The 72,089-nt window shown below is 42.7% G+C and overlaps 1 protein-coding gene and 1 pseudogene across 1 annotated transcript; one reads left to right on the top strand and one right to left on the bottom strand.

Moving 5' to 3' along the window:
• Positions 1-19,100: 19,100 nt before the first annotated feature.
• On the bottom strand, positions 19,101-20,062 carry LOC147885920 (uncharacterized). Its single transcript, XM_087396963.1, has one exon. It carries the CDS (start codon positions 19,950-19,952, stop codon positions 19,116-19,118), a length of 837 nt encoding a protein of 278 aa, XP_087253089.1. The 5' UTR covers positions 19,953-20,062; the 3' UTR covers positions 19,101-19,115.
• A 16,846-nt stretch (positions 20,063-36,908) lies between these two features.
• On the top strand, positions 36,909-52,872 carry LOC147885919 (uncharacterized; annotated as a pseudogene).
• The last annotated feature ends 19,217 nt before the right edge of the window (positions 52,873-72,089 follow it).

The raw sequence follows: 72,089 nt of genomic DNA, 5'->3' as shown, positions 1-72,089 counted from the left end.
AAGTAATACAATAGCCGCAGAGAAGGAAAGGTAGCTTCTATGGTGCTTTTTGGACTTTTGCACTATATTCCAGATGATTGTGTTCCTCCCCAACACAACCATGTTGTTTTTCAAGATTCTAGTTTTGCAAGTGCAGAGAACTAGGATTCTAGAATCCAACTTTAAACCAAAACAATAGGCTTAAAGATGGCGAACGTGCTTTTATGACCCTTTTTGAGATTCTACGCTGTGTTCAAACTGATTGTGTTTCGTTTTGGGATTCCAATATCCCAAGTTTACAAAATGTGGATTTTGGAATTCAAATTACTAAAAATAGAAGAGGAACTCCGCAAATGAAGGAGTGAAAATTCATAAATTGAGCATACCATCACTGGGGCCGTTGCCCTTTCACAAAGAAATAAGTCTACAATATTTATGTAGATACATTCAAGGAGAATATGCAGGAGGTTCTCTCCCTTCCCTCATTCGTGAGAGTCTGGAGGCAATATTTCTCTCATGTGAAAATTCCTAAGAAGAACAAGATGGGCGTTTGTCAAATTTGTGTAGAGCTAAAAGCAAAAAGAGATTCCGCAAAGACCAAAGAAGACAAGGGTGATTACATTAGTTTCTCTTAAGAGTTTTTTATTTTTTTAAAAGGGTACATAATTGAAATTAAAAAATTGTTCTCATCTTTTTTGCATCTTTCTCATACAAAATTCAAAAAGCTTTACACATTCATAGAGAACAACAAAGCACAGAAAGGCAAAAGTTGGCAAAGCATAGGAAAAAATGTTTGGAGAAGAGAGAAAAGTACTTGGGCTTGGTCATTGATGGTATGGATTAAAAAAAAACCATGCTACCTCACTTCATACGCACTCCAAAAAATGTGAAGGAGGAAAACTTCATCCAATTGCATGTTGTTAAAGCATTGGTGTTCAACGGTGTCTTGTTATCAAGAGTGTTCATCAAATTTCCTAACATTCTACGGCAACTTTTTACCGACTAGCCGAGCAGTGGTCGCACAGAAAAAATAGGGCCTTTTTCTGAGTGCCTGCGAAGAACTTCCGCCTTCAAAACAAGCCCCAAAATGGCCTCGAATCAGAAAAATGAAGTCACCAAGGGCTTTGCCCTATCCCACAGCATATACTGCGCTCTCGCCACACCGCGAAGGGCATCTCAATTTGAGAAAGTGCACTCTTGCACTTCTGGCTGTGCTACCTGCAGAGATTTGCTCCCAAACTCAAAATAGGAAAGCAACACTGGTCCTCTTACCAGGACACCACGAACTTGGTTTGCTTTCTTGAGCTCCTTACCACGAACAAGGCTCTGATACCATGTGAAGATAGTGGGAGATACGGAAGGAGTCTCACTTGCAGCTTTTCTCACATACACAATGGGAGAATACACACAAAGGTGGAGGCTGAAAACAGTTTTCCTCTTCTTAGTTATGAAAGCCAAAAGAACTCAAGTACAAAGAAATTGAAGAAACCTATATGTGGGTCTCAAACCAAACTCAACTAACTAAGGTGGCTTACTAACTGAGCCACAAACTAGAGTAGATAAGGATAGCTGTCATCTAGCTATTATTCGTGGGTGGTGTACCAACCGCATCTGCAGCTAACAAGTCGGTGACATAAATGCACAACGGTCACCTTGGCATATCGCGAGTGGAGCTCGATATCTCAACAAGAACATCACGTCAAGCAACTTGAGGTGCAAGGAGATTCCCAACTAGTGTGTGAACAAGTTAGTGGAAGGTGGAAGGTGCGGAGCAAAGGCTTGGTTCCATGACATCAACAAGCATTGGAACTTTGCAATCAATTTGAAGAGGTAAAAATTTAGCATATCCCTCGAGCTCAAAATCTAGTTGCTGATTTCTTGGCACGTGAAGCTTGTGCTTCAATCATGCATGAAGTGAGTGGAAGCACCGCCCTAACAAAGCCGCAAGCCACGAATGAGGGTGATCATTTGTAAGGAATGCAAAGGTTGTGGTCATCATGAAACTAAGTGTTGGGCATATTTGATACGAGTTTATCGACTTCGAAAGATCATCAAAAAGATCCTCAAGGACATTGCTCAAAAGAAGGATGCCAGACCACACACCCCTTGAAGAAATAGCATGGCGATTACAAGAACTAGAAGAAGCTGAAGGTGATGTGCAAGCTCTCCAACTATTGACATTCGTCATGGCATTCTTGTTTGCCTTGATGAACAACCTCATGTAGCGCCATGTCTCTAACCCTCACTTATAAAGATGGATGTGATATCATGAGGGTTGGTCCTTTTAAGATTGTCTATGACCTATTCTCTACTGAATATTCTTCACGTGTAGTATTTCACAATATACCAGTCACACCCTACCCTACCTATGTGTGCTTTGTGGATGTATCTTCACCTAATTTTCAGTTCAAGCTACCTCTTTCCATTGTTTGCCAATAGATAAGCCTCATTTCGACTCTCTCTTTTCCATTTTTCAAGCATGGCTGACATTCCCGTGTTTTGTGGATGAGTTGAAGAAAATCCAAATGAGTATCTTGTGGCCTTCAAGTGCTGTTGTGTTTCTCTCAACTTTCTTACTGAAGACAAATGGCTGTTGGTTCTTCCCACATTTCTAGAGGATTTGGTTCAAGTGTGGTATGAGAAGCAAGCTGAAGACGTTTGCCAAAGCTAGCCAAGGTTGACAGCAGCGATGATTGAGTATTTTGGCAAAGAAGAGGAGCTAAAGAATGTGTACCTGAAAGTGGCAAACTTGAAGCAGTCAGAAGGTGAGATGGCACGTCGATATGTGGATCGAGCGGCCATGCTCCTGGATCGTTTAATTGCCATGTAGGAGGACAATGCCGGATTTTGAGCTGGAATGACTCAGCATGTGTTGGGCTACCTTGTAGCAAGAGCAAATGACGAATTCCGCCTCAAGCTTAAATGGGAGAATCCAAAAACTATGGTACTAGCACATGAGATTGCTCAAAAGTTTGATAAAGTTCAGTCTGGCCCCGCTTCAAAGAAGACGATTGTCCCTCCGCAACCCCCTCAATTCTTGCAACAACAATCTGGGGGGTCTAACTCAGGGGCATACCCCCACCCCTCATCAGGGATGTATCCACAGCGTCCACCTCAAATGTATGGTCCTCCCTTAGATGCTTACCCTCAACAAGGAGTATATCCTCAACATCCACCTAGAAGATTTTCCTAGCCTTGCCCACGAGCCCCCCTTGTTCCTACTCCCCCGACCCCTCCTACTAAGGAACCCGGAGTCAATGACCTAGCCAAGGCCCTAAATGATCTGTGGCTTGAGATGGTGGGCATCAGAAATCAAGCCAACTGCCCTCCAAGAGACCGTGCTAATGTTGTATGCTATGAGTGCCACCAGAAGGGTCATTATCACATGGAATGTCCCAATATTCCAAGGGTGAATCTTCTAAGTGAATCTGGCACTGAGGATTTTGATGTAGAGATTCTTGACCTCGGGAAAAGAAGTCATACCACCTCGGACCCCTCTCCAAACTGTGGACCAGGTTGCCCCAGGAAGAAGGTGTCCTTCTTAGAGCCCTTAGATGCTGAGATGGTAGACCCACCAACAGAGAAGACTAAAAGATCTCATAGGAGTAAGTGGTCACCCTCGGATTTTCCCATCGGCTTGGGGCAAGAGGACTATTCGGTCGTTGAGGACCTTGCTCATCGTTCTTTGAGCATCAAACTCCCTCAACTAGTAGCATTAAGCCCTAAGGTGAGACGTGAGCTGTAGCAAGGGCTCTCAACAAAGAGGAGCAAGAAAAAGGGAAAGGTACAAGAGGTCTCTTCTATCTCTAAAGAAATTGATCGGCACCCACATACAGTAGATGTCATCATAGATAATTGTCGTGTCAAAAATGTGTGTGTTGATGGGGGAGCTGCATGTAATATCATGGTGCCCCGAATCATGAAGAAATTGAAATTGAAATGCACAAGGCGTTCCTCCACTCGAATGAAGGTAGCAGATGGTCGACGACTCCCACCCTGGGAGTCATTGAGGATTTGCCCATCACTATCAATGGGTTGACCACCACTGTCAATTGCTATGTAGTGGACATCCAAGATATAGGCAGGAGTTACCTAGCCATACTCGAGAGATCATGGTTGAGAAAGAGTGATGCAGTCAGCTATTGGAAGACATGACACATGTCTTTTGGTGCTTCTAAGGAGAAGATCCTAGTGCAACCAGGTGCCACGGAATCGAAAGAAGAAGAGGAGCAAGACAGTGATACTCTCTCATCCTCGATGTCTGAATCAATGGAAGGATGAGATAGGGGGGAGGAGCTCTCAGATGAGGAAGTTTACATGATGGGGGTGTCTCCAACCCTGCTACCTGCAGAAAAGGTAACAGCTAATCTTCAACAGCTTGAATCTATGCTTTCCCTAGACCTCACTCCAAGTGAGAATGATGAGTTTCTAGAAATGTTCAAAGGTTTCCCTGACCTTTTTGCAACTAGCTACGGCCACCTTCGCCATGTGACTACCATAGAACACCAGATAGAGCTAAAGCCTGATGCTAAGCCAGTGGCTCAGAAGTTTTGGAGATTAGGGCCCCTATAGATCGATGCTTTGCACTCAGAGTTGCAAAAGCTTGTAGAAGCTGGGTTTATTGTTCCGGTTCACAATACCGAATGGGTTTCACCAGTGGTAGTCATCCCAAAGAAAAACAACAAGTGGCTTGTTTGCATCAACTATAAGAAACTCAATGCAGCCACCAAGAGGGACCATCATCCTCTTCCCTTTCAAGACCTCATTCTTGAGAAGGTAAGTGGTCATGAGATTCCTAAGCAATAAATTTTGAGGAAAATCATGCCAATTGTTTTTTTCATGAGCCAATCTATGGCTATTAACTCTGTGTAAGCATGGACTCAAGTAGCATAGAATGTATGTGTGGTGTCACATGTAAAGCTCTGCTTGTACTTGGATCCTTGAATTTTAATCCATTTTCAAAAATTAAAAGGGAGATATGTAAGTCAAAAATAAATAAAAATCATGTGTTTATTTGTCAAATGAATAATTTCAAGCCTTACTCAAAGCACAATTGCATATGACTATATTAGATTCTAAATGTATTTCCATGTTTTTGTGATCAGTTGATTACTAGTTGATAGAACAAAGAGTGGTTTACATGAAGATAGAGGAATAGACAGTCAATATGGTACAAAAATTTGAAGATTTGCATGTCTATCAATCTCAAGTTTAAAATGTAGGTTAGAGACTTTTGACAATGTGTATTGAGCTCAAAGATTAGTGTACCATAGGCATTCATCTTCATGGAGGATTAAGGTAATATCTTACTTGAATCTTTGAATAAATATATATATATATTTGGTTTGGAACTTGAATCCATTTCAAGTGAAAATGGTAGATAAAAGAAGTTTTCAGCCCTTGGGAATTGTCTGAGGTTTCTAGACTACTATTTTTTGTCTTACTTTTTTGGACAATTTTGTTATTCTTTCTCTTAAAGAAGGGAAATTTTATTATTCCATGATGCTAGCTCCATTCTATTAGGAAAATTGTGGTTCCAAATAGAAAAAATCAACTAAGATTGGGGTCTTGATGAAAAAGTGACCATCAAACAAAGGTAAAAGGAATTTGAAGTTAGATATGGTTTCTAAAGGATCTCCCAATTTTGTCAAATATGGATGATGAAGTCAAAGAAGATGAAGATATAGGTTCATCAATAGTAACCCATATTTGGGAAATAAATGCATAATAAATTGTGCAACACTATTAAAGATTGATGGATATAAAACAAATAAAGATACCAAAACAATAGGAAAAAGCTGAAGTGAAATATAGAACAAATGATGGAAGATATACAAGATGTGGACAAAGATACTCTATTTTTTTGAAATGTTGCTAATGCATTGCCATATTGAGTGATACTAAGAGATGAATGCATATAAATTTATTTCTCCATTAGCTATGGAGATCAAATCTATTATTTAATCAATTATAAATGAGAGTTTCACATTTGGCATTCTAGAAATCAATCTGAGTACTACATGAAACTAGTTCCATTATTATCCAATTTTTGAGCCATTACAAACCCTTAACAATAAAAATTCTATGGTTTTGAGGGCTGTAATCAAGTTCGAAGACCAAGATAGCCATAGAAGAATGGGCTGGATGCATCAAAAATTGCAATTTCAAGACCGATGATAGTGTTTTTAGATAGAGAAACAAGGGGTCGAAAAGATGGGTCCATGTGAAATGATGGGGGCAATAAGAATGAGATGGAAGCTCTATCATTCTTCTAGAGTATCATTATGGTGATCAAGATGTGTTTAAGATTGATTTTGGTTTGAAGTTTAGATGGACCTAATCCGATGATTGTAGACTGAGGCAGGTTACAATCTTACGAACAATTGTGGAATCAGTACCATTTTGGATCTCTTTGATCTACATTAAGATTGAGGCTATGGAAATTCAAATTCAAAAGCCTACATGTCAAAGAAAGATGCCTAGGGTGTATGAATCAATACAAGACTTCAAGCATGACTCATACTAGAGCATCTTTGGTAGCAAAGCAATTTTTCTTAGTCACAAGATGATGAACTCGAGTTTGAATATCGACCATTGTTGGAAGAAGTAATTCAAAAGGCTACCTCAAATTCCAGACATGGAAGGTCTACAGCGAGTTTGGGAGACAAATTGGTATCAAATCTAGGTTTTAGGGTGTTTGTTGGAATTGTTGCCTTGGTATAGTGGTGGCAAGTCAAGTGCAAGTTATAGTGTGTTCCTCTTCAAACCAGATGGGTAGAGCAAAAAGGACATCCACTAGATGAAAGAGAGAAGGGGAATGGTGAAGACATGAAGCATGAAACCTATGAATCAAAACCAAAAGATCAAAAAATTCCATTAAAGAAAGTGCAAGTGTACATACTTTTCCTAATAGCATAAGAGAGGTGATTGTCTAGAAGCAAGAGGGACTCAACACACTACCTGAGTCATCACCAACACAAACATCAAATCCTACACCACCAAAAACACCAAATAAAAGGACTTGGCAACAAAATGCTCTCTTCCTCTCCATCCTACTATCCCTAATGACAGACAACTCCTAGACATCCCTGCACTTAAGGAGACCTTTGCTCCAACTAATTCTATACCATCTATGGTAGCAAATGTGAAAGATAATGGGACGTTGAGTAAATTCATTTAGAAGACATCCGAAGAATGGGAAAAAATCTTGAGGTTTCTGTCTACCCGTTTTGAGTGGGAGAATAACTATACCTCTGCCACTCATTTCCCTACACTCCTGTTGAGATTGCTTAACCTTGTGAATGAACCAAGCATGAAAATGCATTTTTTTACATGAGAGGGAGATGACTATGGCTACTCTAGAGCCCTAGATAGAGGAGATGGTGTTGGAGGAGCACTAGGGGAGAATTCATCCAGAGGCAACATCTCAAGAGGTGGCTTGACAACAAGAGGTTTATTAGCTACGTCTGGCTCTTTTAGAGACTCGCCTTCCATCTCAAGGCCTAGCTACTCGAACATTCTCAAAGAATAAAAAGGAGGGTTTTCCAAAAATCCCTTTGCCAAGTCTGATAGTATTAGTTCTATAGGTGCCCGAGGGGCAAGAGCATATCCATCTCCCTCACCACCATAGCTAGCATCTTTTCTCTATCTTGCAACAGTACAACTACAAATTTGAAATTCTCAAAAAGGCAGCGGAGTCTCTTGAGAAGGCAAAATGCCAGCTGCATGAAACTTGAGGCATTAGCTCAGCAGCCCAAAAGGTGAAGAATGATATGGCCAATGCCATGGAGGCATATGAGACTGCATCAAAAATAGGAAAACAGAATCTGCATGTCAAAATAGAAACTTTGAAATCCATGCTTGCCTACATGGAGGTTGATAGCTCCACCAATGTTTAGGCTGCCATGCGATTCTGCAGAGCTATGTTGGTCTCGCCTGGACAAACTTTGGTGTTTGCAAGACTTTGATTTTTCAAACACCTAGGAGATGGTTTTTCAGTTATTCACGTGTTTGCAGGAGGAAGCGCACCGATGGGAAGTGGATCTGAGGAAATGTGAGATGCATGTAGAGTTTACTCGGAAGATGGTCCAACATGTGTGTAGCAAAGCCTCTACAACTCTGTAGCCTCCTGTGCCATGCTGGTAGCAAGCCGCTAGGATTCCAATCCCTTTGATAGTTTATGGTTCTTCTACTCGGTGCGGCCTTGGCCATGATGATGAGGTACAAGGTGTTTGCATGCTACCATGCAAACACCCGTACCATCTATTTTGTTTCACACAAATATGCGCCATCAAGTAAGAGTGCGTGCATCTGGGTTATGGACAATGAATAACTGATGCTGCATGGTCATTGGTGGTAGGTTCACATCGACCACCACATGAGGACACAAAACTACATGCTTCAATCAGCTTTGGAGGTAAGTTTTCACCAAAACTACCTTGGCCATTGTTTAGAGCTTTAGAGCTCTAGCATAGCACTTACAGTATTTCTTACAATAGTGGCACATCTTTGACCTGCACCATTGGAGCACATAACAAGTACCAACACACCATTGACTTGCAATGTCATTGCACTGATAGGCACAATTGTAGCACTAATAGACCATTATTAGAGGAATAACATGTACTGGAACTCTTAAGAAGTTCTAGCTTAGCTTTGACCAGCATAATTGTGCACTAACAAGCACTATTATAATAGTGCCAAGCTCTAGGACTATATCAAGTATTGGGATAGCCCTAGAGAACAATATTACAACACTATTATAGCACTATTAGAGGACTAACATGTACTTGAACTCTTGATAAGTTCTAGTGTGGCTCTAGCATGGCCTTGGAGAACACTATTAGAACATTATTAGAGCACAATTAGAGGACTAACATGTACTTGAACCCTTGAGAAGTTCTAGTGTAGCTCTGACCAGCACTAATAGTGCACTAAAAAGCACTAAGTGATCAGTATTAGAGCACTATTACAGTAGTATTGCACTTGGACTATACCAAATTATAGCATAGCCATGGATAATACTATTACAACACTATTAGAGCACTACTACATTACTAACATATAGTTGAACTCCTGAGAAGTTCCAGTGTAGCTTTGACCAACACTAAGTGCACTAACAAGCACTAATAGAGTAGTACTAGGCACTTGGACTATATCAAGTTATAGCATAGCCTTGTAGGACACTATTAAAACACTATTAGAGCACTATTAGAGGACTAACATGTACTTGAACTCTTAAGAAGTTCTAGCATAGCTCTGACCAACACTAATAGTTTACTAACAAGCACTATTATAGCACTATTAGAGCATTAATAGAGTAGTACTAGGCACTTGGACTATATCAAGTTATAGTATAGCCTTGGAGGACACTATTACAACACTACTATAGCAATATTAGAGGACTAATAGGTACTGGAACTCTAGTAAGTTCTAGCATAGGTCAGACCAATTATCAGTGCACTAAGAAGCACTATTAGAGCACTATTAGATCACTAAAAAGCACTATTTGACCACTATTATAGGACTAACAGGTATTGGGACTCTAGTAAGTACTAATTGAGCGTACTAATTGAGCACTGTTAGAGTACTAAAATGTAGAAAGCTCTATTAGAGCACTAATTGAATACTAAATTGTACTAAAAAGCATAATTGTAGCATGAAGTAGTACTATTAGAGCACTATTAGAGCTCAAACAAGAGTTACAAATAACATAAGCACTATTAGAGACTATTTCATGCATTTAAGTCTTGTTAGCATTCAGTCACTTGACTGTTGTTACTTGCAGGGAACCAAATGTCTCAAGCAGGTTCGTCACAGAAGCGGTCTGAGTGTGACCATTTGTCTCTGCTTGACTTCTTCATAGGGAAGGAAAATGTCAGTGAAATGCATAGTACTAGAAAGGGGAATTCCCCTCCAGCTGAACAGAAATAGAAAGAGAGATCCCCTATAGGGGAGGATGAACCTTTAGGGCAGATGGTTTCTATAGAGGAGAATGACCTTATGGTACAGAGTTTTGTTGGTAAAAGAGCAAAGAAACAAAAGATGAACGAACTGGAGAAAGGTGAGACAGTTTTGGCTTTTCAGTAATTTTAGAGTCGAAAGATGAACATGAGCCTAAAATTTACAATCTGTGCCTTCACATGTCTCAGGGTACAAAAGAAACTTTGAAACCAGGAGCGGAGCCACTAGTAGGGAGCAAAAGGAAAAAAGTCCTACAGTTGTTGCAGGTTCCAGTGCCAAGCTTGCAGATGTCTTGGTAGAAGAGCAGAGCACACCAATGCCTCCATGAGGTAGTGCTGCTGGGCTAAAAGCAAAAACAACTCCCTCACATGGTTCCCACTTAAAGCCCAGAGCCTACAAGAATTTGTAGCCCCAGATGGCCCTATGGTAGTGAAGACTTATAGCTTACATTGTATTTGTTATTGGCATGCTCAGTATCAAGAGCTTTGACAAAAACTCAGTATTTTGAGGCTTGTATGGTTCTATGAAAAGTTTATAAATTTGAAGAATTTTGTGGTTTCATCACTGGGAGTTGTATGATTTTGTGGTTACACAATTGAAATTCCATCTCTACTTTACATGTGCTTTCAATTAAGGGTGTTAGCACACTGCCATGGATTTATTCGTCATTGAGCTTGTCTTGTATGTAGTAAGATTTGAACTAGTACACCATCAATGTCAATGTGGATGATTTGAGTTGCTCAAGTGTCCTTCAATCTAAAATGCTCAGATTTGAATGATTGGTGATGATAGGTGGATGGAGGCTATGCAGTCGGAGTATGGCTCCATAATGAAGAACAACACTTGGGACCTTGTGGATCGACCACCAAAATGCAAGGTAATCGGCAACAACTGGGTGTACAAGACCAAGTACAAGTCCGATGGCATGTTGGATAAGTACAAGGCTCGGCTCGCGGCAAAAGGATTCACACAAGTACATGGTTTTGATTATCTGGATACTTTTGCTCCCACAACTCGACTAACCACAATTCGCAATGTTTTGGCTTTACAAGCACAGGAAAGGTGTCTTGTGTTTCAGATGGATGTAAAATCCGCCTTTCTGAATTGAGATCTCAAGGAGGAGGTATACATGGAACAACCACTAGGTTTTGTGATCCCTGGTTTAGAAGGTAAAATCTGTAAATTGAAGAAGGCACTTTATGGGTTGAAACAGGCCCCACGAGCATGGTACCAGTGGATTGATGCCTACTTTCTACAAAACGGGAGCCCATCTGAGCAAATTTGTATATCTATAGAGAAGGAGGCAGGTGTATGATTGTGGTCCTTTATGTGGACGACCTTGTCATAACAGGGAACCATGAAGAGAAGATCTAGCAAACAAAGCATTTGCTAGGAAGAGAGTTTGAAATGATAGTCCTGATGCATTTCTATTTGGGGATTGAAGTTTAGCAAGAGCCAAAACAGATCTTCATCTCACAGCTGAACTATGTTGGAGAGATACTTAAGGCATTTGGCATGGCTGAGTGCAAGACAGTTGGCACCCCTATGGAGGTTGACGAGAAGCTCTCAAACGAGGATTCATCACCACTGCTAGATGAAGTGAAGTACAGAAGGCTTGTGGGCAGTTTAATTTACTTGTGCAACACACAACTGGATATCAGTTTTGCGACTGGTGTACTAAGCAAGTTTTCCAATAAGCCCCGGGAGAACCATTGGAGGGTAGGGATGCGGGTGCTAAAATACATCAAAGGCACACTTGATTATGGCATCACCTATACCAAGGGCAACATCTTGACTAGATTCTATGACTCAGATTGGGCAAGAGACATGGACAGTAGGAGAGTCAGTTAGTAGTAAATGAGCAGACTACAGAAGATTTGTGGAAGAAACTGTGTGCCACTTATGAGAAGGAAACTGCCTCTAATAAAGTTTACCTCATGAAGAGGTTGTTTGAGCTGCAGATGAAGGAAGGGGACTCCATTGCTTCTCACTTGAATGAATTTAATATTATTTTCAGCCAGCTTCAGGCTCAGAAGATGAATTTTGATGCGGAGACTAAGGCAATATTTCTCTTATGTTCATTGCCATCCTCATGGGATACCTTTCGTACAGCTGTCAGTAACTCTGCACCTAGTGGAGTACTGAAATTTGATGATGTTGTGGGTAGCTTGTTGGCCGAGGAGATTAGACGAAAGTCTATGGATGGCAACAAGCACGATGCAGCCTTAAATGTGCAAAGGGGCAGATCACAGTTCAAGGGAAAGTCCCAAGAAAGAGGGAAGTCACGTAGCAAATCCAGGGCACAGAACATTGAGTGTTACCATTGTGGCAAGAAGGGCCATATGAAAAAGGATTGCTACAAGCTGAAAAGAGAGCAAAAGGATAAGAAAAAGAATGCAAATTGAGGTGCAAATCAAAAGGAAGAGAGTCCAAGGGAGGACAAAGGAAAAGTGAAGATCGAGGAGATCAATGCAGTCACACACGATAGTGACAATGACGTTCTCTTCATGTCTAGTTTATCTACAGAGTTGCTTGCCACTTCAGATGATGCATATTAACAGGATTGGATTTTGGATTTTGGTGCTTCATTCCATGTTACTCCCCATAGGGAATGGTTCTCCACTTATGACAGTGGAAAGACAGGTTGTGTGCATCTTGGAAATGACTATGCATGTGACATAGTGGGAGCAGGTGACATAAAGTTTTCTTTTGCAAATGGGTCTACATTTGTTTTGAAACATGTGAGACATGTGCCTAAGCTGACCAAGAGTCTTATTTCAGTGGGTCAGCTAGATGATGCTGGTTTTCACACCACTTTTGGCTTTCAGAGTTGGAAAATTCAGAAGGGCTCTATGCTTTTGGCCAGGGGTGCCAAGTGTGGGACTTTGTATCCCTTACATGTATCAGGGGTATTTGATCATGTTGTTGCAATAACCGAGCAGCCAAGCACTTCTTTGTGGCATTGCAGGTTGGGGCACATGAGCCAGAATGGAATGAAACTCTTATGCCGTTTGGGTTATGTACCGCATTTGAGTTTCTCTGATTTTGAATTTTGTGAGCATTGTCTCTATGGGAAGCAGACTAAATCAGCCCATGAAAGAAGGGGAAAGAAAGAGTTTGAAATGCTTGATTTGGTGCATTCAGACGTATGTGGTCCCATGCCTACACGGTCATTAGGCGGGGCTGAATACTATGTGACATTCATTGATGATGCAACTAGGAAAGTGTGGGCTTATGCTATAGCTCAGAAGAGTGATGTTATCTAGGTATTTCAGAAATGGCTGGCCTTGGTTGAGAATCAGTTAGGTAGAACGCTTAAATGCCTACGGACTGACAATGGTGGAGAGTATCTCTCTCATGACTTTCAGCATTTCTGTGATACACATGGGATTAAGAGGGAGCTCACATCCCCTCGTACTCCAGAGAAAAATCCAGTTGCAGAAAAGATGAACCGTACCATTCAAGAAAGGTTGCAATGCATGCTTTCCAATGCAAGTCTTTCTGGTGGTTTTTGGGCTGAGGCAATGAAGACTGCAGTGCATGTGATCAATAGATCACCTAGTAAGAGTTTGGATGGTGGTATTCCTGAAGAGGCATGGAGTGGCAAGAAGCCCTCTTACTCTCATTTGCGCATATTTGGGTGTGAGGCATATGCACATGTGCCAAAAGAGCTTCGAAAGAAGCTAGATCCTAAGTCTAGGAAATGCATCTTTCTAGGTTATCGTGAAAGTGGAGAGATGGGCTATTGTCTCTGGGATCCAGAAGCAAAGAAGATCATATGCAGCCATGATGTGGTCTTCAATGAGAAGAAGATGCATAAGGCACCCATGAGGGATGTGGAAATGAGGAGAATCACTTTCCAGGATGTGAATCCACCTGCATATGTTGATAGACAACAAGCTGTCCATGCACCAAATGTGCAAGAAATGGTACCACCAAGTACTCCCACAGGTATACAATCAAGGGTAGATGATGAATCATCTATTGGTGGAAATAATGAGCCAAATGTGGCTGATATGCAAATGGGACAGCAAGCTGAAATGCCATTGAGAAGATCATCTAGAGTGTCTAGACCGCCTGGTAGGTTTGTTCCAAGGGTAGACTATGTGATGCTTACTGATTGCGGGGAGCCTTCTTGCTACAGAGAGGCTATGATGCATGAGGATCAACGCAAGTGGGAGTATGCTATGCAATCAGAGATGAGTTCACTTATGAAGAATAAGACTTGGGACTTGGTTTCTTTGCCACATGGAAAGAAAGAATTGCCATGTAAATGGGTCTACAAAATGAAGGTCACAGGTGATGATGTGCCTAGGTACAAGGCCCATTTGGTTGCTAAAGGGTTCAAGCAAGAGAAAGGTGTGGACTTTGATGAGATATTCTCTCCGGTTGTGAAGATGACCACACTTAGATGCATGCTTGGACTAGTGGCAGTAGAGGATATGGAGCTTATGCAAATGGATGTCAAGACAGCTTTCTTGCATGGGGATTTGCATGAGGAAATTTACATGGTGCAGCCGGAAGGCTTTGAAGAAAAGGGCAAAGAGCATTTAGTTTGCAAGCTGAAGAAGAGTCTCTATGGTCTTAAGCAAGCGCCTAGAGAATGGTATCAGAAGTTTGATGCTTTTATTTGGTCCCAGGGTTTTAGAAGGAGTGAAATTGATCACTGTCTCTACACTAAAAGGGCTAAGGATAGTAGCCTGATAATCCTGGCACTATATGTGGATGATATGCTATTGGCTAGCAAGAATACTTATGAGCTAGATGCATTAAAGGCCAAGTTGCATGAGGCCTTTGATATGAAGGATTTGGGATTTGCAGGTCATATTCTTGGTATGCGCATCACGCGTGATCGGAGTAGGAAACTCCTTTGGCTTTCACAAAAAGAGTATGTTACAAAAGTATTGCAGCGTTTCAATATGGAGGGGGGGAAGGCAGTGAGTACTCCATTGCCTCCATATGTGAAACTGAGTCATACAGATAGTCCCAAATCAGATGAGGAGAGGGCCATGATGGCCAAGGTTTCTTATGCATCAGCGGTTGGGAGTCTTATGTATGCTATGATAGCTACTAGACCAGACATTGCATTTGCAGTGGGAGTTGTTAGCCGGTATATGGCTAATCCAGGAAAGAGGCATTGGGAGGCAGTTAAGTGCATCATGAGGTACATGAAGGGTACCAAGGAGATGTGCATCTGCTTTGGTAAAGGAGACATGCGTGTACTTGGGTACACAGATTCAGACTATGCAGGGCATGTGGATAGTAGGAGATCCACTTCTGGTTATGTGTTCACCTTTGTAGGTGGTACAGTGTCGTGGATGTCTCGCACACAGAAGTGCATTGCTTTGTCTACCACAGAGGCTGAGTATGTTGCAGCCACAGAGGGTTGCAAGGAGGCTATATGGCTTGATCGGCTAGTGGGAGATTTGGGGATTCATACAGGTGTACCGACATTGCATAGTGATTCCATGAGTGCTATTCAGCTAGCATGGAATCGGGTCTTTCATGCAAAGACCAGACACATTGAGGTCAGGTATCATTTCATCAGGGAGGTACTTGAGGACAAGCGCATACAGCTTGTCAAGGTTCATACAGATGATAATCCTGCAAATATGCTGACGAAGATTCTACCTAGTCACAGCGGTTTGAGTATTGTCGTGTATTGATGGGCATTGGATAGTATGCTCACTGGTTGTTCTCCCTTAAAGGCACATTGTCCTTTAAGTGGGAGGTTGTGGGGGTTAAAGGTCATTGTGCCTTTACCCCAGTTATGTACAATACTCAAACACATATATAAATGAATGAAAAAGAAGATTAGGGTGGTTCTGCACCCACCAAACCTTGTGTGGCTCTCTGTCTCTCTCTCTCCTTCTTCCGTTCTTGCTTTCATTCAGATCACTCTCACAAATAATGGGTGTCCCTTTGCATGATGCATACCTACTCTTGGGAGACACCCTATCCAGAGCACCAAGACACTGGCAGGTAGTATGAGTGCAAGTGCTTTGGTTGTAATGGTTTCAGAGATATTCTGTTCTATTTCAAAATGATTTCATTGCTTCCTCTCATGTTACTAATGTGGTGGCTTTTAACATTGTGTCAAATCCTTGTCAACAACTCCTATGATCACCCTAGCCTTGAAGGAAGGAGGTTATGATGGGAGTGGATCCAATGCCCTAGGATATCAAGAATTCTGCCAAAATAGTGGGAGATTATGATGGGTGGGATTGGAGCTAAGGCCCCAAGACATCAAGAATGCCACCAATGGAGAGGCCATTTCCCTGATCATTGGCACGACTACAAAGGGTCCTTCCAAACATTTAGCTTGCGAATACAACATTGTAAACATGGAACATCCTAAAGGATATGTACAAGATCAAGAAGATAGCTAGAATCTTTGATCTTGAGACAGGGCTTCACTTTATGCACATGGATGAGGGGGACTCAGTATGGGATCATATCACCAAGATCAACTCTAGTTGGTCAACAAATGGATTCATCACAAATTGCTAGGCTACCTAGGAGCTACAAGAGTTTTGTAAAATCCATGAAGGCTAGGGTGGCACTAGCCCCTACTCCTACAAGAAGAAGCTTGAGAGAGAAAGTTTAATGAATCTAGTGAGTGACAAAGCCTTTATCATGAAGAGGAAAACCAAGGGTAATCCAACCAAGGATAAGCCACAGTATGATAGAAGATAAGTTATGTGATTCAAAGAACTAGGTGAGAATCTAGGGTGCTTTGTGAGAGACAACCAAAAGAAGAATGTGAATCAGAAAAAGAAAAAAGTGGACAAGTCAAAGGGAGAGACCAAATTAGAAGCCGCGAAGATCATATGAAGAAACTCTTCCTAGTCAAAGGCGTTAAGAAGTGCTTATCACTTACTATGATTGATGCTTGGTACTAAGAAACTCAAAGGCACTAAGAAGTTCTTATCACTTACTATGGTTGATGGAGGAGATTCTTGGTATGTTGATAGTTGATCCTCACAACACATGCTAAAGACAAAGAAATGGGGGAGAAACGGTTTAATAGCAATGGTTCAATAACATCAATGAAGTTACTATTGGATCACCTGGATTACTATGGGGCATAGTCAAATCTATCCAATCAAAGGTATTGGGAGCATACCATTTACAACAATTATGAGTGAAGATAAGGTATTACCAAATGTCTCGTACATCCCCAATCTTTATAAAAATCTACTTTCTACAAAAGATAGTACTTCTCTCCTACTTTGGATAGGGTAAATGACCAATTTGTGTTTGAAATGTGACAGTTAACTCATTGAATGCTTTCTATATTATAGAGAGAATAACCCACAATTTCATGCTCGCTCTTTCCAAGTGGAGGGCACTTTTAATGAGAAGGTCAGAGGACATGGTCTTATGAGAAGAAATGATATTTAATGTGCTCATGGAGGACTTCAAAGCGTGCTAGATCCCACCATCAAAGAAAGGCTCCCCTAGCAAGGTACCATGCTTAGCATGCAGAACTCATCATATGCTAGAGCTATGCAATCTGATAGCCACTCATTGCTCAAAGGTACTATCAACTAAAATGAAGCAATCAGTTCCAAACATAGAGAATGGATCTCTAGGGACCTAACAAGTAGAATGGCTTTTTGGCTTAGTTTCAATGTAATTGTGGGTTCTATTCATGAAGCACAACCCCATCCTCTATCCTTGAAGGGTGTGTGTGTAAAACATAGGGCAAGAAGAATTTCAATGTGAAAACATTTATTTTTTAAGTCACAATTTTTTTGCTTTCTATTGATTGCAGCAAATTATTGAGAATAGACAGCCTCATGTTTGGAAACATTAGCACCGTCGTGAGGCCACTAAAGATGTTGATAGAAACTAGACATGGAAAAGGGAGTAATCAAGAAGAGGACCTAGACCATCTAAAATTAACCTTTGTCAATACAGATGTGGAGGGTAGAATTCACTCTAAACATGTCTCCCCCTTCACATTCCCCAAATTGGGTAGAATTCCCAAATCCCCTATTGTTTGTTTTCCTCCAAGTGGAGGCAGTTTGTGCTCCATTAGGTCTATTCCTAGGCCTAGAGTAGGAAAAGCTCGCCAGTCCTTTGGGGCCAATCCACATGTGTACTCATAGACCTCGCTATTGACCCTTTGAGTGTTGCACTCAAGTTGCTTCAGAATTTTGTACATAGTTCCCTCAAGAGGATGGGGGGACCCTACCCTCTTACAACTTAAGGCTGCACCATCAAGTGATTAGAATTCCAATGCCTTAGACTCCCCTAGCTACACATGCAATCTATATGTGTGTCTAACACAATTGCATATGTGTGATTTTGTTCTATGATTTTGTTATGTGTTTTATCTTTAGAGTCGATTTTGTTGTGTATTGTTTAGTCTAGCTAGAGTTGGTTACGTTTGGTTAAGTTTGATATGGTTAGGTTTGTTCTATGATTTTGTTACATGTTTTATGTTTAGAGTGGATTTTGTTGTAGTCTAGCTAGAGTTTTTAGGTTTGGTTAAGTTTCATATGGTTAAGTCAGGTTAAGTTGGCATATGTCAGGTTAGCGTTATGGGGTGGTGTGTTTTTCATCGTGAATTTTGTTTGGAAACTAGTAACCACTTGTATAACTTGTTTGATTGCAATTGGCATTATGTACATGTAGATAGACCAATTATCATGTAAAATAGATTAGGAGTTACAAGAAAATTACTTTAGATATCCAAGGTGTCAAAACCATTATGGTATAATACATGGATAGAAACAAGACTAAGCTAACTTATTTAAAACGTGAATGACTTCCTTAAGAAGTCAGCTTGACCAAATACAAACCAATAAGAGGGAAGGCCCTTTTGAACAACAAGGGCCAGACCACTATGGCCTTGCTTGGTTTTTCATGAAGGTAAGATGCCACATGGATGCTCAAATGAACTCTTAAAATGGCATTACTTTCTAAAGCGGATCAACTTGACCCTAGGTGCTTGTAATGGAAGTAAGAGTGGGCATAAATGCTTAAGAATGAATATTTTGGCAACTACTTTCTTAAGTGGATGAACTTGACCAAAAGCAAAGCTCAGTAATGAAAACTCACTGCACTTTGGACAGGAGCACGGGAAAAAAACCATCCCGCAATTCCATAGAATCTAGCACCTTGAAAGAAAGCATTCCAAAGGGGTTTGAAACAAGAGGAGGAAGTTAGGCTGAGTTCAAGCGTTTGGACTTCTTCTCAAAAAACATGTGTGTGTTAAGGGTGCTTTGCTCAACAGTGCTTGATCTCGCGTATAATATCTCTTCATTCACCTCCAGAAGGTTGATCAGAAGCGTACAAACCATTATCGCATCACCAATCAACTCCGATTTCACTTCGCCATACTCCACTTGCAAGAGCATGTTTGGAGCATCTTCGTCATTGCTCACATTCTCAGGATCCCTCCATGTCCCCGTTGCACCTATCTCCGTAACAGCCTCGAAGAAATTGAAAATATAAGCCTTCTTCTGTGGCGACACAAGTGACAGAAGCTCGCGTTGGTCCCTGTCCAAGCTGACGTTGGTGTCTGAATCCCCAAACAACACAGCCCATAACACGGCTTTTGAATCGAATAGGAGATCTTCACCTTCGTTTGTTCTGAACGCCGGAGAGATGACGGCGAGGCCCTGTGTCGGGGCATCCTCATGCAGGTAGCCTTTTGCAACTAGCACCTCCCGTTTACAAATTGGCCACTTTTCCTTCACCCACAGCAAGAGCTTGCTATGATCGAGCTGTGACTTTTTTAGATGCGCAATGATTTCCGGCTGGAGACTGGAGGATGCTTGCAACGAAGCAATGGACTTCTTAGAAGCCAAGCACGTTTTCTTGTGTTTGAGGATCAGAATACGATGCTTGGCTATTTTAATACCGATGCTCCTCAACAAGTCGTGGTTGAGCATCGGAATGTCTTCTTCCGTGAGCAGATTGTCGGAGAAGAGCGGGGCGTAAGAGTCTACGAGGGAAGGCTCGAGCTCGGCCTGGGAGATCCATTTGTTCCAGTCCATGGCAAGCAAGAGTTGCAAGGAGCGACCTCGATCAACGAAACGCCGTCGGTGTGCGACCTTGTAGACGGAAGAACACGGATTTGTGGTGGTTGACACCCGACTTCAGTGTTGCTTCTGCCCGACTTCTCTACTCCATCCTGCAGATCAAATCACAAAACAAAAAAGCAACGCTTATCGACTTTACAGAGGAAGAAAACCGCATCACAAATGGTGATCAATAGAATCGCTGCAGTTTGTGAGATATTACCTGATGATCGAGCATACAAAACGCAAGAGCTCGCCGCCAAATAAAACAGGAATCGAAGGAGGCATGCGGCTAGCTATCAGATTCGAGATTGGGAGTTGGCTTGTGAGTGCATTCGATTGCTCCTATTGCCTATATGAATGGGCATGTGTGTAAAAAAAAAAGGTCATGTATATGAGAATGTGCCTACTTTACATCTTCCTAAAGAGAATCTCAAAGACAATCTAAAATAGCACACTTTTTTGGGATTAAAATACATACATACATAAATACACACACACATACACATAGTACATACACCCAACTTGTTACGAGGCGCCGTAAAGCATCACCACAATCGGTATGGTAGGGATGCACGTGCATAGCATGAAAAGAATCATTTAAATTTTAAGGATGCATGTGCATGGTGTGAAAGGGATCATGTAAAGATGCTTAGTACACCTTCATAGTAATTATATAAAGCTATGTGCACTACCCAAGTGAGTTCAAGTCCCAATAGCAACAATAAGCTATGTGGACTACCCATGTGAGTTCAAGTCCCAATGGCAATTCATGTGAGTTCAAGTCCCAATGGCAATAGAATTATGGCATTGCATGGTGCCACAAATGCAAATAAGTGGAGATGCACTAGCACGTGTAGCATTGATGTAGTAAGGCCAAGTATGAACTTTGTTTTTATATTTAGGCCATTATAATGTTGATCGTCGGCAGGTACACTCAGCCCATATGTGGAGTGTCCCTCTCACCTACTCTGCAACTTTTGAATTTGAATTGCAGTTACAGCCCTCTCTATCCTCGGGGGGTCCATCTGGGAAATGTAAGTATACTATGAGAGTTCAAAATGAGGGGTATTTTAATTCTCAAGACTTACATAAATACATTTATAGCAGGGGTAATTTTATACACCATTTTTAAATTAATAGGTAGGGTGTGTTTATTCACAGATCCAAATTAAAATTGATTTTTTAAATATTGTCTCATCTAGGATGATGTATAAGAGCAATCACAATTTGTTGATGGGTAGCTCAAATTTTTAATGTGCTCACTAGCCCTCGTACTCATGATAAGTAGTTGGATTCAGCGAGACACGTGCACACACACACACACACACACACACACACACACACAGGACTCCAATTGTATCTTTTAAGCTATGCTTTGAGATAGTGGCAATTTAGTAACCTAATGTCAAGCTCTACAAAGCGGATAAAGTGTGGGGGTTAAAGGTCACTGTGCCTTAACCCCGGTAATGTACAATACTCAAACACATATATAAATGAATGTAAAAGAAGATTAGGGTGGTTCTGCACCCACCAAAACTTGTGTGGCTCTCTGTCTCTCTCTCTTCTTCTTCCGTTCTTGCTTCCGTTGAGAGCACTCTCAACTGGTATCAGAGCCCGGGTGATCTAGCTGAGCGTGCGTGAATGCTTTGAAGCTCAGTAGCTCTGTGGGAGGAAGGAGAAGCTTTGTGGGAAGCTTTGTGGGTGACTTTACTTGCATCCGAGTGTGCAGAGACCTTGGAGGAACCTTTGGAAAAGTCACTTTGGCTTTGTGAAGTGGTTTTGAGAGCCTGTTAAGAGCTTTCAAAGAAAAAGTCGTTTTTTGAGCTTTTCCCTGTTCCGTTCGATGACAGAGACTCCGTATTGACTTCTAGAGGCAACTATTGCTTGCTTTTGGTGTCCACATTACTTCAGGAGCCTAGAAACACCTTCATTCCTGAATCTGGGATCATTTCATTGGATTTCTGAGTCACTGTGTCAGTTCCTGCGTTTTTTTCCCGGGTGTTGGAACTCAAGTTTGGAGCAACCATTTGCAGATCTGTCAGTTCCGGTGGACTCAGGAGGTCCTAAAACTTCTATGTTGCTCATCATTCGCACTCCGGTGGAGTTTACAGATAGCTCTGTTTCCAAAAACGTTTTTCAGTCCGTGTGTTGGACCTAGTGATTGAGACCACGGTTTCCAAAACCGTCTGTCCCATTACGTTCCGGACGCCCAAAAACCCCTACCTATCAGTTCTTGCGTGATTCGGTGGAGGATTTTCAGAGTTATAAATCTCTGTGTATTCGATTTCGTCTCTCTGTTATGCATTTTTCATTCTAAGGTTTTGAAACCTTAGATTTATGCCACATGGCAGTGGATAAGTGTTGACTCCCATTTCTCACTCATCAGTTGGGATTTTGGAGTTCTGGCAGAAGAGAGATATTTGCAGATTTTCTTGCCGAGTCCGATTATGCAATGGCGCCCATGTTTTGAGGCATCTCAGGTTCTATTTTCAGTAGCGGTCATTACCGTGGGACCATGATTTCCTGAGCATACCTTATGCAGATCACTCTGGTTGCAGTTTGAGCAGTGTGCGCTCATTCGTGGTATGCATTGGGTTGCAGTGGATGATTTATAGGCCATTTGGATGCATTGCAGTCCTTGTTGGCTGATAGGCCCAAATTGCCTTGTGGGATGCTATTTTTTATGGACGCTTTGCACATGGATGCTATTTTATGCTGAGGGACAGCTTTGACACATTGTAGGTGATGCACTAATAGTGCTATGCTCTCTTGGATGAGATATTATTGATGCATATGCCAGTGGACAGTGTTTATGCTTGAGTCATTTGGCACTTATTGGCATTTTCTTTTGGGCCAGATTTGCTCATATGGATGCATAGTATATGCACATGAGTCAGATGCATCTTTTGATGCTTTGAGCTTTGGTGATATTTCACTCTATTGTGTCATACACATTTGGGTGCACCTGGTATTTGGTGTGATTCTCTCTTGAGGCACTAGCATTTGGGATTTTGCTTTATTTGCATCATGGCATCCTCTTCCATGTCTGAAAAGGAGTTTTTCAACATTAAAAAGTTTGATGGGACAAACTTTTCTTTGTGGAAAGAACAAATAAGGGATGTGCTTATTCAAAAGAAGCAGATTAAACCCTTGGCAAGGATTGAAGCTAAGCCTGCAAATATGTCTAAGGATGATTGGAATGAGTTGGATGCATTAGCAAAGTCTACTATTAGACTTCATCTTGCAGAGTCAGTTTATTTCACAGTAGTAAATGAGCAGACTACGGAAGATTTGTGGAAGAAACTATGTGCCACTTATGAGAAGGAAACTGCCTCTAATAAAGTTTACCTCATGAAGAGGTTATTTGAGCTGTAGATGAAGGAAGGGGTCTCCATTGCTTCTCATTTGAATGAATTCAATATTATTTTCAGCCAACTTCAGGCTCAGAAAATGAATTTTGATGCGGAGACGAAGGCAATATTTCTCTTATGTTCATTGCCATCCTCATGGGATACCTTCCGTACAGCTATCAGTAACTCTACACCTGGTGGAGTACTGAAATTTGATGATGTTGTGGGTAGCTTGTTGGCCGAGGAGATTAGACGGAAGTCTATGGATGGCAACAAGCAGGATGCAACCTTAAATGTGCAAAGGGGCAGATCACAGTTTAGGGGGAAGTCCGAAGAAGTCTCGTAGCAAATCCAGGGCACGGAACATTGAGTGTTACCACTGTGGCAAGAAGGGCCATATGAAAAAGGATTGCTACAAGCTGAAAAGAGAGCAAAAGGATAAGAAAAAGAATGCAAATTGGGGTGCAAATCAAAAGGAAGAGAGTCCAAGGGAGGACAAAGGAAAAGTGAAGATCGAGGAGATCAATGCAGTCACACATGATGGTGACAATGATGTTCTCTTCATGTCTACTTTATCTGCAGAGTTGCTTATCACTTCAGATGATGCATATTCCCAGGATTGGATTTTGGATTCTGGTGCTTCATTCCATGTTACTCCCCATAGGGAATGGTTCTCCACTTATGATAGTGGAAAGACAGGTTGTGTGCATCTTGGAAATAACTATGCATGTGACATAGTGGGAGCAGGTGACATAAAGTTTTCTTTTGCAAATGGGTCTGCATTTGTTTTGAAACATGTGAGACATGTGCCTAAGTTGACAAGAGTCTTATTTCAGTGGGTCAGCTAGATGATGCTGGTTTTCACACCACTTTTGGCTTTCAGAGTTGGAAAATTCAGAAGGGCTCTATGCTTTTGGCCAGGGGTGCCAAGTGTGGGACTTTGTATCCCTTACATGTATCAGGGGTATTTGATCATGTTGTTGCAATAACCGAGCAGCCAAGCACTTCTTTGTGGCATTGCAGGTTGGGGCACATGAGCCAGAATGGAATGAAACTCTTATGCCGTTTGGGTTATGTACCGCATTTGAGTTTCTCTGATTTTGAATTTTATGAGCATTGTCTCTATGGGAAGCAAACTAAATCAGCCCATAAAAGAAGGGGAAAGAAAGAGTTTGAAATGCTTGATTTGGTGCATTCAGATGTATGTGGTCCCATGCCTACACGGTCATTAGGCGGGGCTGAATACTATGTGACATTCATTGATGATGCAACTAGGAAAGTGTGGGCTTATGCTATAGCTCAGAAGAGTGATGTGTTCCAGGTATTTCAGAAATGGCTGGCCTTGGTTGAGAATCAGTCAGGTAGAACGCTTAAATGCCTACGGATTGACAATGGTGGAGAGTATCTCTCTCATGACTTTCAGCATTTCTGTGATACTTGTGGGATAAAGAGGGAGCTTACATCCCCTCGTACTCTAGAGCAAAATCCAGTTGCAGAAAAGATGAATCGTACCATTCAAGAAAGGTTGCAATGCATGCTTTCCAATGCAAGTCTTTCTGGTGGTTTTTGGGCTGAGGCAATGAAGACTGCAGTGCATGTGATCAATAGATCACCTAGCAAGAGTTTGGATGGTGGTATTCCTGAAGAGGCATGGAGTGGCAAGAAGCCCTCTTACTCTCATTTGCGTATATTTGGGTGTGAGGCATATGCACATGTGCCAAAAGAGCTTCGAAAGAAGCTAGATCCTAAGTCTAGGAAATGCATCTTTCTGGGTTATGGTGAAAGTGGAGAGATGGGCTATCGTCTCTGGGATCCAGAAGCAAAGAAGATCATACGCATCCATGATGTGGTCTTCAATGAGAAGAAGATGCATAAGGCACCCATGAGGGATGTGGAAATGAGGAGAATCACTTTCCAGGATGTGAATCCACTTGCATATGTTGATAGGCAGCAAGCTGTCCATGCACCAAATGTGCAAGAAATGGTACCACCAAGTACTCCCACAGGTATACAATCAAGGGTAGATGATGGATCATCTATTGGTGGAAATGATGAGCCAAATGTGGCTGATATGCAGGTGGGACAGCAAGCTGAAATGCCCTTGAGAAGATCATCTAGAGTGTCTAGACCACCTGATAGGTTTGTTCCAGGGGTAGACTATGTGATGCTTACTGATTGCGGGGAGCCTTCTTGCTACAGAGAGGCTATGATGCGTGAGGATCAACGCAAGTGGGAGTATGCTATGCAATCAGAGATGAGTTCACTTATGAAGAATAAGACTTGGGACTTGGTTTCTTTGCCACATGGAAAGAAAGCATTGCCATGTAAATGGGTCTACAAAATGAAGGTCACAGGTGATGATGTGCCTAGGTACAAGGCCCGTTTGGTTGCTAAAGGGTTCAAGCAAGAGAAGGGTGTGGACTTTGATGAGATATTCTCTCCGGTTGTGAAGATGACCACACTTAGATGCATGCTTGGACTAGTGGCAGTAGACGATATGGAGCTTATGCAAATGGATGTCAAGACAGCTTTCTTGCATGGGGATTTGCATGAGGAAATTTACATGGTCCAGCCGGAAGGATTTGAAGAAAAGGGCAAAGAGCATTTAGTTTGCAAGATAAAGAAGAGTCTCTATGGTCTTAAGCAAGCACCTAGAGAATGGTATCAGAAGTTTGATGCTTTCATTCGGTCCCAGGATTTTAGAAGGAGTGAAATCGATCACTGCCTCTACACTAAAAGGGCTAAGGATAGTAGCCTGATAATCCTGGCACTATATGTGGATGATATGCTATTGGCTAGCAAGAATACTTATGAGCTAGATGCATTAAAGGCCAAGTTGCATGAGGCCTTTGATATGAAGGATTTGGGATTTGCAGGTCATATTCTTGGTATGCGCATCACGCGTGATCGGAGTAGGAAACTCCTTTGGCTTTCACAAAAAGAGTATGTTAAAAAAGTATTGCAACGTTTCAATATGGAGGGGGGGAAGGCAGTGAGTACTCCATTGCCTCCATATGTGAAACTGAGTCATACAGATAGTCCCAAATCAGATGAGGAAAAGGCCATGATGGCCAAGGTTCCTTATGCATCAGCAGTTGGGAGTCTTATGTATGCTATGATAGCTACTAGACCAGACATTGCATTTGCAGTGGGAGTTGTTAGCCGCTATATGGCTAATCCAGGAAAGAGGCATTGGGAGGCAGTTAAGTGCATCATGAGGTACATGAAGGGTACCAAGGAGATGTGCATTTGCTTTGGTAAAGGAGACATGCATGTACTTGGGTACACAGATTCAGACTATGCAGGGCATGTGGATAGTAGGAGATCCACTTCTGGTTATGTGTTCACCTTTGCAGGTGGTGCAGTGTCGTGGATGTCTCGCACACAGAAGTGCGTTGCTTTGTCTACCACAGAGGCTGAGTATGTTGCAGCCACAGAGGGCTGCAAGGAGGCTATATGGCTTGATCGGCTAGTGGGAGATTTGGGGATTCATACAGGTGTACCGACATTGCATAGTGATTCCATGAGTGCTATTCAGCTAGCACGGAATCCGATCTTTCATGCAAAGACCAAACACATTGAGGTCAGGTACCATTTCATCAGGGAGGTACTTGAGGACAAGCGCATAGAGCTTGTCAAGGTTCATACAAATGATAACCCTGCAGATATGCTGACGAAGAGTCTACCTAGTCAGCGGTTTGAGTATTGTCGTGTATTGATGGGCATTGGATAGTATGCTCACTAGTTATTCTCCCTTAAAGGCACATTGTCCTTTAAGTGGGAGGTTGTGGGGGTTAAAGGTCACTGTGCCTTAACCCCGGTTATGTACAATACTCAAACACATATATAAATGAATGTAAAAGAAGATTAGGGTGGTTCTGCACCCACCAAAACTTGTGTGGCTCTCTGTCTCTCTCTCTTCTTCTTCCGTTCTTGCTTCCGTTGAGAGCACTCTCATAAAGTGTGTTTGAAAGAACATTTGAAAGCCTCAAGGACAATTCTACTACATGATGTTATTGCAAGCTTCTACTACATTGATCCTAAGCATGTACAGTTTGAATCTCCAAAGGTTCTCCCACTTGTGTACCTTTTGGACACAACAAAACGTGACCACTTTAAAGTGAAAAAAGAGCACCACCTTACCCTATATATAACCTTCTACATAACCTTTCCCTATATTTATAACCTTCTACATTTCAAATGATAAGAAGCACAAAAATTTGTTCATATAACATTGCTTTATGTTACACCATGAATGATTGTAATTACTTGTAAAGGAACATTGAGTTACACCATGAATGATGGCATAGCCTTCTCACTAGTAGCTTGTGTATGATTTGGAACTTTCTTAGACCTAGACATGGCAAGGGAGAGCACAATAGTGCAAGGGCCATTGTAAATAGAATGTTGACTCATAAAAATATAAAGCAAGGTGGTGCAAAGCTATAATGTGCTAGTGATGTTGTGACATTCCTACATGCTAGCATAAAATGGAGGCTAACACTTTATATCTCCTAAAAGGCAGAGATTTTGAATGCTTTTTCTAGGAAGTAAAAGAACAAAATATGAATAGAGATGTCTTATGGAGCTATGATTCCATTCCTAACACTCTTTCCCTTCATTTTGTTAATGGGTACTCTTCAACACTTAGCACCACTTAGATCATGCTACTATAATGTATGCTTTCAAGGTATGCGGAAGATGTGTTCTAACAAAGCACCCCTTTCATGTTGGGAACATATCACACCAGTTCCATCAAGTGATTGTCATGTTTATGATCCTTCAATCAAAGATGCAACATATCAAGTTCACCATGATGTGTTGAGGGATGCTCTTGAAATTTGTGATTTTGTTGTGATCCTTCAAGCGATTGTGATGTTGGTGATCCTTCAAAGTTCAAGCAAAGATGTAGCATATGAAGTTCACCATAATACATTGAGCAATGCTCTTGATATAGGAGACAAGATTTTGTGGTGAATGATGAGGTTCAAAATATTGATGAGCATGCTAGTTTTACTCCATCTAAAGTGCACTATTTTCAAGCATATGACTAATCATCCTTTAAAGAATGGATGGAATAATGTTATTGAATGAAATTCACACTTCGAGAAAGGGTTATACTAGCAAGAGCTAAGAGATTTGATGTTCAAATTGCTTGATCAAATCCTAAAGGATCTAGATACTCAAATCAATGGCATTTAATGCTACAAAGTTTCAGATGGAGGTTGTTGAAGGTGATAGTGTAGTATTCAAGATTTTTGAAATTGGGCGTGAGGCTACATGGATGAGATGGTTTGTGACAAATCTTGGAGTATACAGATTTCATGCTAGATCTTAGAGTAGTCTGAGGATGATCCCATGATGATATTTTTTTATGATCAAATTTCCATTACATTGGAAAGAACCCAAGGATTCAACATCAAAACATTATGGAATTGGGATTGTAAACTATTTCTTGGAGAACATAGTAGACGTATCCTAAAAGCCTTGCCTTGTGAGAACATTGAAACTTTTTTGTATGATATACACCATTAAGTGATGAGGGACTGTTGATGTTTGGTCTTTCATGTGTGTGAACCAGGCCTCAAATTTGAAGCCTTTGAGACCCTTGTGAGCCCATTTTGCCCTTCAGAGAAGGAGTGTAAAAAAATTTAGCTATCAAAAGAAGAGGGATCTTCAATTTAACCCTTCATGGCAAGAAGAGTGACTAAATCATGAGATTATCAAAAGAAGGGCTAAGGGTCCAATGGGCCTTCTAATAAATCGTATTATTATCCAAATTATTATCCAAGGCTGAGGGTCCAATGGACCTTCTAATAAATCGTATTATTATCCTAATTTCTCGTAACATTATCTCTTAGGACTTCCTCCTCACCTTGGATCCTCCTCAGCCCTGACTTCCGAGGCCCTCTTCCTCCCTCTTCTCACTTTTCTTCCTCCTCCTTCTCACTTTTGTGAGTTCTCTACTCTCGACTCTCTCCTGAGGTCCTCTCTCCTTTCAACTCTCCTTTCAACTTTTGTTGCTAGTGGCTGAAGCCTTCTCAGACATCTCTCCACCTCATCTTTTGACTGCCTTGCTGCATTACACCACTTGACTGTAGAAGCCGCTGTTGCTGTGATGAGGGTGGTTGCATTACACCACTTGACTATAGAAGCCACTACTGCTACTGCTGATGCTGCTGCTGTGATGAGGGTGGTTGGGTCTGTTGCAACGTTTGTTGTTGCCGCATACCCAATTGCCGGCATGGTTCGTACAGGAGCCATCTGCTGCTGTTGGAGCTGCTGCAAGCTGAGGATCTTGAAGTTGATGTTTCACAAATAGTCATCCTGGTTTGCAGTAGCACAGAATACGTCGTCCTCAAAGCGGGCAGCGATCTTCCAATGTTGATTCAAGTCGAGTTGAAAGAGTGTGGAGTGTGCTTGCAATGCAAATAAAATGGACATAGAGTTTTTTTGGTGCAACTGGTGATGTACAGCCGATCTCCAATTGCTATTGTCCATATCTAGATTGCCATGAGCTCGCAAATTCTAACTCCCTCCCTAGCTCCTCCTTCGCCTCCATCATCCTCTCCAACTCCTCCCTCAGTTCCTTACCACTTCCCTTTCCACCCATCAACGTGAAGTCTTGGGAATCGAGATCTTGAGACTTGTGGTCCATGGAGGCTTGAACTTTGAAGTGCTCCTTGGCACTTGTGGCTGTAGCTACTGGTAGATGGAGGAAGTCCAGAGTCGAGACCGGTGTAGGACAACGCTGCATGAAGGTGAAAACACCTTTGAATCTCTACCATCCAGCCTAATGTCTACCTATCTGAATTACGTGAGGGCCGCTCCTCTGTCCCTACTCCCAGTCGTTGATTGGCAAGCTTGAGCCTTGAGGCTTGAATCATATATTACAATGATTCAATCGTTTCTTGCTGCTTGCAGAGAAGCGAGTGATAGACGCTGTGCGCAGGAGGTTGAAAGATTGAAGTTGAATGGTGGAATAGTGAACTCTGGTGACTGGAGCAGTGGAGACTAGTGGTGACTCGTGAGGTAGCGGGCTTGCTTCAGAAGTCTAAGACTTGAGATTGGAGGTACTTGGTCACTATTTTTATGTCACAATAATGAAAACATCTAGCAGCCTCTCTCTTCCCTCGCAACTATGGAGATTTGGCACTTTCCATTTCCTCCTAGCCACATTTCCATGGCCTTCTTGCACAACGATGAATATTTGGCATGCAAAACCATGCATGATTTTCTTCTCTCCTTCAATTTGCTTTCATCTTACTCTCCATATGTGATAGGCCACTATAGATGTTTGCGTAGGTATTTGCAACAGCAACAATATTGAGAAGCTCAAATATATGCGGCCTTTTGGGACAATGAAATATGTTTCCTCCATGTCGGCTTTGTAAACCGTGAGTTTTTTCCCTTGAGAGCTACTCTACCTTGCCATCTTTATTCCTTTACCTCGTGTCCTACCCAATTTGTTCAGATTTTTCTTTTTCCTTTGTACCTCCATATTTGGATTTGGAGAGCTAGTAGCCCCTGAGCTCGGGTTTGTGCAGCACGTCAAAAATTGGATTCCTACATCAGAAATTGGATTAGTCAAATTAGGAAGGATGACAGGCCATGCTCAAATACAAAAGAGGTGGATTAAGGCATGCTTCCATGCTTGAAGTGCCGATCTGAGACTTCCATAGTCGCTCATCTCTGTTTAAGGCTCCTTTGAGCTCACGTTTCTGACATAGCAGATGGGAAAGAGCCTATCATACCAAGCTATACTTCTCATGTGCAAACCAAGTATAAATTTTCTTTACCTACTGTTCAACCAGCTTGCTTGGAAAGCTGCAAATTGTTGAGTGGGTTCCCCCCCTTGGTCTACCCTCTGAACATATCAGGAATTCGTCCTTTGTTCCTTAGTGCATTTGTCCTTAGATTTCTGTTGTATCCCCCCGCTTTTGAGAAGGCTAGGGATTTTGGTAAGGCCAGAGAAACTTTGGCATCGTCCGTGGGCTCTAAGAAGGCTAGCCACAACCGAAACCTCCAAAAGCTTGGAGGGCCTCCTCCAAGCCCCTCCCTCTTTTCAAATGCAATGATGACTTAAGCTACCACCTCATCTTTTGGAAGATGAGGATGATTGTTGGAGCATATAGCATGCAACAAATAATTTCATGTTTCTATATGCCTATGCTTCTTTAGTCTATGCTTCTATGCTATTTATGCTTTATGCTTTAATATTTCTATAGTCTTAGTATGTATTAAGCAATCAAGTCATGCAATGTATAGTATGTAAGCAATCTAGCCTCGGGAGCACTCCGGTCTCTTGACACGGTCTGCAATTCCCCTGGTAGAATGCTTACAGAATCAAGTCGTGCAATGTAAAGTCTGTAAGCAATCTAGCCTCGGGAGCACTCCAGTCTCTTGACACGGTCTACAATTCCCCTAGCAGAATGATTATAGAATCAAGTCGTGCAATGTATAGTATGTAAGCAATCTAGCCTCAAGAGCACTCCGGTCTCTTAACATGGTCTGCAATTCCCCTGGTAGAATGCTTATAGAATCAAGTCATGCAATGTATAGTCTGTAAGCAATCTAGCCTCGGGAGCACTCCGGACTTTTGACACGATCTGCAATTCCCCTGGTAGAATGCTTATAGAATCAAGTCATGCAATGTATAGTATGTAAGCAATCTAGTCTTGGGAGCACTCCGGTCTCTTGACATGGTCTGCAATTCCCCTGGCAAAATGCTTACAAAATCAAGTCGTGCAATGTATAGTATTTAAGCAACCTAGCCTTGGGAGCACTCCGGTCTCTTGACATGGTTTGCAATTCCCCTGGCAGAATGCTTAGAGAATCAAGTCATGCAATGTATAATATTTAAGCAATCTAGCCTCGGGAGCACTTCGGTCTCTTGACATGGTCTGCAATTCCCTTGGAAGAATGCTTAGAAAATCAAGTCAATAATTGGAAATACATCTACATGCTCACAAGAATCAAACCGTTTAGTTGTGTGTGAGAGAGAGAGGAAGCGATAGAGAGAGAGAGAGAGAGAGAGAGAGAGAGAGAGGGAGGGAGAGAGAGAGAGAGAGAGAGAGAGAGAGAGAGAGAGAGAGAGAGAGAGAAAGAGAAAGAGAGGAGAATCTTACAAAAGCAATTAATTTTGTTTTATGTGCAGAAGGTAACATGGACAAGATGAAGAGTCATAAAAAATGTGTGTTATATGAATAAAGTATTTTGACTTAGGGGAAAGAGTGATGGATAAGCGTTGTGTGGATCTTTCCTTTGATGTCATTACCATGATGAAGAATGAAGATCCATAATGGAATATGCAATATGAATTTCAAGATAACTTTTGTGTGAGTATTCACATAGAACTAGGGAGAGTTAAAAGTGTTTATGAAAAGTGGACAAGCACATTCAATCCCAGAGATACAAATAATAAAGAAGAGTTAATTGATTGGTTTTCCTTAAAGTGGAAGGCAGTTATGAGTTCAAAGAGGGAAGCATTCAATGCTAGTTCTTCAAAAGAATGTGTTAATCCCACAGGATTGAAGATGCCATGTTTGTTTTTTCTTGAGAGCAATAGATTCATGTACAAGAGAAAGATTATGTGCTGGGTGAAGGCTCATATGGAAGAGTGGTGAAAGGTAACATCATTGGCGTAGACTGCTTTGATCCAAAAGAGACCTTTGCCATTAAGAAACTTAAGGTATCTCAAAAGCCAAGTGAAAGGGAAGAGAGAAGGTCCATGCAAGAGTTAATGGCAAATATGGAAACAATGCAAGCCCAATTACCTCATAGAGGACTTGTTCGCACGATTGCTCCTGTGATAAATCCTCCAAGATTGGTATACCAGTATTGGAATGGAGAGACATTGGACAAATGGTCAAGGTTAATTGCTATGAACTCAGTCTATGTGGGAGAGGAGCTAGACCATTTATCTCGTGTCCGTACTCATGCCGTAAATCTAGCTGGTACTTTGATGGGGACGTTAAAATACATGCATGGAAAAGATCTTTTGCATAATGACTTGCGTCCTTCGAACATTATGCTTCACTTTGATAGTGAGTCTGATAAGGTCTTCATAGGAATTATCGATTGGGGATTAAACAAGAGTGATAAATATGTCAATGATGGCAAGGATTGATGTGACCCTCAATTCAAAGAGCGATGCATGCGAAGAAAGTGGTTGGCTCCTGAGTTGTATACTTTTCCATATGCAAAGTTCAGCAAGGAAACTGATATTTATGCTGCAGCCTTTTCATTAGAAAAGTTGTATCGGCTAGCTTACAAGTACTTTGTTCACATCCAAGATGCAACTAAGTTGGATCACTTAAAGCGTTGGTGGAAGAGAATTGGTGGAAGAGAATAGAGGAAATGAGAAATCCTATTCCTAAAGCTAGACCTACTGCAACAGATGTTACTCATACATTTGAAGTTATATTCAAAGTCACATGTGAAAGTGCATTACGACATGATGCATTGCAACCTTTTGTAGCACTACAATTTCTAAATAATATTCCAAAGATTGATGGTTTTCTTTCTAGTACATGATCTATTTATGTATATAAAAAACATGTCAACTTTTTTAATTTATTCTTTCAAATGACTCGTTAATACTATTTATGTAATATTTGTGTTGATACAAGCAAGAATTAGAAGGTCTATAGTTATTGTTTTGATATAGTGTTTGTGAAATACTTTATTTTTCTCTCCTCTTGAGCTAGAATATTGATCTTCAATAAATGCAATTAGCTCATTAATTTGTTTGGCCATGGTTTTGACGTAGTGGGCACTCAATATCCATCTCTTTTTTTGTTAGTGATTTAGACTATGGCATACCATTTAGAATTTAAAAGTTATGAGTTTATTTATATTTTTCTCTTATTTTGATTAGGTATACTATTGATCATATCATGGCTTCAAAGACTCACATAAAGGTGTTTGACTATGGATCATTTGAGAAGAAGCTTTTGGGATATGTTAGAGTGCTTGGCGACTCTACTTGTAGAATGATACATAAGGAGATTATGCAAGATGGAATCATTAATGTTCCTTTTCATTTTGTTATCAAAGATGACAATGATGATGAAGGTTGCATACTAAATACAACACAAGAAGAACATTGGAATGTTGAAGAGGATAGGGGTGTTGGTATAAAGAGGGCTCTAAGTACGATTGTCGATGAGATCACACCATCAAAACGTGTTTGCAAAACATCAAATAATATTCATAAAGAAGTTGATATTGTAAATCTTGATGAAGGAGGTGAGCATGTTTCTTGTAATCATGGTTTAAACATGCATTAAAAAAAACTTTAACAACGTCTATTCTTGAAGATTGGGCTATGTCATTGTGAAAAAGTTCGCAAAAAATTGAGGCAGCGTAAGACACCTAGAGGTGATAAATTTGAGCTCCTCATAGAGGATCTTAATGGAAAGCCTAAAGTTCGAATTTGGTGTGAAGAATGTGGAATGCCATATGGATCAGGGTCCATTGAAGGCAAGCAATCAGCTTACACTTGCTTGTCTAATTTTCTAAGAACCCATATTCTAGAAAGCCAGAAACATCAAAAAAGATATGCTGCCAATCAAGGATTTATCACTGAAGAAGCATCTCTTCGAAAAGATAGCATGAAGGACACTCAAGATGATGTTGATGATGCAATAATAATTCTTGATGCTATTGAGGAAATGCACACTTTCAATAATTCTCATGAAGGTAATCTCCACTAGAAGCATTTAGAGATGACAAGAGTCTTTCTTTTGTTAGAACTTTCATAAATAGGGTCGAAAAAATATTCTTATGAAATTTTTCATTATCGAGTATGTTGCAGGAGCAAAGTTTGAGATAGTTGAAGCAACTTTAAATGACTACAAGGATAAAAATGCTGTAAGAGTGGCATGTGGATATGATGGAAAATGGTTGTTTTTGTGCCCTGGAGGTTCAGATTTACAAACAATTTTATCAGAACATATCAAACGAAAAGCTCACATCCCTTCTTCCAGCAAGAAATCAATGGAACCATGTCCAGTATTATCAAGGGTTGTTGGCCAACCTAGGAAGCATTTTGACAAAGATCCACGACAAACATCATTGGGAAGGTTCCTTGTACAATCAAAGGAGTTTAAAGTGTTGCAACCAAAATGTGGTGAGATAGAATCTATTTCTGATTCCTTAGTTGAGTCATTCTTATCTTCATCATCAAATATAAATTTGTTATGTTGGGGATTATGGCAAGCTAATGTTCATGTCAATGGTTGTGAAATTAATATTAAGTCATTTTTGATGGATCAAAAGATGGGGCATGAATGGTTTTGTGAACCATATACAAAGGCCACTTTACATGATGGGAATATGGAATACAAGACAGATGGATGCTTCAGGAACATAAATTGTCTTCGTATATCAATCATTGGAGATCCATTTCAAGGTTTCTCATGTGAGCACTGTAAGAAAATTTCAGTTTGTTCTGATTTTTGTGTGAGATTATATAGGCAGAATCTTGCCGTTCAGAAGAGAGGACCCAGGAAAAGAGGCAGAGGAAGGCAGGTAGACTACCTGACAATTGAAGAGCTAAAAAATGCCACTTTTGAGTGTAGGAAAAGTCTGAATGAAGAAAAAAGAAGGCTGTGGTGGGCAACATAAAAAATTGTAATGCTGTCAGTCAGAGTCCAAACTTTGAAAGAATCAAGTTTTGAATGTATAAATAGGAAAGATGTTCGACACTTTTGTAACAACATAATTAAAGCTCATAGACAAGGAAAGTTTGGTGGAAAATCAGCCTTGTGGGAGTTTTTTCAAGAAGTGGCACAAAACATGTTACAGTCAAAGCAAGGACACAGGTTTAGTGACTCTACAAAAGCCATATATGAAGTTATTAAGCTATGGGGTGGTCCACGTCTACATGACTTCTTGAGTATAAACCTTGGAGGTCCATCTTTGTCTACCACCAAAAGGCAAGGAAGAAAAGCAATTGAATTTATTTGTGGTGAGCATGAATACATATTCGATGCTATTGGGAAGATCTATATGGATGCAAAATAAAGATATGGAGTCATTTCTATAGTTCCAATTATCAGAGTGGAAGATGAGACAACCATTAAGCATCGAATAAGGTAATTTTAGCTCTCTATGCATTCTACTTTTATCTATATCATCAAGATATTTATAATTGCTATGTTTGGAAATCTCTCAAAAAGATGAGGAAGTTATTAAACTCTATAATCGTGTTGTGTAGATGGAATGCAAAAGATGACACTCTTATTGGGTTTTGTGGAAAGAAAGGAGAATATCATCAATGCTCATCAAATGACTCCATTGTTGTTGGTGAAGGCTCACAAGGATACTCGAATATTATAGATGCCTTTCAAAATCATATCATAGGTAATTATGCTAGACTTTTGATTGTTAATCCTCTTCATGATCTTCTTCCACATTGGCTTTGATTGTGCATTGCACATGCAATCGTTTTGATAGTGATTTTGTAAGGAACCAATGGAATCTTTTGGAGACCATGTGGAATGCAAACCTGAAAGATAAAGTTGGACCCATAATTGGACATGCTTCAGATGGAGATAGTAGAAGACAAAAGTTGATGCTTGAAGACTATTTGGAGAAAAGCGAACAACCTTTTGCTATCAATTGGTGTGGATGGAATTTGAGAGCAAAAATTGTAGGAGGAAATGTGTATGGCCTTCATGATCAAGACTTTGTACACTGTGGAAAGAAACTTACAAGCCCACTTGATAGTCCTACTCGACAACCAGCAATTGGATGTGTTTGGATCACACTAAATCATGTATCTATTATTTACAATTCTTTTTCAATTGAGGAGCACAAGCTACGAGATGGAGATATTCAAAGAAATGATCGACAAAATTGGGGAGCAACTCAAAGGATTGCAAGTAGACAAGTACATAAATGTTTGAGAAAACTTCAAAAAAAAGAAAGAAGTATGAAGGGGACTGAGGCCTATTTGATGATTGTTGCTGATTATATTGATATTTTCTTGTCACCATATTTGATCTTGAAGGAGCATGTGGTGCTTGCAGCCAAGGTAGTTTTCTTTTTCAAAATTTGGCGGCTATGGATTCATCACCATCCAACCTACACCTTGAAGAAAATTTTCATCAGTAAGGAGGCTTATACGGAATGCATACTTTCTTGTCATTTTGTTGTTTTGCTCATAAAGATGTTTCGAGATTTTTATCCTAATCTGAAGTGTCCACTACATCTTACTGGTTCTGATGCTGCTGAAATATATTTTAGTAAAGTTGGAGGCATGATTGGGCAAGAAAGAGCATTTGATCTTGGAGATCTTCTACATAGCATTGGTAGCTTGAATAAAATTGCCATGCATGAGTGTGCTCAAAATGGTCTAACTTTCTCTAGGGCTCATAAAAAGCAAGAGCATATATGGAAACATTTGAACAAACAAGAAGGGATGATTGAAGAAAATCTAGGTGATTATGTGAGTGTTTCTTCTGATGAAAAGATGATTGATGCATTGAAGGAGGGCTTACAACAAGCTCACATACTATGCGAGTCTTTGGATTTGACACCTAACAAGGATGAAGACTTGAAATGGTGGTTTCAACCTTGGCTGGATGCAGGGTCTACATGGTGTAAGCTAGATGCTGAAATGGGAGAAGCTGATGAGAATGATGACTTTGTGGAGCCATGTGGTGAAGAAGAATCTATGGACGAGAATAGCAATGAAAGTGAAGAGGTTATTGCACTTAGTGAGATTAGACATGAAATTGATGACATTTTGAAGGAAACAAGAAACACGCCCCCTAAGAAAAACATTAGCCCCATTGTAGAGGTGGACGGAAAGTTTATTTTCAAGTCAACATTGGTGAGCCAACTCAATGGATGTCCAACCTTGTCAAAAGATAGACTCACAAGGGTAAAGCAAGGTGTTTACTTCAACCATGAAGCAAAAGCACAATCATCAAATGGAAATTTATTTGGCATAGGTTGTGACTGTGCTGTATACTTTCATGATGACACAAAAGGACAAGGAAATCAACACATGAAAAGAAATGGCAAAGCTACAATCACAAGGAAGATGGATGCAACTCATGGTACATGGTACTTAGGAAGGGTTCAAAAGATGAGGAAGAAAGTCAGAGGGAGGTACGTGGATTATAGCAGATAGGCCCCAAGGTTTGGAAGTTCAGCTTGGATGGTATCAAAGGGCAAAAGGAGCACAAATGTTTACTTATGATTTGATAGACTTAAACATGGTGGACATTGAAACAATTATTGCATTAGCAAATTTGACATATATTGTAGGAACAGACAAGTACCAGCTAGATGAGAATGACTACAAAGTTTTTAATGACTTCTTGAAAAGGCTAGGTAAGTTTACTTTGCATTTTTCATGCAAGGTGAAACTTTCCAAAATGTCTTATAATGAGCTAGATCATCTAAGGATCATCCTTGGCTAATTTTGGTTTCAGATAATGATACGTCACATGTATCGCATAAGGAGTTGGGCTAGTTCTTGAGGCAAAATTCTACATTTTTTGTAAGTCAAATACCATAAGATAAACTAGAATACAAACTTTTTTTGAGATATAATTCTATATTTTTTGTAAGTCAAGTAATTTAGATAAACTTGAGTGCAAACGTTTTCTAGCTTTATCTAACATTAATCATGCAAAATTCTTGATTCTTATTGGTGAATAAATAGGGAAATACTACTAGCTGAGGTCATTCAAGGATCCATCAATGAGGAGGAGAAGTCTGTGTAACAACCTTTAGTCTAGCTATCTCTAGCTGATTTTTTGCCACGTCTAAGTCTAAGGTTTTGATTAAACTCTTGATGACAAGTCTTGGTTGTAACTTGTATCTATTTTTAGATATCAATATGCTTGTACTTTGGATTCGACTCTACCTTTTCATTTGGTACTTTTGATGAAATTTGGCTATAGCTTGTGACCCTCGGTTGTGTGCTAGAATCTAAATATCAAATTGAGCATCTACAAAATAGAATTTATCTACCAAATTGTGCAATCAATGCAAGTGTGATATGGATCTCATCAAAGCTTGAAACATCCCAAATCTCTAACTAAACCTTCATGTCAAATTTCATATTGTGCAACAAAAGATGGATTATAAAACTCTAAAGGACTACTAAACGAAGAATAGACTATATCCAAAAAACTATGCATCCAATGTACAGATGGTCTATGGGTGGTCTATGGCTTCCCTTAAAGATCCACGCATTCCAATTCTATCTGCCAAAACAGCTCATTATTTTATTTACATATGGTCTCAAAATTTTGAGGGGAAGCATGGGTCCTTCAAAAATTTGAATTGAAATATAGTAGAAATGGAATAAAGGGTGCTTTCCAAACTGAAAAATTGTCAGATGCATTAATAATTAAGATCAAATTTCAATAAAAAAGCTATAATATTTCATCATTCTACAAATTTTTCTTTTATATCATATGCATCTAGCATATGGTTTGGAAGTTAGGATATTCAAAAATTTAGAAAAAAGTGATGCAAATACATAAATATGAAAGCATGTAACTTAAAGAAAAGTAAAGCGACATAAATTGAGAAAAAGATACGGATTGAGTGCTAATAAGCTTAATAACTTTGTGCACTTAACATAATTAAGTTGCATGCCTTCATGATGAGATGATAAACACTATCTTTTCCTAATATAGAGAGTGGCATATAGGCAACATGATGCTAGTGCATGCATCATATTGAATATAAACACTTGCACTACATCAACATATTGCTACTACATGCATCAAATTTAATATAAAAACTCCCATTAGATTAACACAAGGTTAAAGTTCAAGCCATCTTCTTATAAGTTTGTGCCACTTTATTCATAGTTCAATTCAAGTTACTTCATGCAAATCTCTAGTAGGTAGTGACAGTTTGGGAGCATGCAAGGGAAACAAAATTGGATGAGGTGGAGTAAATACATGAGAATTTGAGAATTGAAAAGATCAAAAGTTGAAAATACGTTCTATTAGGTACTAGTATGGATGTAAAGCATGCATCTCGGCAACATACAATTTAAATGGTTTTATTCAATTATACAATACAATTTCTCAAAAGTAGCGTCTGTTTCAACTTACACTAAAATGTACAAGAGGAGGACAAAAAATATAGGCTTCTCAAATTTTAAATTTATCGAAGGATATAATTATTGATCTAAAAATTCATAGTATGGGTATATAAATAGATAAAATGTGGTTACAGAGGGGTTTTTTAAATACCTTTCAAACGCACGTTGTATAGCTGGCTTATGTAACGTGGACCCCTCGAGTCTCTCTCTCTCTCTCTCTCTCTCTCTCTCTCTCTCTCTCTCTCTTGCTCTCTCTCTCACACACACTCAAACACAAACACACACACACACACACACACACACACACACACACACACACACACACACACACACACACACACACACACACACACACACGCACACACACACACACACACACACACACACACACACACGTGTGTATATAGAGGTGCAGTCTTCCTCCTGCCTACTCCATCACTAGCTCTCTCTCTCACAGAGGTGTGGTCTTCCTTTTTCCTATTCCATCGCCAAGAATTGTTGTCCTCCCTCTCACTCACTCTATTGATGTTGCAAGTGACATTGTAGTGCCTAGATTGTCTCTCTCTCTCACTCACTCACACACAGGCGCAGGCTTCTTCCTTCCTACTACATCACCAAGCATCCTTGTTGAGGCTCAGTATTCTCTGGTGTGGACTCTCTCTCTCTCTCTCTCTCTCTCTCTAATGACACATTGTTTTTTACTACATTGAAGTTGCCACCTGATTTTACATTTGGTCTTAACATAAAGAATATAATACTGAAAAAAATGTATTCTTGTCACATCTCCTCGCAATCAAGCTTTCTTGAAGCTTTGGTAAGTATGTTTTTTACCACAATCATGAGATCTTGACGCTTCCACTTGCTATTTTCGTTTTAGACTTCGCATTATGGAGCTGATGCAGAGAATTGTATTGATTCTTGGTTTATATTTGTTCATCATTCAGAGCATTGCAAGTAGTTGTAGCTCGCACTGAATTGCAGGTTTGGGGTTTGCATTTGGGCTACCAATGAGGTGAGCCAATGCAGGGCAATATGGGAAGATCCATTGAACCAATAGTACGGGATAATGTCATAAGGGATTAGGAAGCTAGAAAGAAAAGAGAGCAGAATGCAAGAGAAAAATGCAAGAGGGAGGCCACTATACATGGACTTGATGACTTGCAAAAGCAGAGGATTGTTAACAAAACTGTGAAACTTTTTGATAGCATGACAGTTGGCATGGGTGCAGAACTAAGGGCTAAACTTTTCAATTCAAGCATGCCTCATTGACAATGTTCACTGTACACTGGCCATTGTAAAGCAACCAACTTCCAAAGATGAGTTGTTTTTTAAGAGAAGTGCATTGACTATGTTGATGAACTCCAATCAGTGCATACTCCTAGTAAAGGTCTCAAGAGTCCTTCAAGCTCCTAGGCATAGCTTGTATGAGGCAAGATCTAGAGTCTATGTGCAAGCTGATGATGATAATGGACTATTCTCATTAGCTGTATGTTGGAGGCAACACCGCACTAGCCCAATCCACTGACGAAACAAAGGAACTTGTACAATCATTTCGAAAGTACGAGACGTGTGTTCCCCCAACAAAAGTACATGTGCCAAGAAAGAGTTGGCAGAAATATTTGTATCAAGCACCCGTTGCACCTTTTTAGGAGCCTCAAGTACAACCTACTCAAGTGCATGATTGATAACGCTTATTTTGCAAGTTACCACTGACATAATAGTTACTGTATGATATGTTGATTTCCATTGTCATGTGCTATTAACTAAAATCATGGGATGGTTTCCACTCACCTTTGGTCATTTCCATATGCTAGTTATAATTGTCATATTCTTATTAGCACTCTCTTCTACCAATGTCATAGGTTGCTTGGCACATACAATGCTTGCTACCACAATCGATGCTTGGTAGCACCTGCAATGCTTGTAAGCACTACCAATCTTGGCTAGCGCTTGTAATTAGCACTCTCATCTAGCACTGCCATATGCTAGTTATTAGCACATGCAATTCTTTCCAGCAACACTTGCAATTGCTAGCACATGTAATCCTTGTTAGCACCTACAATACTCATTAGCACTTGCAATGCTTATTAGCACTCTCATCTACCACAATTGCCAGATGCTAGTTAGCACATGCAATTCCTATAATTGCATGTGCTAACATTGTTAGCACATGCAATAACAGACATGTGCTAGCAAGAAATGCTTGTGCATGTTAGCATACGCCATTCTTGCTAGCACCACCTATATTTACTAGCACCTACAATGCTTGTTAAGACCTTCAATCCTTGTTAGCACTTGTAATGCTTATTAGCACTATCATCCACCACTACCATATGCTAGTTAGCACCTGTAGTTCTTGCTAGCACCTACGTAATGCTTATTAGCACTCTTATCTACCACTACCAGATGCTAGTTTTAGCACGTGCAGTGCTTGTTATTGCATGTTCTAACTACAATTGCATGTGCTTGTTAGCATGTGCTAGCACATACACTTCTTGCGGGAACCTTTGGGGGGTTCACTATATATAAATCTTGTATATCACATGCATTTAAGGCCTAATTTTAAAGTCTGTTATCTATGAATTTTTCATGAAAGAAACACACCTTTTTTCTATTCAACCTATGAGCAACCCCTTTAAATGGCACCCTTTTGTATATAAAAAGTGGGCAAAAAACGTATTTTGAAAATGCCTTCTGTTGAAACCACGTGCTATGCTTACATTTTTGTGAGTAAACCCCCCGAGCTAGCACCACCTGTAGTTGCTAGTACTTGCAATGCTTGTTAGCACCTACAATCCTTATTAGCACTTGCAATGCTTATCAGCACTCTCATCTACCACTTTCATGTGCTAGTTAACACCTACAGTGCTTGTTATAGCACCTATCATTAGGGGAGAAATGGGGTCTCAAAAGGACCTCCAATTAGTGTTTCCTAATTTCAAGGGATTAGAGAGTGATTTGAGGTGTACCAATGAGAGTGCTAGAAGGTGTGGGGCGATGGTATGTTGAGGTGGAGGGTGGGCAAGCCTGTAAAGAGCCCCTATTATTTGCTCCCCTTACACTAGGGACCAACCCAAACCATCCCCCCCTCTTAACCCATGTTTGACCCTCCTACTAGGTGCACCTCCCCCAAATGAGCCCAAAACTTCCTTCAATAAGATGGTAGGGCCCTTTTGGCAAATTCTCCTTCTCCCTTCCGTCTTTCTAGGGCCTCTGCCCCCCACTGTTTTGGTCCAACCTGCCAAATCACTCCATTTGAACCAAATCCCATGCATTTTCCCTCTTCCCCCTCTTTCTCTCCTCCCTCTTGCTCTGGCCTACTTGTGCTGCTACAGCTCCCCTCTCTCTCTCTCTCTCTCTCTCTCTCTCTCTCTCTCTCTCTCTCCCCCTCTCTCTCTCTCTCTCTCTCCCCTCTCCCTCTCTTGTGCCTCTATTGGAGCTGCTCTATCCCTCTCCTTCTCCCTCTCCTATGCCTCTGTTTTGCTGCTACTCTATCCCTCTCCTTCTCCCTCTTTTGTTCCTCTATTGGAGCTGCTCTGCTGTCCCTCTCCTTCTCCCTCTCCTGTGCCTCTGTTGTTGCTGTTACTCTGTCCCTCTCCTTCTCCCTCTTTTGTGCCTCTGTTGGAGCTACATTGCCTTGTGTAGGAGTCCCATTCTTGCTATTGCAACCTCTGCAAGCATGGTGAGGAGCAAGGCTACAAGACCACATAATGCTATGACCTCTTCTGCCTTCCACAACACCAGAAAATGCATTGGATGAGTGGATCCCTTGCACCTACAGCTTAGATGACTGGATAGTGATGCAAGGATCGGCCAAAGATCCACATAAGCTTCCCAAGAGCAAGAGAGGTGACATCTTGCATGAGTGGAAGGGGCACATCTTGAAGTTCAAGTTTGGGAAGAAAGGATGGCTCGCAAAAGTGCAACATGTTTACGTGGGAAAAGATATGTGGCTTCCTCCATCATTCAATCAATCTAGGATACCATCACACTATGAGCCTTTCTATCATGTACCTTTTTCTTCTATAAGTGTAATGAGTCCATTTGGAAATTTTGTATTTGGTTTCTAAGAGCTCTTATTCATGGTGGCAGATGTTTTCCCTTTGGACTTCGAGGAGTGGGAACCAATTGAATCATTCATTGGCAAGTTCACTGCGATTCATGAGGATTTAGGTAAGCAAATGCATGCTGGGGAGAAGTTGTCCTCCTTGAAAATGAAGAATGTCTATTGGTATAATGCAACATATATCACTCCAACGACATCATTAAGCTATGGCCATCTGCAAACCATTGCACCACCACAACTTCAAGACATGGATTGTAGCAATGTGGACTCGAGGACATCGCAATCGTACAAGGACAAGATTGTAAGGGATGTGGGCATGGCCATGAAGTTTACATTTGGATCCAAATAGGAAAGGTTATCTTGGTTTATGCCTCTGCACATTTTCGCTTATTTATTTCAGAATATACATATGCATAGAACAAAAACTCTGTGGTCCTGCAAGCATGTAGATGAAAATGCTCTTGAAGATTTACTTGGGAACCAGGTAAGGCGACCAAAAGGGTGATGTGTTTCAATGTCATGCATGAAAATACAATGTGGTTATTAGATACCATTTGTCATGCCAAATTTTGTATGTAGCTTTTTAGTACAGGCGCTAAAAGAAAACAAATGGCTGGTGGCTTCCCCTAGACTCTAATGATGAAGACAATATGGGGGTAAATTTGTTTATTGATGTTGAAGAGGGAGATGTCAAGAATGTGAATATGCGAGAACACTTATTGGTCATGGAGGACAGCATGTCAAAGTCCTTCTACTTTACCTTAAATGGGGGTGGTAAGATTGGTTGCCTATGGAGAAGTGTATGCATAGTGGAGTTATTGCTTCAAAAGATGATGGACAATTAAATTAAAATGTTAGTTCTTTTAATGTTTTCTTCTTTCAGTTCATGGTGAATGTTTTTTAAAAAATTTGGGGTTTTGATATATATTAAGGGTAAGAGCCCTTTTTACATCACATTCTCATTTTCACATTTAGAGAGCCATAGAAACTCCCATCCTCAAAAGTTACTCCCTCCATCAGCTGCTATTTGCCATGGATTCAGCTAGAACTACGTTCCATGACTTCATCTCATGAACTGCATTTGCAGATCCTGAGGATGAGCTATTTTTAGTGTTTGATACAACTTTAGATGTCCTAGGCACATATATGTGAGCCAAGGATGACTTCTCAGATCTCATCCTTTACATGCAAGATAATTTCTCAAATGTTGCTTATACACTTGACCACTCTTCAAGGAGATGGGTTCCCATAGATTACATAAAGTATCTATTCGTAGAGGAACCCAAGTTTGTAAAGCACTTGGCCCACTTTTGTGACAACCTTACAGACAAAGGATTTAGGACAGTTGAAGTTTAAGACATCCTAGATGCGGGGATCACAGGAAATATAGGCACCAAATTCCTTTCATGGGAGATGACATTTATCTTCCTTCTCCAAGAAGGAAATTTAGAGGAAGAAGCCTCATCGTCTAGCACCCCCTCACGGAGAACTGCTTATCTGGTCATCCCTAGACTAGACTCGGACATGTACATGTACAAGGAAGAGAGTGTTGATGATGCAATAGAGGAGATGGAAGTAGCTCAAGCATTGAGCCTACTTCAAAAGCACCCAGTAGAGCAAGAATCTGCATCAGAGGCTGCTGACCCATAATCAGAATTATGGTCCTTGTCCCCCCTCATCATCGAGGGAGAAGAGTACGTATTCCTCCATGACATAGAGGTTCTTTTTGGACTACAAGAGGATGAGGCACTCAGAGTCCTATCGCAGTTCGATGTTGACACAAGTGTCAAAGATCTTGGGGTTCTAGGTTTCGAAGACCAGACAATGGAAGACTTTCTCTTGACAACGCTGGTTTCAATGAGGGATTCAGACATGTCTGTATACGATGCACAACCCTCTCATGTAGAAGCTTCCACCTCCAACATAGGTCAGGAGAAAGTGTCCACCTCCCAAATGGAACATCACACAACACCTGGTTCCATCAACATTGCAAATGAGGAAGGGATAGAAGCTGACGATGCTGTAGTGGTAAGTTCGAACAAAAATTTTTAGTTTGATGTTCTTTCAGTATAATGTGTTTTGTCAGTCTTCTAATTTTTTTGAATTACTGCACGGCATGTTTGAGCTTGATGAATTCTCATCTTGACGGGGTAATGTTCGCAGCGCATTTGGGCGAGATCATTTTTTGGCCCATTACCTTGGCAAAGTCATAGAGCATATCATGGTCTTTGCGATAATGTAGAGAATGTGGATACATTATATTAAAAAAGATCAGCCCTTAGGCCTTAGATATAAGATAACACCTTCAAGGGCAGGGGGTGGTCTAAGTCCCACCCTAAGAGTGGGCTGCAAGAGAATCTAGGGCTTCAAGCTTGGGTCACTCTGTAGCTACTTCGCCAAAGCCATGTCCTTGTCCATGACCATGACACGCTTTGTGTGGATGGCACACAAGTTGGCTTCCTCGAATAGAGCAATGGTCACTTGCTCTACAGCTTCGTGGAGCACCCCCATAGCACCCGTGCTGAATCATGTGTCATCCTTGTATCCCTGTGCTATCTCCCATACCACACGTTGGAAGGGAGCACATGAGATCAGGTTGTCGGTGGTCTTCTGCATTTGTTTGATCTCCCTTAGGGCCTACGCTCCCGGCTTTGCTCTATATGGCTTCCTGACTCTTGGTGGAGGCTTTACAGGTACTCGAACACGATCCCACTGCCTCATGTCTGCCTTGAATTTCTTCTATTGCTCTTGTGTGCATTGATCCTCCTATGAATCCTCCTCTTGCGGATGTCTTGAGCTTTGTCCTTCTTTAGGATGGGGCTTCCTCAGCTATGCTTTACCCTCTTCATGGGCACAGGTACCATTTCTATGATGGGTTGTATCACTGGGAGAGGGAACATTGTGCTCTTCCTAGCAGTCTACTGGCCCTCAAGAAGCCTTTCTATGTCCGAGAGGTTATCGAATACATTTTGTTCATACGGGGATTCCTCTCATGGGGAGGGGAAGGGAGGTCTTGAAAGATATGTTGCTCGATCAAGGGAGTGCTCTCATGGGGAGGGGAAGGCCGAGAGGAAGGTTGAGGGGAAGGCTGAGGGGAAGGTTGAGGGTTAGGCTGCTGAGGCTGAGGCTGAGGAGAAGGCTGAGGCTAAGGGGAAGGTTGAGCTCATGTTGTTGGGGCTTGGGAGTGGGCTCACAAGATTGGGGAGTGGGCTCATGGGACTTGGGAGGAGGAGAAGGCTCATGAGACTGGGGAGTGGGCTCACGGGACTTGGGAGAGGGCTTATGAGAGGGCTCATGAGAGTCCTAGGAGACCTCATGAGAGTTGGGAGAGGCCTCATGAGAGTCGGTGGAGGCACCACCAGACCTAGATAGATTCGTGTGCATAGATGCCATGGAGGTGGTGGAGCTAGCGGAGGAAGGGTGGAGGCAGCATCCCATGGGTCTAGCAGTGTTCTTCACTCTTGCCATTGAATAATGAGAGTTAGGGTTTTTTTTTAAGTTTTATATAGGCCCATCATGTTTTGACACCCCTTTTAATTATGTTTAGGGTTTCATCATGCCCCCGCCCTCTAACCCCTCCACCCCCCCACCCTCGTCGCCCTCCCCCCCCATCGCCCTCCCCCGCCCACACTCGTTGCCCTCTCCCATACTCCCCATCCCCCCCTCCCCCCACCCTTACTACCACTCCACCCCTCCCCTTGCCCTGCCCCGTGCCCCTCCCTTCTCTCCCCCCTCCTTCACCATGTCCCCACTTTCCCCAACATCATGTGGGTACAAAATTTGTGGTCAAAATAATGAAGATATGAAAGAGTGAGTACACAAATTGTGGTCAAAATAAGCAATATATTTATTTCATATTTGTCTACAATTACACCATAGCTTCTGTTGGTGTTTGGGCCCATCTTCTCCCTTCTCTCACTCTAGCCTTGCAACCAATGTGCGACTCCTCGACTCCCTATGGATGCTTTCCAAGCACTATGCCTTCTATTCTTTGATACAATTTGAACTACTTTTGCAAGCTCTGATGCCTTTGCCTTTTCTGACTTCAAAGTCCTTCCTAGTAAACATCTAAAAAACCAGTTGAACATCTCATGCAATGCATTGCTGTGAGTGACACCACCACCATGCCTTGAGTTCATAACCATGCAAGCACTTCAGGGTTTTCAAATCACCAGCAAGATGCCATTCAACTCGAAATATTCCATGGCCATCGACTGTCAATGTTTGCCCTTCCTCTTGTCTTTGGATCGTCGATGGGATTCATGTTCTATCTAGAACCCACTTCAATGTCTCATGGCACTCTTTCGGAGTCTCAAATGCTGCAAGCCACCATATATCTTTCTCTGATTGCACTGAGAAATCGTCCTCTACTTCTTCATTCCCTTGAACAAAGGCTAAGGCTTTATTCATAATAAAGATGCTCACTCTCTCTAACTTGTGTTCTTTCACCAATTGGGCTTCATTCATTTTGATGACAAATATGAGCTTTTCATTGCAATCTGTACAAAAAAAGAGAGAAATTGTTAGGATAAACTTGATATAGGAAATGTACTACTAAGTAAAGTGCAATGTTATAATGGATTTCCCCTTACCATCTTCTCTCATGCCATAGAATTTGACCATTGCTTGTTGCAATTTCTCAACATCTAAGTAGACATTGTTGGAAGCATTCATCTCAAAGGTTTGCAAGCCAGATTTCTTTTTACTCTTCCAAGTCATTGTGCCCCTTATGCAATGGTACCCTCCAAGCATTTCTCTTGCACATTGGTTTGTTTCTCGCCGTGCACGTCTCACATACCAAGGTGTGGGTAGGGGCACTGTAGACTTCTTATGCTTTCCCAAAATAGCAGACTTGAAAATTTTGAAAATAGATGTGTAAGCTTCACGACTTACACCGGCAGCATTACAAGCTACAAGCATCTCCTTTGCATCCACAATATCCTTGAAATCCTTCATCACCTCTTCAGCAACTTGCACATGTAGGTGCTTGTGTCTTGGGCCCCTTAGTATCCCAATGACATCGCTTGACTTCAATAAACTAGCTAGAGCATATGAACAGTCAATATCATCCCCGTCCGTTCTTCCTATCACATCTTCCATGAAGTTCCTAAAGAAGAACACAAGAAAAACTTAGTCACAAATAGTGTAGCACAAAATAGTGTAATTTCATTGGAACATTTGATAACCAACCTTGTAACCCAGACTCTCCTCTTTTTAGAACCACCAGTGGGTGCCAATGCATCCCATGTTATGTAAGTACCTTCTTTTCCTCTCCTTCAATCCCAAAGGTGTTTCTTTCATCTTTTGCACTCGTTCTTCTGCCTTCTCTCATTCCTTCTCTACAGCTCATCGAACTTGATTGTATATAGATCTTTCCAAGCCTTTTTTGGACTCAGCTAGCTTACAGAGTGACTCTTCTAATTTATGTCGCTCCAAGTTCAATGCTTTGGCTTTATCATGAAGATCTTGGTTCTTCCTTTGAAGATCCTACATAGAGTTATGCATTGCAACAATGGTGCTATTTCCTAAATGTGCTAGCATCTATGTTTGGACTTTGCACATCTCTGCTTGGGCTCTGTGCATCTCGCTTGCTTGCATAGCCATTGGCATTGTTTAATTGATTGCAATAACCAAGCAACCCCGCATGTCCATTTCCAAAACAACAAACCAAACTAGCTCATGCATTGTATGGAAAGGAGGGCTCTTTTGGTTGGCAGGATCTAAAGGATACAAGGATCCTTCTACCCAAAGGTTGAGATGCTTCTTTCCTTGTTGCGAACGAAGACTATGGATTTTGGAAGCTCCCCTCAATCCCAGACTATGTGTGCTTGCATATTCAGCCTCCAACTCTAAGTGAACCTGGTACTTGTTGGAGACATCCTCGAATGGTGCCATGAGTAAAGGAGTGTAGAGAAGGAGAAGGTGTGGAGATGCAAGCTTGAAGGAGCAGCATGCAAGAAGAGGTAGGGGAGGGTGAGGAGGAGGAGGGATGGGGGAGGGAGGACTAGTAGTTGAAGAAGAGGAAAGGGGGGCAGACCAGCAGGTTTGGAGGGTGAGGAGGAGTAGGCATGGAGGAGGAGGGAGGGAGGAGCAAGAGGGAGGGGGGAGGAGGAGCAGCGGGGTGGTGGAGGAGGAGGGAGGGGGAGGGGAGGAGGAGCAGGTGTGGAGGAGGGAGGAGGAGCAACGCGGTGGAGGAGGAGGGAGGGGGAGGGGAGGAGGAGTAGGCGTGGAGGAGGGAGGGAGGGAGGGGGAGGAGGGAGGGAGGGAGGGAGGGGTAGGAGGAGGGAGGGGAAGGAGGGAGTGAGGAGGGGGAGGGAGGGAGGGGGAGGGGAGGGAGGGAGGGAGGAGAGAGAAGAAGGGAGGGAATTCAAAATTCAAATTTTGAATTTTGAATTTTTTTGGTTTCCAACTAGGAGTAAGAGTTGTGTAAGAGGTGTAAGAGGTGTAAGAGGTGGGGTCACTTTTGGGTTTAACCCACCTAGGTGAGGGGGGGTTAGGACTTTTTGTGGCCTACCTTGGCCCTTTCATTAGCACTAATCCATTCCTTATGAGGCCCTTTTGAGACCCCAATTCTCCCCTAATGATTTTGTACCAGCACCACTTGTGGTTGCTAGCACCTGTAATGCTTGTTGGCACCTGCAATCCTTGTTAGCTCAAGTGCAATGCTTATTAGCACTTTTATCTACCATTTCCTGAATCTTCTAGTTAGCACATGCAATGCCTATTATTGCACTTACTAATTGTGTTAATTAGCACCTGATATACTTATTATCACCTAGAATGCCTATTAGCACCTAGAATGCTTGTTGTTGCACCTACTAGCTATGTTAATTCGCACTTGCACTACATATTAGCACCTGCACTACCTGTTAGCATTGGCAATGCTAGTTGGTACATGCAATGCTTATTAGTCAACTCCTACAATTGGTCGTTAGCACCTACAATTGCTAACAAGTAGCTGTGCATTCCTTTTGATGGCAAGTGGAGCTCTTTCTCTTATTTAAATAGAAAAATCTAGAGTTTGTGATTTAATTGTGGTCATTTGAAGCCTCTTTTTGTGTGCAAGTTAAAGGACCGCTACACATGTTGTTGCAAATACCATGTGCATATGTCCTTTTTGAAAGATGCATTGAAAGCGATGCGCAATCAAAAGCTTGCCATCCATTTCAATTGTCAAGGAAAATGCACTGTCTATACTAGGTATGACACGAGAAAATGTTCATCTACTCTACACACTCACAAAAGTCTCCCTCAGTTGTGGGAGTAATTCATCTGCTAAACACAGAATGATGCAACCTTCCCTCATATGAAGAGTTTAATAGGTGAATGCAAGGATTGTGGCATAAAGAAGTTGGCCTGCTACCCCTTAGAGACAATGAAGGAAGTGAAAACCATCATTGAGAAAGTATTTGAATATGTGGATGCTGCAAACAATCATGGAAATTAAAATAAGAGGAAAGATCTCATGAACAAAGACATGTAGTGTTGGGAGTTTTTGTAGTTCTTGAAAAGTAAAATGAAGCCCTTTATCAAACACAAATACATAGACTAATGATAGGGGCTTCAATTCAAGGTATGTATTCTCAAATTCCCTAATGATGTGGTTTTCTCAGTTGTAGACTTCGCAATTATGCTTTCAAAGAACAGAATGAGATTCATTAAATGCACTGGCATTCAGTATAGGTCTCAATTTTTATGCATATAACTTACTACCATAAGGTACGAAAAATTATCAAAACAATTCACTGCTTCATTTTTTATGATAGGCAGAATGACACATTATTTGTACAACGTATTTTCATGTTACACTAGGCGTGGTTAAAAGAACAAGGAGTTGCAGTGAAACGGCATTGGGTTTGGTCTGATGGGGCTTCCTCCCAAAGTTCAAGGTTGGTAGGACCTTCTATTTTGTTGCTAGGTATGGCAGAATGACATTCATGGAAATGAGTTAGAACTTCTTTACAAGTGGGCATGGCAAAGGAGAGCATGATGGAACAGCAGGGGCTGAAATTTTAAAACAGCCTTAACACATGACCAACTAAAGAAAGATAGTGCTACTTGAAAGTGTGTAAGCAAGAGTGCTCATAATTTTGGGAGATAAAGATAGCAGACATGAACAGGGAAAATAAGTGGAACTATGAAGTTGTTCCCAATTCACGTTCTTTACATGTTTTTCATGATCACAACCCACAAGATCTATTAGGCCTTGCTACTAAACATTTGTCATGATTTTGTGATGCATGCATGCATGGGCTTTGGAACACATGTAGCAACAAAGAACATGTGCAACCTTGGGGTTTTTACACATTGGTGCCTTTGCCAGATCTAGAGCTTATTGTAGATGAGGAAGATGCATACATATCTACAACTTTGAAGGCCATCATGATGTGTTAAGCAATGCTTTGCATGTTGGTGACACTTTTATAGTCAATGTTGAGACCAATAATGTTGAGTGTGCATATTTTTACCTACTTAAATGCACTATAGAAAAATAGAAATCTGATCAGGACTATAGGGAAATGTCATAGCGAGGGGTTCTTATGTCATTAAGGGTCTCTTCTATGAACAAATATATCATTATTCCTTTAAACTCATCATGACTCAACCGATAGTCCACATACTCACACCTTGTGCGTTGCATTGATACCTATGGAGAGTCTCCCAAAACAAAGAAACCTTTTCTCAATCACTTCAAAGACTATGAGGTCATATATAATAGCATGCCCTTTGATGTTGACATGTAACAATATATTCTTTGAGGAATAGTTGCAATATGAAGTGTTTGGACTTTTTGCAATATGAAGCATTTGGAAACATTCAAAAGGTAATCTATGTCAACACATATGCTAACATAAGTATGCTAGCAAGTATGTTAACATCAGTATCCTAATATAAGTATGCTAACAAATGTGCTAACAAGTGTGCTAACATAAGTATTCTAACATATATATTCTAACAAGTATGCTAACAAATGTATGCTAACAAGTGTGCTAACAAGTATGCTAGCAAGGTATCAAAATGCAACCTTGTATTTTAGATAAATTGTGATGTTAGTTATGAATAGAAGTGAAAGCATCCATCTGGTGCTCCATTTATGCCTAGTTTGAAGAATTCCTATAGCCTCATCCTTTCCTTTTTGTCAACCACTATAATTGTGAAACCTTCCACTTCCCTGTTTAGCAAAACTTTGGCATCCTTGTTTACCCTACTTGCCTAGCTTGATTTATGCAAGAGGATCCACATAATATTTTTTTGTTTTGCATACTTGGAAATCAATACCAATGTCCTTTCCTATCCTAGCAAAGTAGGAGCACATCCTTTGCAATCATAGATTTCAAAGCTAGGTCCTCTTGAATTCAAAGATGTGGATTAAATTCACAATTTTACACTGAATGATGGTCAGCCAATAACTAGCCAACTGGCTATCCATTTCCCTATCTAGCATAGCACAATTATATGTTTAGTAGCATAGTTTATGGCAACTAATGTTGAACAAATGCAAGATAATTAAAAATATAATCCAATAACAAATGCAAGATAGTTCAAGAACAAATGACAGATAATCCATGTGGAGATGCAAGTTTTTTGTTTGAAAGATAATACAAAATATTACATAGAATAATCTTATGTTTGTAGAAAAGACCTTATGTTTGTAGGTTTTGTACAACACATACACCACAATTACAACATCTTGTTCCTCTACAGCCATTTTATGTTCCTTTGCATCCTTTTCCTTTGTCTTAATGATAAATTCCAAAATTTTATAGACTTCTCTTCATTGAACAGGTTTGCTTGAATTGGGGTGTGTACGGGCCTGGCAGTCCTGGCATTGAAGCCAAACAAATAGCCATGGTTGTACATCCTCCATCAAATATGACTACATTTCTTCATAACCCTGTAACTCAAACTTGGGAAGTATGAACCATGTAACGGGTGGATTTTGGTGAACCTTGTACAAAGAATCGTCCAAAATAATGGTTTTGTGATTGCATTTAAGTGCATGTGCCAATCCCATATTATCTGTAGGTATTTGAAGAAAATTGGCTTGTTGTCCAGTGCAAACTCTGCTTGATGGCACTATTCTTGAGACTATTTTAGTTTCCTTGTGGCATGCAAAACAAGCACAAAGAATGCTATCAACTTTAATTCTTCGGGAGGTGCTCCAAACAAAAACTTTGAACCAAGTAAGACAAAAATATAAAAAAGCAGGAGCATCTTTCCTAATATATACAACCCATTCCTCGGACTTGTGACAATGATCCATGAGGGGTGCATATGGTGGGGGCGATTCTCCATGAAAGGAATCTATTATCTTCACCAAAAGACCATTCAAATCCAACATAATTTCTCTCTAATCTTCATGGAGAGGTGTTGGGACAATCTTCGCAGGGGGTGTAGGTAGGCATAATAGTTGAGCGTGATCCATCAATGGGATGGCTACCAGATGGATGTGGCTGAAGTCTCGATAAAATACTCATTGCCCTTCTATGAATTCGGTCCCATCTATTGTACTCTTCCCTCAATTGCCTCGACCAATTAGTCATGAACACTTTTGGTCGAGCATGAGAGGCACTAACATCAAGTGGACCTGCACCAAAAGGTTGGTTTAACAGTGTTTAAAATAAAGCTTCATGTACATCATCAAGAGCCATACAGACATATAAAATCAGGATGAGCCATATAGATTCATAATGAGCCATATAAAACCAAAACAAGCCATATAAAATCGTAATGAAACATATAAAATCAATCATATAACATCAAACATATAAAATCAAAATAAGCCATATAAAACATGAATGAGACATATAAACTCATACAATAACAACCACAGTGAGCCTTATAAAACTGAATGAGCCATTTTAAATCAGAATGAGTCCAAGTATCTAGTGTTTCTTTAGTCTTCCTCGAGGCATTTACCATAGGCGAGGGCAGCATATTGAGCTATAAATAGCCCAAAATGAGACATATAAACTAGAGATATAAAATTAAAAATATAACATCGGATATATAAATTCATACATTGAAAAAATCAAAATGAGCCATATAAAATCAACATAAAAACCTATAAATATCCCTTTATTACTCAGCTTAAATGGTTTCGATACAACTGTTAAGGGCAAAAGCAGCAACAGCAAAGAGGAACTAGGGGGGGAGTCCTTAGATCATTATCATTAATACGTTGTATCTAGTTTATAGTGAGATATGAAAAGACGGAAGTTCTAGGACCAGGCGGAGAACTGAAGAGGCACGGCAACCATCACGGCAACCGTCACGGCAACCGTGAAGGAGTTATGTGTGCCGGTTAGATAAAAGAGAAGAGAGCGATCATTCGGGGCTCATTGATGAGGATCGGAGCAAGGATCAGTGTGATCAGAAGAGGAACATTGTTATGTATCAGAGAGTACGGTGTTGTACTGCTCGGAGAAGTGTAATACAGATATTCTATTGCATCTACCTTATTGTTTTATCATGAATGATTCTGTCGATCACTGTTCTACTCTATGAATTTTCATACGCAGTTCTGAAGTTCGATTACGCATGTAAATCTGTCGCAGTAGTGCGTTTCGAGTTAGTCTTCAGAGTAGAGAGGGCTAACACTTTGGCGACCACGGAAGATTTCCATGTTCGTCGCGGTGGATACCCCGGAGAGGTTGGATGCTCCCCATCTGTAATACTCTGATTCCTCGGTGCGTGGACTAGCGCATGAATGACGCTGGGAGTGAGCCAGGGGGAACATCGCGCTCTCCGGAACGGCCTCGGGAGCCTGCAACTCCAGTATCGGCACGTACAACCCGCGAGGAACGGCATGACAGATATGTGGCTCAACGTGATCTTCTCTTCGGCTTCTTCACGGATAGTGAGAGTAGTAGCCGCTCTGACACACCTCCGCTGATCCCAGGAGAGGAAGGTCCAGTCGTTTCCGGTGTTCAGGAGGAAGGCGAATCCTCCGGACGCAGTAGCCCGTTCGATTTAACAAGTACTCCTCCGGAAGACGAAGCGTCACCGTTGCGGAATTCCCCACCACCGAGTCCCAGGAGACGGAGGGGTGGTGTGCCTGCAGGAAGCGGAGCCCCAGGTCCGTCACCAGATCCCGGTAGGGGAGGTGGAGGCGGTGGAGGCGGAGGCGGGGGTGGAGTTCCGGCGGTAAGTAGCGCGGCTATTCCACCACTGGTACCCAGGATGACGGTGAAGTACCCCAAGTTTTCGGGACGGGATAAGGAGGATGCGGATGCACATATACTGTCATTTGAGATGGCATGGATGGTGAATACAGCTCCACCAGTGCAGGCGACAGATCTTATGAAGATGGCGACTTTCATCCCGACACTGCAGAAGCAGGCGGCAGTATGGATCGCGCAATATGGAGCTACCCATTTCGCCACGTTTGATCTACTGCGGGATGCCTTTTTGCTCCGGTTTCGGGAGGACAAGACCCGTGTTCATGTCCTGGCCAAACTGGGGAGACTGGAACAGAAGAACCAAGAAGTGGAGGCGTATGCGGCCAGGTTTCGGTCGTTGATCCGCCGCCTCGATGCAGCAACTACCCCGGCAGTCCCCATCCAAAATGCTTACTTCATGGAGGGGCTGATTAAAGGATTGAAAAGGTCCCTGGCATCGTTGGATCTGGAAGCTCTTTCATTGGAAGAAGTCGTCCAAGCAGCGGTGAGGGCGGAACAAGTTCTGTTTACTTCCAAGGGAAGGAAAGGAAAAGTGAAGTATGAGGAGGCTGAGGGAGACTCCGATACCGATAATGAGGAGGAGTCGGATCAGTCGGATGAGGAGGAGGACAAACGTTCCATGAGGCGGAAGGCTGGAAAAGCGGCAGGGAAGTTATTTCCGGAAGGATCTGCTGCCGGAGCCAAAAGCCGGGATAGTGGAATAGGGTCCTCTTCAAAAGTTCGCAAGGATACTTGGTGTAATCGGTGCCGGAATGCAGGACACTTAGCAGAGGAATGTGGTTTGAATGAGCGGTGGTGTGCGATTTGCCAAACAGCGACGCATACCACGGAGATCTGCCGCTATAACGCACGAATAGCCCCGACACCAGCGGTGGCGGCGGTAGTTGCGGCACCAGCCGCGGTACCAGCCGCACCGGCGAGAAGACCTTGGCGGCCGAGAACGGCTGGAACAAGTGCAGATGAACCAGCAGGGGAACGGACGTTCCTATGTTTTTATTGCAATCAACCCGGACATCGAAAGGTAGATTGCGAATTATTCAAGCGCCACAAGGCGGAAAAGGAAGCAACCCGGGGATCCGGAGAAGGCAAGTCCGCACCAGCAGTGAATGCGGTTCTGATTATCGAATGCGATGATGCCAGTCAGCAACAGGATAGCAAGGAGCCTAGTCCGAAGTCCGAAGAAGTACCGGAAGTACCGGCGGGTGTCCCTGTTGAAGGCAAAGTGGGAGGAAGTGCGAGCGGAGATGTGCTCGTGGTCACACGATCCCAGGAAAAGGTACGGGAATACAAGGCCCAGCAAGAGAAGGGGAGACCTACGGCGTTGGACTGGCAGGCACAACAAAAGGTGCGGTCGACGGTCGGTGAATGGGTCCAGAAAACCCCAACGGTGTTACCTAGGCCGAGCGCGGAAAAGGCAGTCTCGGTGACGGAGAATGGTGCGAAGGTGGCAAGGCGCCTGCAAGGAGAGCAGCCAGAAGCGACTTGTCTACCTACCAGTCAGAAGGACAGCCTGATGACCGGCGAGGAGGGTGTTGAACCACATGATTTATGGCAGGATTTGCGGAAACAGCAAATACACATGACAATGGAGCAATTGTTAGCATTGGTACCCAATTTCCGGAGTTCTCTCATCAAACAATTGACGGAACCAGTCAGGGCGATGGAGTCGGAGATGGAAGCGGTAACAATGGAAGTGTCGTCAGACGAATCTGCAAAGCCTGCAGCGGAAGTACAGCCTCCTGTTTTTGACGAAGCGGTCCCGGTAATTTCCGTAACACTGGAGAACAGCCGTGTGGGAGGGGTGTTGCTGGACGGCGGGTCTGGGGTCAACATCCTGTCCGAACAAATGCTGGTGCCATTGGGTATCACAAAATGGGAATCAGCACCCTTCGCCGTTCGGATGGCAGACCAACGGAGAGTGCAGCCGTTAAAATTGCTCCGTGGATTGAAAATGGAGGTTTGCGGCGTGAAGTTCGAAATCGCTGCGGTGATTCTCCGGATGGAGGATATTAGCGGGTCATACCCGTTATTGCTCGGAAGACCGTGGTTGCGGCAGGCCCGTGTGAAACAAGACTGGCAATCAGACCGCATCACCATTCGAAAAGGAAAAAAGAAGCTGAAGCTCTCGGTACATACCAAACAAGGGCTGAGGACACCATTCCGACCGACGATGGCGGAAGGTATCCATATGATGGACGGAATGGGGGTCGAAGAGGAGGATGATTACTTCAGTAGGAATACGGAGCTGGTAAGCTTGTTCGAGGTCGATGTGGTTGCCGTTTTAAAGCAATATCAGCATCAGATTCCCTCGGCTACGCAGGAGTCATCCAGTTCCACGAAAGAACCAGTCGAAGGGAGTCTACCGGAAGGCACAGGAGACATGCCGGACGAAGCAGGAGTGGCGGAGGCGGAAAGAGTTTTCGAGCAGGAACTCCGTCGCTCGCGGAGGGTCAAAGAAGACGAGCTGCTGGATCTTAACCTCGGGACGGAGGAGGAGCCAAAGAACGTCCGTGTCAGTGCGAAGCTCGATAAAGGATTTCGGGGAAAATTGGAGACATTGCTGAAATCCTTCAAAGACGTGTTCGCCTGGGACTACACAGATTTGCTCGGCATCGATCCCAAATTCTATCAGCACAGGATCAATCTGCAGAAGGATGCGATACCGGTTCGGCAACAACGGTATAGAATGAACCCGAACTATGCCCAGAGGGTGAAGGAGGAGCTGGACAGGCTGCTAAAGGTCGGGTTTATCTATCCGGTTGACCGTGCAACGTGGCTTTCGCCAATAGTGATTGTTCCGAAAAAGAATTTGAAGTTGCGGGTCTGTGTTGACTATAGAAAGCTTAACGCGGCGACAATCACGGATCCGTTTCCCTTGCCGTTTAATGATACTATGCTGGATACAGTGGCAGGTCACGAGATGTATTCTTTTCTGGATGGCTTCAGTGGGTATAACCAGGTGCAGATGGCACCAGAAGATCGAGAGAAAACAGCCTTCATCACGGAGTGGGGAGCATTTGCTTTCCTGGTGATGGCATTTGGGCTAAAGAATGCTCCGGCAACATTTCAACGCATGGTCCAAGAAATATTTGATGATTATTTACTAATCTTTATGCAGGTATTTCTGGACGATTTCAGTGTTTTCGGGAGTCGCGAGCAGCACCTTGAGCATCTGAAGAAATGCTTAACCCGGTGTAGGGAGGCACGGTTGTGTCTGAACCCTATGAAATGTGCATTCGCCGTGGGCAGCGGTATGCTGCTGGGTTGCATTGTCTCGGCGGAAGGCATTGCGGTAGATCCGGCGAAGGTCGAAGCGATTCGGCAGGCAAAGGTTCCTGGCAACGGTAAGCAGCTCGGGAGATTCCTAGGGCAGGTTAAATGGCACAGCCGAATGCTGCGGTATCTGGTGGATGTGGCGACACCACTGTATGACCAACTCAACAAAGTACCGGTAGTCTGGTCTCCTGCTTGTGACTTAGCTTTTCGACGGCTCAAACTGATGTTGGCGACAGCACCGGTGGTTCAGCCGCCAGATTGGACGAAGATGTTTCATGTCTTCGTGGATGCCTCGGACGTGGCTATTGGCAGTGTCCTCATGCAGGAAGCGACAAGCAAGTGGTTCCGACCGGTGTATTATGCAAGTCGCAGGTTGTCAAAAGCCGAACGGAATTACTCTACGACGGAGCGGGAAGCATTGGGGATGATTTATTCCGTAACAAAGTTTCGTCACTACCTGTTGGGGAATCGGTTCACGTTTCATGTGGATCATTCCGCCTTGTTGTATTTGGTACACAAGCCCGAGCTCACTGGAAAGTTGGCCCGGTGGATGCTGCTTTTACAGGAGTTCGACGTCACGGTGGTCCATCGACCAGGAAGTACACATGCCGTAGCGGATTACCTTTCGCGGTTGGAATCTGGCGAAGACCCGATGGGTGTGGAAGACGATTTTCCGGATGCCCAGCTGTTCGAACTGGAGGCGGTGGTACCGGCAGCTCCAAAGACGTGGTACGACGACATGTTTCACTTCGTCGACACGGGCCAGATGCGCGACAGAATGTCGCGAGACCAGCGGAAACGGCTCGCGCTCAAGAGCAGAGACTTCCGGATCATTGCTGACCAATTGTATAAGCAGGGGCTAGATGGTGTGTTGCGACGGTGTGTGTACCCACATGAGCAGGAGGTCATCCTGGAAGAGGCTCACTAAGGAATCAGCGGTGGACACTTCGCAGGAGAAGTAACCGGACGGAAGGTACTCCAAGGAGGTCTGTGGTGGCCAACATTAATGGGGGATGCGCATAGGTTCGTCAAAAGATGCGATGTGTGCCAGAGGTTGGGCCAGCCATCAGGTCGGGACCGGATGCCGCATAATCCCATACTGGCCCTCGAACCGTTCATGAAGTGGGGGCTGGACTTTGTAGGTCCGTTTTCGCCGCCGGCGAGGAGGACAGGTAACCGGTATATCCTGGTGGCGACGGATTACTGTACCAAATGGGTGGAGGCCAGAGCACTGAAGGATAATTCGGCAAAGGCTGTGGCCAGATTCCTTTATGAAGCCATTATGACACGGTACGGATGTCCGGTTGAGCTCGTCATGGATCAAGGTGGGCATTTTAGTCTTCAATGAGAAGAAGATGCATAAGGCACCCATGAGGGATGTGTAAATGAGGAGAATCACTTTCCAGGATGTGAATCCACCTGCATATGTTGATAGACAGCAAGCTGTCCCTTCATGTATATGTATATACAAGCACTTTTTGGGCTATGAATTAATATACACACCTTATTTTTTTGGAATTCAATTTCCTTGTGCAATGTTCTATCAATGAATGCTTTGTGATCTAAATGTTTTGGAGTTGTAATGTTTTATTCGAAATTATAATTGTCGAACATAGACGTGCATGGAATTAATGCGGTGTTACGGGAACTGGTTACCCGGCACCTAATCATTCATAAGAAGTCCACAGTGTATTACCCTCAGGCAAACGGACAGGCGGAGTCCTCGAATAAGGTGTTGCTAGTCATTCTGAAAAAGCTGGTCAATGAAAATCGGACAGATTGGGATGAAAAACTTTACTCCGCATTATGGGCGTTCCGGACTTCCTATAAGGTTGCGACGGGGTTCACGCCATTCAAGTTGGTTTACGGAGTTGAAGCAGTGGTCCCCATGGAATTCCTAGTACCGAGTCTGCGGATTGCAGCGGCAGAGAAATTGGGCTGGGACGAGTCCGTAGACCGGAGGATTGAACAGCTGGATCGGCTGGGTGAGGAGCGGTTCAACAGTGCGTATCTTGCACAGGTAGTCCAGGACAGACGGAAGGTCTGGGTGGACCGTCATTCAAAGAAGAAGACCTTCAAACGGAGAGATGCCGTGATATTGTTTAACACTCAGATGGGTCCGCATCCGGGTAAGCTGAAGTTATGGTGGGGAGGTCCGTATTGGGTGGTGGAGCGTTATGGTGACGGCACGTTCCGATTAGGAACAGTACAGGGGGAGCTGTTGCAGAAGCCGGTAAATGGATTTCGTCTCCGACCATATACAGGGCCCATGCCACCTTACCCATTTCCGGAGATACCACCTGAGATGATCATTTCCAATGCATTTATAGCCATTTCGGTGGAGAAACCGATGATGGGGGCTATTAGTACGCACGTGTGGTATCACTCACTTTATTCCGAGAAACGGTGGGAGCAAAGCTTCGTGTCGCGGAGCGAGGACGCCGCCATGCAATCTACTGAATCTTCGAAGTGGGGCTTTTATCAGGATGATGGGACACTTGATCGTTGCATGCAAACAAGGAGTTCACCAGGGCATCCAAAAGGCAATTTGGAAGCAAAAGGGGGCTTATTTCCAACTCTTTGTTTTCCAGAACTCTTCTCCCTCGCATCCCAGCTTCTCGCCGCTATGGTGGTCTTCCATCTGATCAATCCGTTACCTGTTGGGGATGAGGCTGTGCAGTCTTGGCTGACACGAACTCGTCTGGTGGAGTTCGCGGGTTTGCCATGGGCTACGACACCAGTTCATCCATTGGCGCAAGATATCTTGGCGCAGCTTGCACGCGGGCGCAAGGTCGTGGTGTATGGAAAGACTTTCACCTTGTGCAAGGAGCTGGTAGCGGCCAGGTTGCACTTGCCGGTGGATGGTCCATGCAAAGTCACGAAGCTTACCAGCAGTGCCATGGAGGCAGCTCTCGGCGCAGGTTGCAAGGGGGAGTACAACATGAAGAAGCTGGATGCTTCGAAGAAGACATGCTACAAGTTTATTGCGGAGGCACTCTGGCAGAAGGTGAAAGCAGAGCTACTGGGACAGGCCCAGTTTACCTATTTCCAGAGGGCGGAGCAAGGGAAACCGGTTCCCTGGGCGAAGCTGATGGCGGACAGAATTCTGGAGGTGGCCAAGAAGCTCTTGAAGCCCACGGCAACATCCCGGATGGGGCAAGTCTTATTTCTTTTGTTCGGACCAGATGCGGAACCGGTAGTCCCAGGGTCGTATGTGGAGGTGGAGGAGTCCACAGACGATGCTTCGGACAAGGAGTCCAAGGAGGTGGAACCAGCAAGATCAACAACGGAGGGAGCTCTGACGCCAAGGAACCAGGTGACTCCGGTAGTACCTGCGGTGGTGGTTCCGGCAGAAGTTCCACAGGGCAGCCAGAGGAGTAGGCCAGCGGTCTCAGCAACATCGAGCCGCATGGCCAGTTTATTGAAAAGAAAGTTGGCTCTTGTGCCGGAAGGAGCAATGTTGAAGAAAACCCGCCCGGAAGCGGAGGCCTTGCAAGGGGAAAGCTCAGTCCACACTCGGGAGGACAGTTCGGGGAGACAGGCATGTCAGGAGGAAACCCGTGTAGTCCCAAGGGGGAGTGGTGAGCTGCAGCTATCTCCGCCGGTGGAGACATATGATCTGGTCACGGCACGACGGTTGGCGGAGCGCTTGCTCCAATGTTTTCAGAAGGGGCAGCTGGAGGAGAATGAGGCGAAGTTGCGCTAGGAAAATGCCAGGCTGCTCGAACGCAATCAACAGCTGCAGGAGCAGTTGTTACAATTCCAACAGATGGATGCACGGCGACAGCAGGATATGGAGGAAGCAAGGACGGCGATTGTCGCCCAAACTCAAGAACACCTGCGGTTGACGGAACAATTGACGGAGAAGGCTACAACTGCGACCGCCAGGGTGCAGTTGTTGGAAGCGGAAGTGATGGGGTACCGGCAACCCTCTAGCTCTACACGCATGCTGGACGAGGCACTTTTGTTGGATTTATCGGAAGCCTTCGTCGCAGAGATGCAGGGTATTTTTCTTGATCATCAACGTCAATTGCGAGTAGAGCTGGAGCGGGCTTGCAGGCCTCTCGATCGACGGTTGGCCCGGAGGGATGAGGATGATCCGGCGGGAGGGGGCGCAGGAACAGCATTTTTACCACCAGTACCGGTGACGGAAACTGCGGCACAACTGGAGGGTGGAAGTTCTACATCGGCAAATACTCTCGGGAAGCAGACAGCGGCGGGACCGGTGGATTCTTCCGAAGGCTATGTCAAACGGATCGCCGAACTGGAAGAAGCCCTCCGAAGAGCGAAGGCCAGAGGAAAAAGACCCGAGATCGCACAGGTTCCCGCAATGAAGCCACGACCCCAAGCGGACGCAGCAGCCGCTTTTGTGGCGGCTTTTCCGGAGCCAGCGGACGGGGAATCCTTTGACGCAAGGCAATTTTTGCAGCTGCAAGAACACGTCGCGGTGGTGCAACAGCAGTGTGACGATGCCAGATCTCAGCTGTTGGCACTCAAGCTCGCCCGGAAAGAAGAGCACCATCAACATGAAGTTGAGGTGAAGAGCCTCATGGCAGATTTGCTGAAGATCAGAGCTACTACGGCAGAACAATCAACAGGTGCCCAAACCAAGGAATTGGGGCGGGTAATGAAACGAATGGATGGTGTGGCGAAGAAAGCAGATCGCAGTATGCGGGTAACCGATCTCGAACTCGCTCTATCTGCGAAGACCCGACTGCATGAAGAGGAGCTACAACAGCTGCGGAGAACGAGTCATGTTGAGAGAGCAGCTATGTTGGTCGACCTGCGGACAGCATGCCGCTATATTCATCGGATGGCGGCAGTAGCTCAGCAGGCGGGGGCGGCGGCACCACCTTTCTATGGACAGCTCCAAATTTTTGTGGATGCCCATGCTCTCAACCCGCAGCGGCTACCTTTACTTCGACCGGCGCAAGCGGCTCCGGCAGTACAAGTACCGGCGCCGGCGGCTCCAGCAGTTCCGGCGGCGGCAGCGGCAGCAGCGGCGGCGGCGGACGATGACGGTGGCGACGTCGAGGATGAACCGTAGCGGAGAACCGGTGGGTTCGGATGCGGATCCGGAATCCGATTCACCGGGAGTGCCAAGTGTTAAGGGCAAAAGCAGCAACAGCAAAGAGGAACTAGGGGGGGAGTCCTTAGATCATTATCATTAATACGTTGTATCTAGTTTATAGTGAGATATGAAAAGACAGAAGTTCTAGGACCAGGCGGAGAACTGAAGAGGCACGGCAACCATCACGGCAACCGTCACGGCAACCGTGAAGGAGTTATGTGTGCCGGTTAGATAAAAGAGAAGAGAGCGATCATTCGGGGCTCATTGATGAGGATCGGAGCAAGGATCAGTGTGATCAGAAGAGGAACATTGTTATGTATCAGAGAGTACGGTGTTGTACTGCTCGGAGAAGTGTAATACAGATATTCTATTGCATCTACCTTATTGTTTTATCATGAATGATTCTGTCGATCACTGTTCTACTCTATGAATTTTCATACGCAGTTCTGAAGTTCGATTACGCATGTAAATCTGTCGCAGTAGTGCGTTTCGAGTTAGTCTTCAGAGTAGAGAGGGCTAACAACAACATCTCTGTGTTTTACTCTACACACCCCAATATACAGCCCAAATTGCTTGGATACACTCCCTAGTATACTATTTTGTGGGAACGACCCCAGAACCTCTTAGATATCTGCAGTCGCAATATCTTCTGGGTCATAACCTGCATCTATAAGATCTCTCACGATGTTACTGTGACATCAAGTTGGGGGTAATAAACTTCATGCACCTCTTCACTTCCTACTGCTTTTGAATTGAGTGACAAAGATATTTATCATTGAGAAAGAGACATTAAAAAGAAGCTTTTATGCCAAGATACCACACCATGCTTTCCTGCTTTAGATGAGAATGAAGATGGTAACATCCCAAGTGATGTTGTACTCAAGCATACGGAGAAGGAAAGGATCAGCGAAGGCCATAATCTCAACAAGCCAGTCTGTGCCAAAGAGGAGAGCGATATGTTGTTGAAAGAAGATCTTGCGGCTCAACATGACATAAACTGATATATATCGAGGAGTTTGAAGGGGCTGATTGGGTCAAATGGGTAGGTTCCGAGGAAACATTGCACCTCCTTCATAGATACCTTTACACTTAGCTCAAAACAATCTGCAAACTATCATTAGACACAAAGGCCTATAACTTTCAGTAGAGACATGATACCAATGATTCCAACACATATAGAGGTGCACTTGAGATGAGCTTCATGCTGATATACATTTCGTAAGAAACAAAGAAGCGGCTTGAAAGTTATGGGCGGTTTACTAGACGAGGGTAAAATCTATTATGAAAATAGACTGTCAAACACAGAGACTCGTAACTTTTTGATGTAGTATTTGATTCTAGGTCTAATAATACAGAGACATGCGCTTAAAGAGAACTTTGCGCTGATATAAGTTTCATCAAAATCGAACTAACGAGCGAAAAGTTATGAGCAAAACACTAATAGGGGGTCAAACTGTCATGAAAACTCATGCTAATTTCGCCTGAGCAGGATGTTCCCTCAAGACTCCACCTTCATCAATGATCCATCACTCATAGATTTTTCCTGGAATAGGGTAAGTAACTCCCTTGGTGGCTCAAGAAATGGATGGACCATGTGTGTGCAATGAGCGGCCGAATAGAAAGAACTTTTAAGGCTTTGAAAGAAAGAAAAGGGAAGAGAGACTCAAGAGAGGGAATACGAAGTGATCTTCATTGTCAATAGAGTGAGGCTCCACTCCAATGCAACTCAAAATACTACAACCACAAGGGAGAAGAAGAGGTTTTATACATACAAGAGGGAGTGGAAGCTCCAAGACTACTCATAGAGAGAGAATGAACTAGAGAGAGATGGACTCAAGAGTCTACATAAGAGAATATCTACAAGAGGGAGAGAAGGCTCATGGAAGAGGCTTGAGGAGACTAGAACTACAGCAACATGAGGCCTAATGGTGGAAGAGATGATGAACAAGGGAGAGGAGGGCTCCTTTTATAGAGATTTTATCACCCTCATTTACAATTGCTGCCTGTAGATTCTTTTCTCCATCAATCACATAAGCCCGTATGTCACCATCCATGTCCTTTTTGGCTACTCTTGCCATATGTCCCATCAAAAGATGCTCAAGACTCTTAAAATATTAAGAAAGTCAAGAGTCTCCCCACATGGAGCCCATAGGGACCCTCTCTTTTCCATATGTCCACATCCTCCTTATTCCACATGGGAATTCTAGAAGGATTCCTCTAAAAACCCCATAATATCCCATACACAAATAACTCTCACCCCATACCAAGGTATTTATAATTCATACCTATGGTATTTACAATGATCCATTCCACTCATCCTCTCAATCCCATACAATATCTCAAAAAATAGAATTAAGTGAGAGCCGCTAGGCTATCACTTGATACTAAAACTCTTATCAAACATAGAATAAAACAATACCAATGCCAAATAAAAAATATCAATTTTTGGCGTCACATCTTTCCCGCCCAAAGCAGATCCTCTCTAGTGACAGAGAGGGTCTGCTTGCCCTCAAGGTGGTCGAGCATAGTAGAATTTAAGGTGATACTCATTGGTGCGTCTGGGTATCACCACACCATTAACATCCTCAAGCTAATAGGTTCCATTGGTGACATTCATATACATCCTTATGGAGGTGTGGCCAAAAGTAACCACAATCTCTACTTCTGTTGTGGAGTTAACCCTCAAGGAAACATGCCTTCTTTCACATATTATTGAACATCTTGCAGTTCTGGCCATCCAGTGTCTACCAAAGAAACCATCCCCCAGTCTTTTACTACAATGGCTTAAGTAGCCAACTCATCTGCCCTTTGATTTTCTTTTCTGTTTATATGAACAAACTTGGAAAAATCAAATTGACTACATAGTGCCATAGCCTTTTGATTAAGCTCCTTCAAATGAGGACTTCTTGTCTTGTAATACCCTTGCATTTGCTTTAGAATAAGTTGAGAATCTCCTCTTACTTCCAATTCTTTAACTTGACTTTGAAGACAACCCTCCAAACCAAGAGTCAAAGCATTATACTCAGCTGCATTGTTAGTTGCGATACTTGGAAGCTCTTGTCCTCTTGCCCACACCTTTTGACCTTCAGAATTCATTAAGACTATCCCCCCAGCTCCTTTTTGGTGTGAAGGACTAAAAGCCCCATCAAAATACAAGATAAAAGCTCTTGGTCATGTCTCCCTTTCATCATTAATGTCCTCCTTATATTTCTTTTCTTCCCTTAGATCCTACCTTCCTATGAGCAACAAATCTACCATAAAAGACCTAGTGGTATTTTTAGTGACAAAAGAGAAAGAGAACTCTTGAAGCTCTGACAACCATTTTGCAAATCTCCCCCTACGATTAGGCTTGTGAACTACATATGCTAATACAAACTGAGAGGTAAGAAAGAAAAATGGTCGAGGTAATAAATAGGAGCGAAACTTTTTGATTGAAAACACCAAAGAGAGAGCTTGTTGCTCCATTTCTTCATACCTTGTTTCCACCTCTGTAAGCTATTGACTGGCATAATAGATGGGTTGCATTCTACCTGCCTCTCCTTTTTGTAGCAATATAGCACCAATTGAATGCAAAGATACACTTAGACTTACATAAAAGTCTTGAGACCAATCAGGGGGCTTCAATATTGGGCCCTTACTCATGGCCTCCTTAAGTTGTTGAAAAGACTCTTGTTGCTCCACACCCCATTGGAAAGAAACTCCTTTTCTTGTCATCAAGTTCATGGGATGCACTATCTCTCTGAAATCATCACAAAAGCATTGATAATACTTGCTCTTTCCTAGAATTCTGCTAACACTAGTGACACTCTCAGGACTTGGCAATGCCATGATTGCTTGAGAACCTTGTCAGGATCCATTTGCAAGCCTTCTTCATACATAATATTCCCAAACAAGGCTACTTTTATTTGAGCCAAATGACACTTGCTAGGATTTAGACACCGTTATGCTTCATCAATCCTAGCTAAGACCATCTTTATCTTCTCCATGTGATCTATGCACCGAGAATAAATGCAAAAATCATCCAAAAACACCCTTATGAACTTTCCCAAGTAAGGCTCGAGCACTGGACTCGTGAACCTTTGAAATGTAGCTGGTGCATTAGTCAACCCAAAAGGCATCACTCTGTAAGCAAAAACTCCCCAAGGTGTGACAGATGATTTTTTCTTTTGATCTTTCTCCCAAATACGAATGTGAAAGTACCAGAATTCCCATCACATACAGAAAACATATCATGCCCTACCACTTAGTCTAGTATTTCATCTTGGAATGGCAAAGGAAAATGATCCCTCTTAGTGCATGCATTCAAAGAACGAAAGTCCACACAAACCCACCACTTATTTCCTTTCTTTGGTGTGGCAACTAGAGGAGATATCCATTTTGAATCATCAATAGGAAAGATGAATCCTGCCTCAAGTAGTTGTGTTACGTCTTTCTTTAGTGCCTTAGCTTGGATCAACCCCAATCGCCTTAAGCGTTGCACAACTGGCTTGCTTTTTGGCTTCAACTCAATCTTGTGCTCCACAAGAGAGACTGGTCAAACCTGTGAATAGCTTGGTGCAAAGAGACATGGAAAATCATCTAACATATCCAAGTACTAGAGCTTCTCACTACCTGTGATAGAGAATCACCAAGAAGCTCTTCATTGTGTTGGCGTCGTTTAGTGTGCTCCACATCCTCCACATGAAGTGTCTCTATAGGATCTTCTTGTACGTCCACCTTGTTCCCTCTTGACTCATCATCCCAATCAGCACCGAGATAAAGACCAAAGGCCACTCTTTCCACCTCACCCTCTGAGCTGGACTCCTCTGAACAAGGGAGAGGAGGGCTCCTCTTATAGAGATTTTGTCGCCCTCCTTCACCCATTTACAATTGTTGCCTATAAATTCTTTTCCCCGTCAATCACATAAGCCCATATGTCACCATCCATGTCCTTTTTGGCTACTCTTGCCATATGTCCCATCAAAAGATGCTCAAGTCTCTTAAAATATTGAGAAAGTCAAGAGTCTCCCCACATGGAGCCCATAGGGACCCTCTCTTTTCCATATGTCCACATCCTCCTTATTCCACATGGGAATTCTAGAAGGATTCCTCTTAACTCCACACTCCTCCACATGCCTTCCACATGCTTGGCATGTGGCCTCTCTTATATTATTGGACAACATGGACATGAGCCCACCTCTTTATATGACTCACTCTTCCTATTTTCTAAAAACCCCATAATATCCCATACACAAATAACTCCTTCATGTCACATCTTGTGGTGGAGACGCCGGGTATGTTTGGTATTGGATTCATCCCACCTTACTAAATGGTCTCACCCCATACCAAGGTATTTATAATTCATACCTATGGTATTTACAATGATCTGTAAGAAAACAATACAACTTTTGTGCTCAACAGATAATAGGAGCTCGTATGCAAGAGAGAAAAGCAGATAGTATGGAGAATCAAAAATTTAATTACTATAAAACTGCTACAATAGATGGCGCTGCCTCCCAGCCATGCACTCCTATGTAAGAAGCTTCAAAGGCATGCTGGAGACAGTAGAGGACAGAGGCTAGATGCTAAGGAATCAGGGTTGATGTACCAGTGATGATATGGGCTTCACGGTCTTGCTCTTATATAGCCACCAGTCGTAGTCGGTTAGACCTAATTCGAAGATCGACCCAGTTGGCCCAAAATGGTTGACTGGAGGTCGGTAGGCCACCGACCACACGTTAGAACCGTGGCACAGAATAGAGCAACCATCAGGGATCATCTTGGGCTCCAAACGGGCCCCGTAGCCTGAGAATGTGCTACCCCGAGAAATTCTCTGTCTACCCTCAGTGCGGTCAATCATGGGATGCCTTCTCGCACTTGCATGTAGCCTAGTTGGTAGTGTGCCAACTCTATCTGAAGCCATCCAGCCATCAGGCCACACATGGCCCCCATCTGGTGTCCAAACCAGGACCTATTGGATAACCAAGCTACTCAAATGCCTTCTCCTCATATAGCCATCAGGCCACACATGGCCCCCATCTGGTGTCCAAACCAGGACCTATTGGGTAACCAAGCTACTCAAATGCCTTCTCCTCATATGGGGGCTTATAAGTAGAGTTAGCAGGTTCCCGCGTAGAGAGTGGAGCATTGATATCTAACACCCCCCCTCAATGTCCACCTGCAAGTGAACTTACTTTTTCGGCCCAATGCCAAGTCGATGAAGATGCCTCTTTAGCAAGTCTCTTCTAAGAGCCTTCATGAAGATGTCCGCATCATTATCTGTAGTCGGACAGTACACCAAGTCGACCTCTCCATCCATGATGAGCTCACGTACAAAGTGATATTGAATCTCAATGTGTTTTGTGCGAGCGTGGAACACAGGGTTCTTTGCAATTGCCATGCAACTCTAATTGTCACATGATAACTATGTAGGCTTGTTCTGCACTGCACCCATGTCCCCTAAAATCCTCCTCAACCTTACTGCCTCACAAGAGGCAAAACATGCTGATTTGTACTCAGCCTTGGTAGAAGAAAGAGCAACCGTGGGTTGCTTCTTGCTGACCCATGACACAGCTCCAGATCTAAGTGAGAAACAGTAACCTGTCATTGATCTCCTACTGTCTACATCTCCTGCCCAATCTGAGTCATAGAATCTGGTCAAGGTGTTGCCCTTGGTATAGATGATGCCATAATCAAGTGTGCCTTTGATGTATTTCAGCACCTGCATCCCTGCCCTCCAATGGTTCTCTCGGGGCTTATTGGAAAACCTGCTTAGTACACCAGTCGCAAAACTGATGTCCGACCGTGTGTCGCACAAGTAAATCAAACAGCCCACAAGCTTTTTGTACTTCGCTTCATCCAGCAGTGGTGATGAATCCTCATTTAAGAGTTTCACGTCAACCTTCATAGGGGTGGCAACTGTCTTGTACTCAGCCATGCCAAATGCCTTCAGTATCTCTGCAGCATACTTCAGCTCTGAGATGATCTGTTTTGGCTCTTTCCAAACTTCAATCCCCAAATAGAAATACATCCGAGGTCTATCATTTCAAACTCTCTTCCTAGCAAATGCTTTGTCTGTGAGATCTTCTCTTCATGATTCCCTG

The sequence above is a fragment of the Dipteris shenzhenensis genome, chromosome 25 (assembly GCF_047967505.1).
Source record: "Dipteris shenzhenensis isolate YYH24624 ecotype China chromosome 25, Dip_SZ_1.0, whole genome shotgun sequence".
Lineage (NCBI taxonomy): Eukaryota > Viridiplantae > Streptophyta > Polypodiopsida > Gleicheniales > Dipteridaceae > Dipteris > Dipteris shenzhenensis.
Note: the sequence above shows the minus strand (reverse complement) of the source record. Positions and strands in the feature narration are given on the sequence as shown.

Bases quoted from the DNA above. Each gene is read 5' to 3' on its own strand.
- LOC147885920 (XM_087396963.1), bottom strand. From the start codon at position 19,952: ATGGACTGGAACAAATGGATCTCCCAGGCCGAGCTCGAGCCTTCCCTC.